Source organism: Corylus avellana, chromosome 10 (assembly GCF_965113065.1).
Source record: "Corylus avellana chromosome 10, dhCorAvel1.hap1.2, whole genome shotgun sequence".
NCBI classification, from domain to species: Eukaryota; Viridiplantae; Streptophyta; class Magnoliopsida; order Fagales; family Betulaceae; genus Corylus; species Corylus avellana.
Genome location: NC_142499.1, coordinates 13,661,333 through 13,733,421, shown reverse-complemented (window position 1 = coordinate 13,733,421; position 72,089 = coordinate 13,661,333). Strand labels below are relative to the sequence as shown.

The 72,089-nt window shown below is 35.7% G+C and overlaps 5 protein-coding genes across 10 annotated transcripts in view; 1 reads left to right on the top strand and 4 right to left on the bottom strand.

The window, feature by feature from the left end:
* The window catches only part of LOC132191456 (uncharacterized), a 6,639-nt gene extending 5,442 nt beyond the window's left edge, over window positions 1-1,197 (bottom strand). For 4 of the 5 annotated variants that reach the window (XM_088511097.1, XM_088511101.1, XM_088511099.1 and 1 more), the window contains exon 1: window positions 855-1,195. The gene's annotated coding sequence lies outside the window, so the exon portion shown is untranslated. Of the gene's footprint in view, window positions 1-854 lie in introns of all 5 variants that reach the window. The other variant, XM_088511104.1, reaches the window with a different exon arrangement.
* Window positions 1,198-25,402: 24,205 nt separating this feature from the next.
* Window positions 25,403-28,830, top strand: LBD20 (LOB domain-containing protein 20). Its single transcript, XM_059572821.2, has 2 exons — window positions 25,403-25,768; window positions 28,483-28,830. Exons 1-2 carry the CDS (start codon window positions 25,403-25,405, stop codon window positions 28,828-28,830), a joined length of 714 nt encoding a protein of 237 aa, XP_059428804.2.
* An 8,142-nt stretch (window positions 28,831-36,972) lies between these two features.
* SDG20 (SET domain protein 20) lies at window positions 36,973-39,308 on the bottom strand. Its single transcript, XM_059607556.2, has 2 exons — window positions 38,584-39,308; window positions 36,973-37,616 (listed from the first exon to the last, which is right to left on the bottom strand). Exons 1-2 carry the CDS (start codon window positions 39,248-39,250, stop codon window positions 37,228-37,230), a joined length of 1,056 nt encoding a protein of 351 aa, XP_059463539.2. The 5' UTR covers window positions 39,251-39,308; the 3' UTR covers window positions 36,973-37,227.
* An 8,967-nt stretch (window positions 39,309-48,275) lies between these two features.
* On the bottom strand, window positions 48,276-51,338 carry LOC132192175 (Ribosomal protein L25/Gln-tRNA synthetase, anti-codon-binding domain-containing protein). Of its 2 annotated transcripts, none has more exons than XM_059607430.2 (3): window positions 50,863-51,338; window positions 50,098-50,227; window positions 48,276-48,882 (listed from the first exon to the last, which is right to left on the bottom strand). In XM_059607430.2, the coding sequence occupies exons 1-3, from the start codon at window positions 51,241-51,243 to the stop codon at window positions 48,662-48,664; spliced, it is 732 nt and encodes a 243-aa protein (XP_059463413.1). In that variant the 5' UTR covers window positions 51,244-51,338; the 3' UTR covers window positions 48,276-48,661. The 2 variants fall into 2 exon arrangements, with proteins under 2 accessions (XP_059463413.1, XP_059463412.1); XM_059607429.2 differs by having other exon boundaries at window positions 50,842-51,327.
* A 1,371-nt stretch (window positions 51,339-52,709) lies between these two features.
* LOC132191996 (guanosine-3',5'-bis (diphosphate) 3'-pyrophosphohydrolase, putative (DUF2215)) lies at window positions 52,710-63,080 on the bottom strand. The gene is made up of 10 exons (XM_059607167.2): window positions 62,865-63,080; window positions 61,833-62,055; window positions 61,569-61,723; window positions 61,325-61,470; window positions 58,880-58,942; window positions 58,699-58,791; window positions 57,926-58,087; window positions 56,953-57,044; window positions 55,054-55,214; window positions 52,710-53,345 (listed from the first exon to the last, which is right to left on the bottom strand). The coding sequence occupies exons 1-10, from the start codon at window positions 62,980-62,982 to the stop codon at window positions 53,035-53,037; spliced, it is 1,524 nt and encodes a 507-aa protein (XP_059463150.2). The 5' UTR covers window positions 62,983-63,080; the 3' UTR covers window positions 52,710-53,034.
* Between the last annotated feature and the right edge of the window lie 9,009 nt (window positions 63,081-72,089).

The following is a 72,089-nucleotide window of genomic DNA, read 5'->3' as shown; positions in this document are numbered from 1 at the left end:
AGCATCATAAGAATTAAGAGATGTTGATGATGAGGTTATATCAAATTGAATTTCATACATCCGTATGGATTTCAATTTCAAGCTCAAAAGGCAGCTGATGCTGCCTTCCTCATGTTTGCTATGGACAGGACATTGTCTTGGTCTATAATCCCAACAACAATCATTAACATGGAAAGCCTCACTCACAGGTCATATTCATAGTCTTCTCATTCTTATACATCTTTTAAAAAAAAAAACACAACCTAACTAAAGCAGATTGTTGACGCTCAAATACAAGAAATATATGCATATTTTCATTAGCATAGACCCTGTATTTGTAATCTGATCAAATACAACATTCATTCGTGTCACATTAAGTCCCCTTTTATGTCCATCTATACATGCAGTTGAATTGTAAAGTATGCCTTCAGCATTCATTTTCCAAACCCAGGAATGTAAAAGAATTACAAACTAAATTAAGAAGTCATAGATTGGCAAAATAAAACTAAGGTTTGGAAAACAAGCAAACATCTCATCAAACAAAGCAATGAAAAATAAAAGGGGAAACAAAATCAAATCTCATTCATTTCCGGCAAGGGTATAGTTCCAATAATCTCTAGAAAGTCAAGTCCAATTAACTGTTGCGGAAGATCTAATAGAAAACTGATGTCAGTGAGCCAGACGAGGGGAGACCTTCACATCCAGTTCGAAGCGCATTTGGAAGTCAATTCTTATAAACCACAAAATTAGAAAACCTCCAAACCAGAAACCTAATTCCTGTGAACACACCCTTGTTCCAAAGTTCTAAATTACTGTTCTTAAAGCATCCATACAGCAGAGAAGAAAAACAGAGACAGAGACAGAGAGAGACTCACTAGTACAGGAACAGTAACGGCGGAATAATCGCCGGCCGGAGAGAGAGAGCACTATCTGGGCGCCGTAGAGAGAGGATACGTCGATCGGGGAGATGGAGAGGGGGATGGCCGGTCGGTTTCGACTGGAGAAGATGGCCGGTGGGTTGGCCAACCGTGCGGGTCACTGGGCGCCGGAGTGAGAGAGAGGTGAGCAGCAAGAGAGAGATCGAGTGAGAGGGGGTTGTTTTTGAGGGAGAGAGATCGAGCGTGAGAGTGATGAGGGAGGTGAGTGAGAGGGTGTGTCAGTAGCCGGCAATTTTGATACGACCCGCAAACCTGACACGAACACGATATGAAGTTATCAGGTATTGGGTTTGGGCTTACCGGGTTTAGGTTTTAATCGAGTCTACCTGATTAAGACACGGTTATTTTCGTGTCTGGTAGGTCGACTCGCCAGACCCGTTTAAAAAAAAAAAAAAACCAAAGATTAAAGTAGACTGTAAAGAGTAAAAAGCCCTAAAATTCTAAATCATTATCGTCTATTGCAAGCAACAGCACCCCCCCCAGCGCCTCTCTCTCCCTCTATCGTAGGCCAGCACCCCCCAGCGCCTCTCTCTCCCTCTATCGCAGGGTCGTAACTTCGTAGGCACCAGGCAGCAGCCCCCAGGGCCTCTCCCTCCCTTGCGGCTCTCTCTCTCCCTCTACCGCAGCTTCGCAGAATCGCAGGCAGCCAGGCACTAGGCAGCAGCCCCCCCAGCGCCTCTCTCTCCTTTTTGGCTCTCTCTCCCAGCGCCTCTCGCTTCCAGTCTCCCTCTCGGCTCTCTCTCTCCCTCTATCGCAGCTTCGTAGGCACCACCAAGCAGCGCCCCCCCCCCCCCCCAGCGCCACTCTCTCCCTATCGGCTCTCTCTCTCTCTCATTTCTGCCAATGGCATTAGTATATTATTAATTTATTAATAATATTACATTATTTTTTTCCATTTTTCATCGAGGGTTTTTTTAACGAGTCGGGTAACCTATTTAGAACACGGGTCATGTCGGGTCATATTGGATCGTGTCTGCCCGTTATGACCTGGTAATTTTAAACGGGTTAAGCGGATCGTGTCGGGTTATCCGGATATTTTCCGTGTTATAATCGTATCAGACCCGTTAACCTGTTTAGCTAAACGGGTCGTGTTCATGTCTATGGTAATCGAGTCGCGGGTCGTAATCGGGTCTACCCGATTACCCATTTTGCCAGCCCTAGGTGTTAGGGATTTTGGTGTTTTAAGGGTTGGGGGGAAAAAAGGCGCGGTGTATGGAATTTTTGTCCGAAAATTTAAGAAACTGCACCACTGGTTGGCGCTTTATTTTTCGCATTCACATCAATGGTGACTTTTGTCGCCGCTAATTACTTTAATTTTTTTAAAATAATTTCAATTTAAAATGTAGGGTAAATTTGAAATTCTATAACATTTATAAGGGTATAAAAGTCATTTTGAAGGAAAATATAATTCACAAGATATTTTTTTATAATTTATTAATAGCTTAAATTTTTAAAATAAAAATAAAAAAATACACCAATAATTAAAATAAAAATAACGATCAATCAAACTAATTCACTAGGATCGATCGGATGTTCATATACACAAAAATATAGGAAATTATATATATATATATATATATATATATATATATATATGCTGAAAAGATTGTAATCTATGGCGGGGTCTTCCGAATTTTCTTCTAAATTCACCTTGACTTGAAAAGTTTGGTTTAATTAGAGTCTTCTCTTGTATTTGTGAGAGATTAATTAGAGTCCCTTTTTCCTATAATGAAGAAAATTGATTTTTTTTTTTTTAATGAATATTGACAAATTAAAACAATCTATTTAATTGTTAATTAATTAACGGTACGTATAAATGAAATATATATACATTTGAAAACATCTTATTAACATATATATATATGTTAATAAATTAAGGTCACTTCATATATAAAGAAATTAAGAATCAAAATTTAATAAATTAGAAGCAATGTTTTGATGGTCATGATTGAAAAAGTAATTATGATATGATGTATCATAATTAAATACTGTCAAATTGGATTGATCATTTGATTGTATCACGATCAATCACACTAATATTGCACTTGGGTCGATCGGTTAATCTTGTCATAATCAATCAGACTAATATACTAAGAGTAATTAGATGTTCGATTGAACATTCAATTGTGTCAAATTGGATCGATCATTTGATTGTATCACGATCAATCACACTAATATTGCACTTGGGTCGATCGGTTAATCTTGTCATAATCAATCAGACTAATATACTAAGAGTAATCAGATGTTCGATTGAACATTCAATTGTGTCAAACTGGATCGATCATTTGATTGTATTACGATCAATCACACTAATGCACTTGGATCGGTTAATTGAGATTATCACGATCAATTGGGCTAATGATTGATCGATTGATTTTATTATGATCGATCAGACTAATACACGAAGGGCTATTTTTTTTTTTTTGTCAGAACCATTAGCGGCAACTTTAAAAGTTGCCGCTATTGACCCCTCAATAGTGGCAACTTTTTAAAGTTGCCGCTATTGAGTGCCTAATAGCGGCAACTTTATGTCGCCGCTAACAAAGCCTATTTTTTTATTTGTTTTTTCGTCAGGACCATTAGCGACAACTTTTAAAGTTGCCACTATCGATGCCTCAATAACGACAACTTTTTAAAGTTGCCGCTGTTCGGAACTTAATAGCGGCAACTTTATGTCGCCGCTAATAAGGCCTATTTTTTTATTTGTTTTTTGCCTGGACCATTAGCGGCAACTTTTAAAGTTGTAGCTATTGACCCCTCAATAGCGGCAAGTTTTTAAAGTTGCCGCTGTTAGGCACTTAATAGCGGCAACTTTATGTTGCTACTAATAGGGCCTATTTTTTTATTTATTTTTTTCGTCAAAACCACTAGCGGCAACTTTTAAAGTCACCACTGTTTGGAACTTGATAACGGCAACTTTATGTCGCCGCTAATAAGGCATATTTTTCTATTTGTTTTTTGTCAAGACCATTAGCGGCAACTTTTAAAGTTGCCACTATTGATCCCTCAATAGCGGCAACTTTTTAAAGTTGCCGCTGTTAGGCACTTAATAGCGGCAACATTATGTTGCCGCTAATAGGACCTATTTTTTTATTTATTTTTTTCGTCAGGACCATTAGCGGCAACTTTAAAACTTGCCGCTATTGACCCTAACAGCAGCAACATAAAGTTGCCGCTAATAAGGCCTATTTTTTATTTGTTTTTTTTCGTCAGGACCATTAGCGGCAACTTTTAAAGTTGCCGCTAATGGTCTTAACGAAAAAAAAAAATAAAAAAATAAAAAAATAAAAAAATAAAAAAATAAAAAATAAAAAATAGGCCTTATTAGCAGCAACTTTATGTTGCCACTATTAAGGCCTTTTTTTTTGTCAGGCACTTAATAGCGGCAACTTTATATTGCCGCTAATAAGGCCTATTTTTTATTTGTTTTTTCGTCAGAAGTTGCTGCTATTGACCCTTCATTAGCGGCAACTTCTTAAAGTCGCCGTTGTTAGGAACTTAATAGTGGAACTTTATGTCGCCGCTAATAAGGCCCATTTTTTTTATTTGTTTTTTCGACAGGACCATTAGCAACAACTTTACATCTTGCCGCTATTGACCCCTTAATAGCGGCAACTTTTTAAAGTCGCCGCTGTTACGCTCATAATAGCGGCAATAGGTTGTTGTCGTTGATTGTGTTTAAATAACGGCAACGTGTGTCGGCGCTATTGAGTGCCTAACAGCGGCGACCGTCTGATATCGCCGTTAATGGGTAGTAAATAGCGGCAATAATGGTTGCTGCTATGGGTGTTGCTGTTAAATATCAATTATTTTGGTATTTAGCGTCCGCTATTAGCAGCGCCGCTAATGAGAGGTCATTAGCGGCAACCTTTAAAAGTTGCCGCTAATGACCCCTCATTAGTGGCAACATTTTGGTCGCTGCTAATAATTTGGTTGCTAATGACCAAATTTCTTGTAGTGACTCAATAACAACTTAATCATGTTTAAAGACTGAAATACTACAAAGTTAGGGTAAAGATTACCTTATCCTGGATTCTCTTCCTCAATAAAAATGTCTATCAATTGATCCCTATTCATTCGGTCAAAGTTTCCACGGCGTTTTCAAGCCCCTCTACTGAGAGGGGCACCATGTTGAGAGGGCAACATTCATGGCAATCATCACTAGTTTCTCCCGAGGGCATGGTATGGCTTTGTTCTTGGTGTTGTTTAATAGATATCGAGCGCCGCTTTTCCCCGTCCGATTCGAATCATTGCTATTTGACTCAGACCTGTTCTAAAAAAGTCGAGGCATTTCGAATTGTTTGTTAACACGGACAAAGTCAAGGCAAACCTCTGAAATTATTTCAATATTGGACCTTGGACATATAATAGTTCCGAATCGAATCTCTTTAGAAAGAAGATCTTTTGTCTCATGGTAGCCTGCTCCTGTTCCCTTACGAAACTTTCGTTATTGGGTTAGCCATACACTTCACATGTTGCTAGCGATTCACATGGCATCATCAAATGATACAAGTCTTGGAAAGCAAGAGCTGTGCCGGCTTATCCGGAAAATTAAATTCTTGTCACCCCAAATGCTACTACCTCTTTGCTAAGCACATGAATGCTTGATCGAGAAAAGCAAGCAAAGAAGCAGCAGGATACGGAATATGAAGAGGCTGGAGGTAGAGCCAATAACCAATTGAAGAGTTACATACGTTGAAAGCTTAGAAAACACCTCAAAGATTCCTCCTTTCCTCCTCTCTCTCTTTAGGGTTTTGGGAGGCTGGAGAACAAGTTGTGGGCACCTAGGGTTTATCCTAAAGCCTCATATATGAGTCCTCCCGTGTCTATGCTAATTAACTTGGCTTCATCTTATTTGTATGCAGAATGTCACTGTTCGAACAATCTTTGAAAAATTAAAACGATTTTTAAATTGACCTTTGATCTGCATTGTTCGAACGATGATCAAATGTCATTCCTATTTTTCTATTATCTACCATTTGGAATTTTCTTAGGTGAAATTATCCTAATTGTTTGAAACCTCATTTTCTCTCCTATTGGGCTCTTGGTGACTAGTCCAACTCTATTATAAACACTTAGACACTAACTAGGGTGTCTTTAATCCTAATTTAGTGTGGGGTATTACGTATTTTATTATGGGATACATGACTACCTGCTGACCAATTGCCAAATATGATCGAACTTGGTGTACATGACCATATGATGGCTAATTGCCAAATATAATCTAATTTTGGGTACATGATTATATGTTGGCTAATTTCCCAATATAATTTGACATGAGGTATATGACCATATGCTGGCCAATTTGCCAATATAATCTTATCTGAGGTACATGATAATATATTGACAAATTGCCCAATATAATCTGTTATGGTGTACATGATCATATGATGACAAATTTTCTAGTATAATATGATATGGAGTGCATGACCATATGTTGGCTAATTACCTATTAGAATTTGATCTAAGTTATATGACCATATGTTGGCCTATTGCTTAATATAATATGGTATAAGGTACATGACCTTGCTTTGATCCATTGCCCAAGGAAATACAACTTAGGGTGCATGATCGTGCCATGGTCATCTGATCTGAGTTGCGTCAGTTGACCCATTCATTCATGTCTAAACAATTTGGAGAAACAAAAAGTTTCATCCCTTTACTCATCGCTTATGTCCAAACAAGATGCTATTATAAGTCATGAAACCCTAAAGTTGTCTGGACGCCTTATTAACTTGTCTGGATACCGCCACAAAACCTAAATCGACTTTAGGTTTCAAGGCTAATTTTCACCAATTTATAAAAAGACTTTGAAGGTACAATTTTTTAAGAGCTAAGCATTGATCTTCTACGTTGATATAGAGTGCTTTCATACACTGAGTGCTTAGCAATTCCTTCTGTGCTAAGAAATTCAATTAGTATTTGCTTAGAAGTTTAAATCTCTTTGAGTGATCAAATTAACCACGAGTTGGTTATACATCTACCGGTGGATTGGTAAGGAGATCAAGAAGAAAGATTGACTAGTGGGAAGTTGGGACTACTGCAACAAGAGGCAAGTGGGGGTACTTGTCTACAGGGACAAAACCACAACTTTTTATCAATAGGGGCCAAAACATGAATTAGCTAGAAATATATTTACATAGAGGACCAAATAATTGATGAAAAATATTTTAAGATTAAAGATTAAATTAATATATAAAAAAGTTAGTATTCATTCAATGTTAAGAAAATATAAACAAAATAAAAAATAAACAATAATTATTTTTAAATATAATTTAATTTTCAAGTTAAGCCCAGAATGTAAAGTGTATTAAAACTTATTGGAGACAAACATCATACACAGTCATGCAACACAAATGTAAAGCGTATCAAAACTTAAAATTTTTGGACTGTTTTTATGGTCCAAGACCAAACTTTGGACTGCCTTTTTAATGGGCCCTGGGCTGAACTAAAAACTTTTGGTCCAAATTCACATTTTAAAGCATATTTAATAAAAAGAAAATTCAAAACTAGAGGGTGGCCATGGCCCACCCTGTCTGCATATAGATCCGTCTCTGCTTGCCTATAAACAAATTGTATAAACCGTTAGAAATGGTTGTAATACTTGAATCTCTCTTAGACTTGATTTATTGAGTTTGGTTGTCCTGGAGTACTGGTTTACCTTTGATATGTTATTTAAGGGTTTTCCACTTTGTTAATAAAGTCTTTTGTGTTGATGTGTGAATACTTTCATGTGTTTGAGTGGTTTGATATTTATTATTTATTGTATAATTTACTGCAGAATTGTTGACTATGAGTGTTGGTGTCTAAATCCTTCGTCTCATAGGATCATTTGGGTTTGAGCTAAAAAAATTCAACTTATTTATTTCAAGAATTATGTTATATATGAGAGAGGACTTCTATATAATTTCTTTCAAAGAACTAATCATGATGCAGCGTGACGTGGTGGGTCGGAAGGATAAACAGCAAGAAAGAAACAATCATTCTTAAAAAAAACCTTGAGCCTATCAAAGATCTAAGGAATTCTTCTCAAAACACAAGAGTCTATCTAGGATTTGAGGATAAAAGATACAAGAAACGCAAACTCTGAGCGTTCTTATTGAAAAACTGAAAAATTATCACAATGGTATGTTCTTGGGGCTATAAACATGTATTTATAAGCCCTCAAACTCCTAACCCTAATTGTAATATGAAATAAGTTAGTTTTAACAAATCTGAGCTGGCCATTCAAACAGAACATTTTCCCTGTCGAATGCTTGTGATATAAAACTAAAGAAAAACTAATTGTTATTCCTTGTTTGTAGGCCCGTTCGAACGGGCTATCGAATGGCCCTCTTTGGATTCCTCCGTTTGCAACTTTGTTCGATTGGGCTAGCGAATAGAGGCTTCTATAACTCCTCTGGAATGCTTTGTTTGCAACTCTGTTCAAACGGGCTCGCAAACAGTGGCTTCCGGGACTTCTTTTAGTCAGCTAAATTAACCTAATAAATATTGAAATTAGAAAACCCTTGTGAAACATGACTTTGTAGATCTTTGAGTTAGATTTCCAAAGCCACCAAGCTTGCTTCAATTTCAAGTGTGAAACTCTAGATATGGCCTTCTTAGTAAAACTCATCAAGTGTGAATTCCACTCTATATCAATGTTGGGAATTGTGTCCAAATCTCCAATTGATTAATAAGAGTTTTTGAAATAGAACAAAAGACATATACATATATTCTTACATGGTATATATATGGATTATGCACATCCAATTATATGCACGTAATATCCCTAAAATGCATTGTATTTGAGTGATGGTATGTGTATCACAAAAGATCATACTCAAACGAACCTTACAACTTATAAAGCTTGTTGTTCGTAGTCGTAAATGGAATTGGAAATTCCATCTAGACTATAACATGTTAAACCATTAGTGACTTATCTTGGTCATGAGAAGCAAGAAGGCTTCAGGTTAATATGTTGGATATAGGCAAGGTTATGAACAGGACCGCGTGAGTCATTAATTGTAAAATACTATTATAGCAATTGATGTACGTGCTCAATGTCTTAAACATTTTATTCTAAATCCTGAGAAGTAAGTGAACTCATATGTGAAATGATGATTACTTTGATGTATCATAGAGTGAGACCTATCGGCGGTCAATAAAGCTCAATACATTGGGTAATCACATCTAACATTGTGGGAACATGAACTGTAAGATGGAATCCAAATCTTTTGTCAGTGAACAAAGAGATAAGGAATATTCCCCTTGTCTTAAATTTAATAAGAAAAATTATCTTAAAACCTTAGGCCCAAATGTTTTTAGTAGTTACATTGAAAACTTGTATATGTACAAGGTGAGATTTAATCTCACAGAGGTACATAGGGATACTCATGAATTTAAATGAGTGACTCAAGGAAAAGAGGTAGTGAACAAAGTGACAATAAGAAATGACTTTGGTTCAACTATGGAATGATTTCATGTAAGGGTAAAAATGTAATAAGCACATCGTAAGGATTGATTGATTAAATAAAAAATAATCATTAGAGAGTAGTCACAAATCTTTAGTGGAATTAATTGTGATCAAATACTATCGTGTGATATGAACTTGAGAGATATATTGACAGGCCTATTAAGCTAATGATATTTTACCTTAGGTCCTTCTTTGAACTGATATAAATTGACTAAGAAAATATATTGTTCCTCAAGTATTTAATAAAACATGGGCCAAAAAATTTAATTTTGTTGGTTAATTGGATAAAGGAATTAAATAGAAGCATTGGGCTTATGATTTAATTCCTACATACTAAGGAATTAAAATAAGCCTTGGGCTTGTTATTTTAATTCATTGGGCTTGTTAAATGACTATGGGCCACATGTAATTAATTTCAAAGGGCTAAAGTTATTTAAAGGAGTATTGGGCTTGAGGATAAAACACAAGTCCAAGTGTTTAAATAAAGTGAAAGTGGGCTAGGGCTAGAAGCCCTAGTCTAGCCTCATGGGGAGAATAAATCTTCCCATGGCCATGTGGCACACAAGGGCAAGGGAGTCAATTTCTCCCTTGGCCGTGTGGTATGATAAGGGCTAGGATTTTGAATCCCAATCCCACTTCGATTAGAACTCTGTCTTCTCCACAACACCTAGTACAATAAGTAGAGGAGCAGGTGAAAGTATAATTTACACACTTTTGGCTTGGAGCTTGTGATTTTTGTGGGAGACAAAAACACAACCTCACTCTCCTTCTAGAGTTATACATGGCCAAGGGGAAATTTTAATCCTAAATTTATGCTTCTAGTGTTTCTCTTGTTCTTGAAAAAAAAACATTGTGAGCCCACACTCACAGTCATCTTCAGTTATCAATGAGAAGATCATATGGAGAAATCTTTAAACCATTTGATGGAAAATTTTGAAATTCTTGATGTGAGATCAAGTGTTTGTGAAATCGGTGAAGAACATATAGATGTTCTTGAAGAACACGAAGAAAGCAAAGAACACAAAGAACGTGAGATAAGTTTGGATGAATACATGAAGTATGCAAGCGTGTTGGAACTTCAATGACTCGGTCCAACTATGATAGAAGAATCGAATGATAATTTTATATCCTCATGCCTAGGAGAGGCCGAATCTACATGTAAGTAATTATAAGTTATATGTTTGTTTAAGATCTAAATATGTTTATCTCTATAGCAAAAGGTCTTGGAGATCGTTTTAATCCGCTGTGTATACAAAGAAAACTTTTGAAGTTTACCTTCTCAAATATACGCATAGATCCTAACATAATAGTAGCAGAGCCAACTTCAAGAAAACATTGTTTAGATTGTTTTGACTTTTGTTAAGTATAAGGCTCTAGATTTTTGATTGATAGTTCCAAACCATAAAACATGTTTATGAACATTTAAAGTTATGATCTGCAACGTTTCAAGTCAAATGGAGCAATTTTGGTATTTATATATATTTTGTTAGTTAGAATAGTGTTGTTGTTTTTCCACAGCAACAGCTGTTGTAATTATGAATTTTTTCTAGAAGTCTTGAAAAGTCCTAAAATTAATTGGGAACTTGTTTCGACATGAAAAATTCGTGCTTGATTTGATGGTTTGAATGGATTCGCGTTTCGATTAATATCGAAAGAGATATCGTTCGTTCTTCATTAGTCGACAGATCTGGAATTTTCATAATTTATGCAGCAACTGTTTTATCACGAATTTTATGATTTGTGAATACTTAAAAATTAAAGTAGCAATTGATTTCACATGTAAATATGTTGGTTGATGCATTGGAATAATCAAAACGGTGTTTTAAATTTTTATTCAACACGTTTCAGTTAGTTTTCTAATACAAACCAAGTTTGGATGTTTGAAATAAAACACATTAAGATGAAATCAATTGTTTTTTTATTTTTGAGATACATTTGCATTCATTATAATGATTATCATTGATTATAATAGAGCTTGTTTTCAATGAGATATGTTCAATTCATTATAATGATTATCATTGATTATGATAGAGTTTGGTTTCAACGAGATATATTTCAATGAGAAAATGTGATCCCCAAATATCAGGCTAAGGATCTTTGGATCTTTTCTATTAGGGCTCATGGATTAGTTTTAGGGTGTTGCAAAACCCTATATAATCCAAGGCATAGCATGTTGGGATCATTTGCATAAATTTTCAAAACATTTTTTTTTCTTTTTGCGCAGCGGATTAAAAAATACAATCCCCAAGAACTTTTGCCAACAAGATAAACATGCTTAGATCTAATAACATATAAGTAATATTACTTACATATAGCTTCGACCTCTCCTAAGCATAGAGGCGTAAGAGCGTACAACCGTTCTTCCCATGATGTAGAGATGAGCAATTCTTGTTCCAACGAATTTGCAAACTTATAGTATGAGTCAACATATTTTTTGCATTCTTTGTGTTCTTCGCGTTCTTCGTGCTCATCGTGTTCTTGATGAACTTGTGGTTGATCCTCAAAAGGATCTTGATGAACAATTTCATCTTCTTGGATTTCTGCAAGAACTTTAAGATTCTCCAAGAATTGAGGATTCAATTCTTCCATTAGATCTTCTCTTCGACGACTAAATATGATTGTGAGTATGGGCTCACAGTATTTTCTCAAGAGGGTAAAGAAAACTAGAAGCAAAGACATAGAGAGTAATTATCTCCCTTAACCGTGTATTACTTTTAGAAGAGAGAAAACAATTTTTCAATTCTTCTGTAAGTCTGATGTGTTTCCACACTCAATTCATAGTCGTACTTTACTTCTTCTTGATACCTCTATTTATACTATTGGGATCTCAGGAGAAAACTGATTCTTAACCATGTGGGACTAGGGTTAGTCATAGTAGAATTCGGTCAAGGGATCAAAAGACCTTCCTTGCCCTTCTACACATACGTGGTCATAGGGAAGAGATTACTCTCTCCCCTTGCGCCTAGGGCTAGAGTTTGAAACCCTAGCCCACTCCACTTGGTTTAGGACTTGGGCTTGGGTTTTATCCTCAAGCCCAATGTTCCTTAGACTTAACGTTAGCCCTTTAGATTTAATTTTCTTGTGCCCAAAGCTTACTTACTAGCTACAAGAATTAAAACCAAAAAACCCAAAGCTTATTTTAATTCTTTAGCCTGTAGGAATTAAATCATGAGCCCAATTGCTCTATTTAATTCCCTAAGTCTAATTTCTCCAACTTGGCCCTTTAGATTAATAAATCTCTTCGGCCTATGTTTTATAAAATAAAACTGAGGCCCAATATTTATATTAGTCAATTTACATCAGCTCAAAGAGGGACCCAAAAGAAATAATATCATTAGCTTAATAGGTCTACGACTATGTCTATATTGATCAACGACTCTATTTAATCACAATTAATACCACTACATAACTGTGATTGCACTCTAATTAATATTTTTGATTTAATCAATTAATCCTCGTGATGTACTTATTATGTATGTTACCCCTCCATAGAATCATTCCATTGTTGAACCAAAGTTTATGTATTGTCACTTTGTTCACTACATCTTTTCTTGAGTCACTAATTTAACTTCATGATTATCCTTATATACCTTGTGAGAAATATTCTCACCTTGTACACGCATAAGCTTTAGTCATACCTACTGAAACACTCAGGCTTGAGCTTTAGGGAAATCTTTCTCATTAAATCTAAAACAAGGGGAATGTTCCTTGTCGCTTTGTCTTAGACAAAGGATTTGGATTCCTTTTTGAAATTAGTGTTCCCACAATGCTACATGCGATCACCCAATGTACCAAGATTAGATCGACCGCTAATAGGTCTCACTCTTTTAATACATCAAAGTAATCTACACTTCACATTTGAGTTCAAAGAACTTCTCAGGATTTAGAGTAAATACCATTGTTAAGACAGTATTAGTAAACAAATGATGACTCACGTGGTCTTGTTTGGTATATGGCCCAAACCTGCCAATACCCCAACATATCAACCCAAAGCCTACCTACTTCTCCTAACCAAGACAAGTTGTTGAGGTTCGATATGTTATAGTCTAGATGGGGTTCCAAATTCTATTTACAACTACGAACAATTAGTTTATAAGTTGCAAGGACCTTTTGAGTATGATCTTCTGTGATACACAAACCATCACTCAAATACAATGCATCTTAGGGATCTTACATACATATAATTGGACAATACACAATCACACATATATGTCATGCAAGAATATATCTGTATATGTCGATTGTTCTTTATCATAATATTTAAAACATTATCCAATCAATTGGAGTTTTGGACACTATTTCCAACAAACTCCCACTTGTCCTTAATTTCAATTGGACACTTATCTGCTATCTTTATTCATAGAGTGAAACACCCATGTTCTCATTTAGGCAAGTATCTTGTGAACTAGATATGACAGAACTTTAACCATTTCAGAATCATGCCATCTTTTATCTCCTTGAGCGATTCTCTTTTAGAGAAATCTTTTCCTTGAGATAATGTCTGCATCTCCTTAAGATGCCTTACACTTCCTTGGTCCATGGTGGAGTTAACAACATTTTGTTGGTCTATAACTCCCACCACATTGTTTATCCTCTTCAAAAGTAACATCCTTTACTTTCGAGATAAACTATATGACAACTTGTCAATAACCCAAAAGTTTTTGGATCTTTGACTACTGACAACACTCCTACATCATTTGAATAAGGTTTCATCAATACTGGGCAATAATATCTCTTGTACTAATGGCCTTATCACAGCTTTGATCATAGCTCGATCAAACTTGATGTTCCATATCATGAATGTTTGCTAATACACTTGTCTGATTGTATCTCCAGATACACTAGTCATGTTGATCTCCAAGATCAACCTTAGACTTTAATAGACTTCTAGCAAGGTCTATGCCGGTAAAGAACTTTCTCATCCACAATCCATCCTTTTGATCAGAACTTTCTTTAACCACCATTGCTTTGAAGGTTTTATCCTTCTCGTCTATTATTCCTTTTACTTGCTGAATTAATCACAATCAGTGAATGCCATTTAAAATATTCCTTGCAAGTATGTCAGACGTAGTTGAGGTACCACCTAGATTTACATAACTTGATCTTAATGATCTACATCCACACCATGTCATTGTCTTTTGGGATATGATTCATTTAATGAATCTTAACTCCCACTCACAATATGGTAAGTACTAGGTACTTTAATATATATATATATATATATATATATATATATATATATATATATATGAAACATTGAGAATGTCTTCAAATAATCTAGAAATTATCCCTTTGTTAAGTTTCCACATGTTTCTAGAATCTTCCACTCTTTCTTTTGATTACATGTAATCTTTCTTTTAGGAACTTGGTTATAAACAATGTCTTCCTACTTTCTATTAATAAAAACCTTCTATTTCTTTCAAAACATCCAACATCATTTGATTACATTTTGAAATGTATTGATGTTCTCTGGATATTTTCTCAAAGAAAATAAGGTAGAAGATCTTTATAGTTTAATCCTTAAAATCCCCACATTTTTTGGTTTAAACCAATAAGTGTTTTCGCTTGGGATTTTATCCATATTATGATTTGTATTCTCCAAAAGGATATTTTCAACATTTAACTCTTCTTTGAATTTCTTCAAAAAACTTTTATATTTGAACAATCTTGAGTTATCACTCAGTGACTACGCTCAATATCTCCTTTTATAGCATATCATAATATTCTAATCAAAATCATATTTACTTGCCATCCTTTTCCAAAGAAAATATTATCTTGTTCATAGTCTATCATCAACACAATTCTAAAACTATGATCTATCATGATTCAAAGGATCCTTGAATTCTATCATAGTCTTTTAAATACTTTGATGAAATGAACAATAATATCACTATGACAATTTATATAATTTTATTAGCTTTAAGGACAAACATAATGATAAGATTCTAAAGAAATTATAAATCATCATACTACAAGCAACAACTTTATTGAATAAAATTCAATCCTTTATTACAATTTGCATATTTATATAATATCCAATTTATTCTTTAGAAAATCTCTATTTTCTAATTTTTACATAGTCTATATCTTGATGATTTATTGACATCTCTCAGAATCTCCATTCCATCTTCATACTTCACGGTTTACGCTTTCTCTTCTTGGTTTTCTGGTTTCGGGGAACCCCTGTGCACCATTTTTGCAGACATGTATTAGCCTTAACTCCACACACTAGGAATACTGGAGGGTTTCTACTGAATACATCTACCTTTTTAAGAAAAAAATACTTTTACCTGAAGGTATGAATGCAAGATACTTGGGACAATTTCTCAACTAGTGACCATCCTCCTTACAGTAGTAGCAAATCCCCTTGGGTTTGCCCTTGGACTTCTTCTGAGCTTTACTAATACCTTCGGAAAATGTTTTGCCAACGGTGTTGGATCCACTCTTCTCTTTGCCTTTTGGCTCTGAGTCTGAAGAGCTACCAACATCCATACCGGACAATGGTTCTATCATGCTTTCCATTGCATTATCTTTTAATTTAGACGTAGTGCAAACACCTTTGCCTTTGATTTCACATCTAAATTCCTTCTAACGTCTTATAACAGAACTTAGGATCTTATCAATCCTAGATTGACTATCCAATCCAACATCTAACAGACCAAGTTCTTTCAGTTTGACTATCTCATAGTTAACTGAAACCGTCTTAGTCACTTTTGTATCACTTTTCTGTTTGGGAATATGATAGTCCTTCCTAAACTTTGCTTCTAAATATTCCAGCATATCTGAAGCATACTTGAATTTTTTCAACTTCTCATAAAGCCCAGGTTTCAATGATGTCAAGATGAAGTCTCTTGCCACATCATTAACATGCTCCCACTGATTGTATGTTTCCATGTCACATTTAGTAGTGTCCAGAGTAGGTGTCTACACAAGATTATGCCCCTCCAATGTCATAGACAAGATATATTCTTGTCTCCGATCTTCATATGTCAAATCAGTAATGACAGATATTTGACGAATAGGATTTATAGGCAATTCATAAAGACCATATGATTGATAAACTGAAATATTAAAGAACAAATATTTAGAACATATATTTAGCAAATCAACATATATATGAAAACCAATCATAAAACATATATAATGATATTGCAACGACAACCCAATCTAATTAATTAAAAACACCCTTCATAGGGAGCGGGGCCCATGGCCAAGGTGAGGCATTTTTTATCACTATAACCTAGGCGAGACTACCATCTCATAATTAACAACCTATGATGTTAACATCTTGCCATCTTACTGTAGTCTCTGACTTTAAGATAACATAGCTCCGTAGGGAGATTATTACCTTAAGTCAGTTAAGTGTGTACCATCAATTAGATTCGATGTGATTGTCAAGTAACACCACATTAGCGTGATCGTCATTAATACATAATTACATCTCTTCTATCCCTTAAAGAAATACCTTTGTAATCTATGAAGTACAAAACACTCTTTGTAGGGAGTAAGGCCCATGGCGAAGGCGAAGTGCTTCATACATCATTTTTTACACTTTGATTTATGATGGAGACTACGAGAATTAAAATAATTAATTCTCATCCACTTGATATTTAGAAAATATAGATTTTTTTTCTATTTGCCTTTATAGTTGGATTACCCAACTTAATCTTATAAGAGAACCTAATTAGGTTAGGTTTCTTATCTTATTAAGTGTAGGCCTTTTATTTGTTAAAATAAATTATCCAATTACTTTCCTAAAATAAGAGTCCTAAATAATATGACATGGTCAACTCAATCCCACATGGAGACCATTTTTTTTTTTTTTTTTAACATAAACTTTGCCATGTATTAGGATTTAGGAGGTACAACTCCCATTCCTTATTTTAAGGATTACACCAACCCCAAAGACTTTCCATTTAATGGAAACTTTTCATTCAAACAGACACTTTGACCCTAATTAAATTAGGTCATTTTATTCCCATTGGAATCATGTCTAGGTTTATGGAGTTCCTACTCCTAAACCAATCCTTATTCATAACTTCCCTTTCATGTTTGAGCAATCACAATTCCTTTGGAAATTATCATTAACTATCATATTCTTGGGAAAGAGATCCCATAATATTAGGCTAAGGATTTTTGGACCTTGATTATTAGGATTTATGGATTAGGATTAGGTTTTGGGAAAACCCTAGTCAATCCAAGGCTTTGCCGCCCCTAGGTATTGTTCTCCTTGAGTGGCGATTGGTCATCAATCCAAGTGATACCTTAGTCATGGATTAGATCCACGGCTACTACCCATTAAGGTGCAATCTAGGGTCCAACCCTTGGTTCACCTTTTTGCTTAGTTATGAGTTAAACTCATATCTTAGCATGCATTGTGATTAAATCACTATGCAACCAAACAACAAAACTATGAATGCAAACATGTTTCATTAATACAAAGCTCTATTGCTATCAATGATAGCATGCAACTATGCATTCAAAAATCAACTTTAATTGATTTCATCTTTATGTGTTTTTAATCCAAGAATTTGAATAAAATTCAAAATTCTTCTTAAACACATCCAATCAATTTGTAACTTATTTCCTTTTGGAAAACTTGTTGAAACGTGTTTGAGAAAAAATTTAAAACACTGTTTCAATTTTTCCAACACATCAACCAATCTCTTTACATGCGAAATCAATTATTACTTCAATTTTAAAGCACTCATAAATCATACTAAAAAATCGTGATAAAACAGTTCCTGCTGGATTTCAGAAAATTCCAGATCTGTCGACCAATCATGAACGATTCATATCTTTTTCGGTTTTCATCGAAATGCGAATCTATTCAAACCATTGTGTCAATCACGAATTTTTCATGTGAAAACAAATACCCAAACAACTTTAAGATTTGTATAAACAATCTATAAAAATTTGTACTTTACAGCATCCCTTGTTGTTAAAAACAGCAACTCTGTTCTAACTGGTAAATTAAAATTAAAGTACCAAAAACGCTCCAATTGACTTGATACGTTCCAGACCAGAACCTTATATGTTGTTAAACATGTTCTGCAATTTGGAACCATCAATCAGACTTAGAGCATTTTGGAAAAAAACTATCTAAAACATGTTTTCTTAAAGATGTCTCTGATACCATTTATTGGGATCGTTTGCAAAAATTTCAATTTTCTTTTTCTTTTTACGCAGCGGATTAAAAAATACAATCCCCAAGAACTTTTGCCAACAAGATAAACATGCTTAGATCTAATAACATATAAGTAATATTACTTACATGTAGGGCTGAGCAATTGTTGTTCCAACGAACTTGCAAACTTATGGTATGACTCAATACTCATTCCATGTTTTTTGCATTCTTTGTGTTCTTCACGTTCTTCATGTTCATCGCATTCTTGATGAACTTATGGTTGATCTTCGAAAGGATCTTGATGAAGAATTCCATCTTCTTGGATTTCTCGAAGAACTTCAAGATTCTCCAAGAGTTGAGGATTCAATTCTTCCATCAGATCTTTTTTTCGATGACTGAGAGTGTGGGCTCAAACTGTTTTCTTAAGAGGCTAGAGAAAACTAGAAGCAAAGACCTAGAGAGCAATTATCTCCCTTACCCATGTATTACTTTCAGAAGAAAGAAAACAATTTTTCAATTCTTCTGTAAGTCTAATGTGTTTCCACACTCAATGCATATTCGTACTTTGCTTCTTCTTGGCACCTCTATTTATACTACTGGGATCTCAGGAGAAAACTGATTCTTAACCATGTGGGACTAGGGTTTTGAACACCTTAGTCATAGTAGAATTTGGTCAAGGGGTCAAAAGACCTTCCTTGCCCTTCTACACATACACGGCCATGGGGAAGAGATTACTCTCTCCCCATGCACCTAGTGTTAGAGTTTGAAACCCTAGCCCACTCCTCTTGGTTTAGCACTTGGGCTTGGGTTTCATCCTCAAGCCCAATGTTCCTTAAACTTAACTTTGGCCCTTTGGATTTAATTCCCTTGGGCCCAAAGTTTACTTACTAGCTACAAGAATTAAAAGCAAAAAGCCCAAAGCTTATTTTAATTCTTTAGCATGTAGGAATTAAATCATGAGCCCAATTGCTCTATTTAATTCCCTAAGTCTAATTTCTCAAACTTGGCCATTTAGATTAATAAATCTCTTTGGCCTATGTTTCATAAAATAAAACATCACAAGTAAATACACATAAATATAACTTCAAAAGTTTCCTTTTTATACGCAGCGGATTAAAACGATCCCCAAGACCTTTTGTCATCAAGATAAACATAATTAGATCTTAAACAAACATATAAGTTATAATTACTTATATGTAGATTCAAACTCACCTAGGCACGAGGTCATAGAAGTATCCTTCAATTCTTCTGTCATAGTTGGATTGAGTTATTGAAGTTTCAACATGCTTGCATACTTCATGTATTCATCCAAACTTATCTTGCCTTCATCGCGTTCTTCGTGTTCTTCAAGAACATCTTTATGCTCTTCACTAATTTCATGAACACTTGATCTCACATCAAGAATTTCAAGATTTTCCATCAAAAGGTTTAAATATTTCCTCATAGGATCTTCTATTTGAGGACTAAAGATGAGTGTGAGTGTGGGCTCACAATGTTTTTCTCAAGAACAAGAGAAAAACCGAAGCATAAATTTAGAATCAAAATTGCCCTTATGGTCGTGTATCAACTCTAGAGGGAGAGTGAGGTTGTGTTTTTGTCTCTCACAAAAATCACAAGCTCCAAGCCAAAGGTATAAACTATGCTTTTACTTGCTCCTCTATTTATAGTATTAGGTGTTGTGGAGAAGACAGAGTTCTAATCGGAGTGGAACTGGGATTCAAAATCCCAGCCCTTACCATACCACACAGCCAAGGGAGAAATTGGCTCCCTTTCCCTTGTGTGCCACACTGCCATGGGGAGAATTATTCTCCCCATGAATCTAGACTAGGGCTTCTAGCCCTAGTCCAGTTCCACTTCATTTAAATCACTTGGGCTTGATTTTTATCCTCAAGCCCAATACTCCTTTAAATAACTTTAGCAACTTAGAATTAATTCAATGTAGCCCAAAGTCATTTAACAAGCCCAATGAATTAAAATGACAAGCCCAATGCTTATTTTAATTCATTAGCCTGCATGAATTAAATTATAAGCCCAGTACTTCTATTTAATTCATTTATCCAATTAACCAATAAGATTAAATCTTGGGTTAAATATTAAATACCCCCCCTGGTCTTTCATAACTTTATTTTCCCCCCTTAGGGTTTTATTTTTATTACAGGAGGTCCCTGTGGTTTTGATAATAGACCAAATTAGTCATTTTCTCAGTTGACCGTTAGTTGACTTAACGGAATTCCACGTGGACCAATCAAATGTTGACATGCGGCACCCACTTAATTTAATTTTTTTTTTTTAAATTAAAAAAAAAATGTATTTTTTTTTAAAAGATAAAAAATAAAAAGAAAAAAAAATTGGGAGGGGCCGAGCCACCCCCTTGGCCATTTGGGGGTGACTCAGCCACCCCCTTTGGCCATGGGGGTGGCCTGGCCACCCCCATCTAGCCGGATGGGGGTGGCCGAAACCACCCCCAGTGGGTACTGGGGGTGGCTCGGCCACCCCCAATGGTGGTTGGGGGTGGTTTCGGCCACCCTCTTGGCTCCAACGGGGTGGCCGAGCCACCCCCTTGGTGCCCAAGGGGGTGGCCGAAACCACCCCCAATACCCACTGGGGGTGGTTTCGAGCCACCCCCATGGAGCCTAGGGGGTGGCCGAAACCACCCCCAACCACCATTAGGGGTGGGTTTCGGCCACCCCCTAGGTCCGCCACCCACAGTACCCACTGGGAGTGGTTTCGGCCACCCCCTAGGCTCCATGGGGGTGGCCGAGCCACCCCCAGTACCCATTGGGGGTGGTTTCGGCCACCCCCAAATGGCCAAGGGAGCCACCCCCAATTTTTTTTCCTTTTTGTTTTTATATATATATATATATATATATATATATATATATATATATATATATATATATATATATATATGTATGTTTTAATTTAAAAAAAAAAATTAAATTAAGTGGGTGTCACGTGTCAACATTTGATTGGTCCACGTGGAATTCCGTTAAGTCAACTAACGGTCAACTGACAGAAGGACTAATTTGGTCTATTATCAAAAGCACAAGGACCTCGTGTGATAAAAAGGAAACCCTAAGGGGGAAAAAAGAAAGTAATGAAACCTTAGGGCGGTATTTAGTATTTAACCCTTAAATCTTTTGACCCATGTTTTGTTAAATAAAACATCCCTGTAAATAAATAAATACTTGAGGAACAATATATTTTTCCAGTCAACTTATATCAATTCAAAGAAGGTTGATGTACAAATTTAATTGTACTCGCAAGCGCACGAGTCGTGTGCACTATAGTGTGTGTGCAAGTGCGAGGTCGATCCATAGGGAATTGTGTTTGTGAAATTTAATTTCTATCTAAATCAATTATATCTTAGTTCCGAATGATTTTGATTTTGAAAATAAACTAACATAAACTAAATAAAATAAAAATAATCAAAAGATAAACGACTAAGGTTTTAGAATTCACCTCACCAAATCAAAGCATACATTCTTATGTTTTCATTCATGCATCCGACAAACAATTAAACCCTATATATGTTCTATTGTTTTTTTATAAACCAATTGAATCATTCGATGAATCCATCTCTATTACAAATCACAACGAATATCCAATTGAGATCAAATCATCCATTGTATCCGTAAATCACAATGGATATAAGTCTCAATCAAATCATTCGATGTATCCGTTGGATGAAACACAACGAATATCCAACATTTTCACGATTTATAAACAACAATCAATCACAATTTTGTCACACAATTGAACTGAAACGAACATACATTACATTAAACGACGGATTTGTACGAACGAAACATAAAAATATAAAACTAATCAATGGTGAGGCTTCATCTTCAACCTTAGTTGAAAAATTAGCCTCTCATGACAAAAGAAATCATAAAGAAACTAAATTACTTCATTAAAATTAAAAACTTACAAAAGAATTCGAGTTCCAAGCTACAAAAACCCAGAAAACACGGAAAGCGACCAAGAACGGCGCCCCCAGCGCGTCTTCGTCTGATCCCCTCAATTGTGAGGCTTAGAGGTCTATTTATAGGGTTTAGGAGAGTCCTAGAAGCCCTAGTAATCCTAGGAATTTCGGAGATTTAAGTCCAAGCCCAATTAGGTTAAAGAAAACCTAAGCCCAAATCGGAATAGGATTCGCCCAAAATTGCGGTCCTATCTTGCAGCGTGATTTTGGCCTTGCGACGCTCCGAATTGGGAAAGTGATATTTCACAATGAATTGTATAAGTTTGAGTTATCTTTCCAATGCCGCTTGAATCACCTCAATCGGATATCTGAGCTGAAAGTTATGGCCAAAATACCGAGACGTATTCAAAATCCAATTTTGCATCCAATCCGATTTGACTTCAAATTGAGAAATTCCGAATTAATCATTTCCTTTATTTGATTAAACTCTAACCATGATTGGTTAAGCTTAACCATATCTTCTAGATCTTCCCAATTTTCCCTTTAAGCTTGGAATTTTTCCAGAAACGCTTTATTTTCTTCCAAAAGCCTATAAAACAAAGAAAATACAAAAAGGAAGTAAAATGGCCTAATTAACCAAAACTAAAGGATTAAAACATGCAAGTTAAGGGCTGAAAATATGAATATTCTAGCACTTATCAAAGGTCCTAAGGTAAAATATCATTAGCTTAATAGGCATGTGAATATATCTCTCAAGATCATATTACACAACACTATTTAATCACAATTAATTTCACTAAAGAATTGCGACTACTCTCTAATGATTATTTTTTATTTAATCAATCAATCATTATGATGTGCTTATTACATTTTTACGTTTCCATGAAATCATTTTTTAGTTGAACCAAAGTCTTACTAATTGTCACTTTGTTCACCACCTCTTTTACTTTAGTCACTGATTTAAATTCATGATTATCCCTATGTACTTCTGTGAGATTAAATCTCACCTCGTACATATACAAGTTTTCAATGTAACTACTGAAAACACTTGGGCCTAAGCTTTTAAGATTATCTTTCCCATTAAATCTAAAACAAGGAGAATATTCCTTATCTCTTTGTTTACTGACAAAAGATTCGGATTCCTTTTTAAAGTTCATGTTCCCACAATATTAGATATGATTACCCAATGTATTGAGCTTTATTGACCGCAATAGGAGTTCACTTACTTCTCAGGATTTAGAATAAAATGTTTAAGACATCGTGCACGTAAATCAATTGTTATAACAGTATTTTACAATTGATGACTCACGTGGTCCAGTTCAGTGTATGATATAACCTTGCCTATATCCCAACATATTAACCTGAAGTCTCAATGCTTCTCATAACGAAGATAAGTCTCTTGAGGTTTAACATGTTATAGTTTAGATGGAATTCCCAATTCCATTTACAACTATTAACAATAAGCTTTATAAGTTGCAAGGTTCTTTTGAGTATGATCTTCTGTGATACACACACTATCACTCACATACAATACATCTTAGGTATATTACATGCATATATTCGGATAATACGTAATCCATATATATACCATATAAGAATATATGTATATGTCTTTTGTTCTATTCCAAAAACTTTTATCAACCAATTGGAGTTTTAAATACAATTCCCAACAATTTTTTAGAGTATCGTTTTTTGGGAAGAGCTAACTTAGGTTTGCTCTTAAAAAGTTCACGTAATTTTTTTGGAGGCTTGGTAATATATATGGAGGACGAGGGGCTTGAGGACCGGGCCATGGGCCCCTCATCCCTCTTGGCTACGTCATTAGTTATTATGTAACTACTTTTATTTTTAAGAAATCTTTCATTATCTTCATTGGCCAATTAAGGTTTGTATATGTGTTCCAATGGGCTTGTTACACGTGTAGTACAAAACATGAAATCTAATCCAGTAGTTTTTGTTGTGTTTTAAACTGAGATTTGTATTCCTATTTGATTAGTCATGTTTTATTTGGATAAGAGAAAAAGGAAGTTGGAAAGGACGTGCGTATGCTTCTTGTCATGCTATCAAACCCATGCACGTCTCTCCTTCACATACACTACATCCCACCCACACACACACACGCCAACCGTAGCACACATCTTGCGCCCTCCCAAGAAGACAACATCTTCTTCAACTTTCATACATTTTTTTATTTACAGTTTATATATATATATATATATATATATATCTGTGTGTGTGTGTGTGTGTGAGTGAGTAATGGCTAAACGCCGATATTATATGCATCTCTTTTGTCCTCTCAAAACTGACATGACTTTTAAATTTACTATTAATTTAAATGCTTATTTTAAAAGTCACGTCAATTAATTTAAAAAAACACAAGGGTGTAATGCTAAACATTCTTATTGTATTTTTTTGTGTCTCATTAAAATTGGTGTGACTTTTAAAATTACTATTGGATCAAAATTTAATAGTAATAATTTATTACAAATTTAATGGTAATTCTAAAAGCCAACTCAAATTTATAGGAACCCAGAAGGGGATGTTTAGGCCTTGTTTGGCAAAGGCCAAAAAAATTCCACTTTTTTTTTTCCAATTCCCTAACATTCTTACTTTTAATATCACTTCAATTACTTTTTACTACTCAATTAAAAAAAAAAAAAAAAAAAAAGGTTCCCCAAAACCATATAAAAGACTGAGAAACAAACACCAATATTATAATCATTAGCCTTAACTGTCACTCCCTTTGCTCGTGCACCTCACACCAGACTCTTCCCATTTCACTCATTCTCCCTCTTTACCAACCATAACGTCTCTCTCTTTCTCTCTCCCTCTCTCTCTCAAAAAGAAAAAGCTTACCACATTCACCTTGCAACCCTTTCACGAGACTAACGTGCACTTCTCCATTTCTCATATAACCACCAATCCCACCACCTTCCTTTTTTCCTCAATCTAACCCAACAACACCCTTTTCTTTTCCCATGGCCGAGCCACTAGCCGATGGAGCATCCGGAACCCGACGGAAGGCCGTTGGAAAGCGTGCTACCGCACCTGCAGAGGTAGATCCGGTGGTGGCGCCGCCGGCTCCGTGTGGGGCATGCAAGTTCTTGAGGAGGAAGTGCATCAGTGGGTGTATATTCGCACCCCACTTCGGCTCCGACCAAGGTGCAGCTCGGTTTGCAGCCGTGCACAAGGTGTTTGGTGCAAGTAACGTGTCGAAGCTCTTGTTGCATATACCGGTTAACCGGAGACACGATGCTGTCGTTACAATATCGTATGAAGCTCAGGCGAGGTTGTCGGATCCTGTCTATGGTTGCGTGTCCACCATACTCGCTTTACAACAACAGGTTCGATATTCTTTTTCTTCTTTTTTTAGCAGCGATGAAGAAATTTTTTGTATGTTTATTAACAATGATTGCTTTTTATCTTATATTAATATTTTCTTCACAAAATAATTTTTTAATGATTAACAAAAAAATTAGGGAATAAAAATTTCATTTTTAAGGAATTATTGGAATATTTTAAAGAAATAATGGAGAATGATTTTGAGGCTCAGTAGTTTGGGCACTGGTTATGCAAAAAGGTTGATACTGATTGCCTGGCAACCTTAAATGTTTTTTTTTTTTTAATCTTTTTCTTTTTCTTTTTCTTTTTCTTAATTTCATGGCTAAACCTTCTAACATCATTTTCATTAGACCAATTAGAGCCTTCATGACTATTTAATCATTAGAATAACTTCAATTAGGTCGTGGTGTAAATCTAGTGTTTTGCACCTTTCAATAAGAGACAAACACTTCAGCTTGAAACACCAAAAACTAATATAAACTTTCACATGAAATAATTTTCATTCTCTTGACAAAATACATCATAGACAAAGTATCAATTGACAAAACCATTGACAAAACTAGAGGAATCGCCATCTTAATTGGTTTTGGAGACTCTAGTGTCAGGGACTCAAAGGTGAATAGTGGGCGTTGGATTAGAATGAATGAAAAAGCTCATATGATTGATTTGAATTAAAGATATAGTATTTTCTCTATTATATTTGGTGTATTAAATTTCTATTGATGACTGTAAAATAGGGTTTTACATCGCATCCTAATAGAAGAAAGTCTCTTTACACCCATGCATCCATTGTATATTAACAAAAAGTGAAATATTGTTTAGTAGATTGGCAGACAACTATCATACGACTAGCATACGACTGAGATGATATCACTACAAAAAACCAATTTTTTGCTGACATAAGTTTTCTGACATGTCAGGTGGTCTGACACGTCAGAAAATCCTCATGACGGGGCATTTTTGACGTGTTTCAGCATTAAAATTATGGGTGTCAGAAACGAAAAATTTTTGACGTGTTAAATTTAACACATCCAAATTTTCTGACGTGTCAAAATTGACTCGTCAATAATTTAAAATTATTAAAAATAATAATTTTTATTTTTAAAAATTTTTTCTGGATTTTTTTTTTCAATTAAAAATTTTATTAATTTAAATTATTTTTCAATTAAAATAATATATATATTTGTAATTATTTTCACCACCGTGTTTCTCCCCCAGCTCTCTCCCTCTCGTCTTTTCTCCATTTTCTCTTCTTTTCTCTATTTTTGTTACTCCCTCATGGCCAGCTCTCCCCCAGCTCTCTCCCTCTCTTCTTTTCTTCATTTTCTCTTCTTTTCTCCATTTTCGTTACTCTCCCCATCTCTCTTCCTCTTTTCTTTTCTCTATTTTCTCACTCTCTCTCTCTCTCTCTTCTTTCCTCCATGTTCAAAAACCCAAACCCAAAAAATCAAAAACCCAAATCAAAAAATCAATTTGAAAAATCAAAAACCCAAACATCAAACCTAAAAAATCTTCAAAAACCCAAAAAATCTTCTTTTCTTCTATTCTTCTTCTTCTTCTCTTCTCCATTTTTTTTTTTTTCTTCTACTTCTCTTCTTCTTCTCTTCTCCTTTTCTTTTACTTCTTCTTCTTCTTCTTCTTCTTCTTCTTCTTCTGCTTTTCTTCTAGCTCTGCTGCCATGTAGAGAGATTGAGAGAGAAGAGCTTTTGCTACCTGTAGAAAGAAGAGGGAGATTGAGAGAGGGAAAGAAGATCCGGAATTAAATAAAAAAAAAGAAGATATGGTGGAAAGAATAAATAATAAAAGAGAGAAAGAAGAGGGAAAATTAAAGTTGAATATCCCACTATTTTTTTTTTCCTGACGTGCTTGTTTTAACATGTCAGAAATATATAATATATATTTAAATTATATATATATTATTTTTATATATAATATAAATAAACTACCTGATATAAAAAAATAATAATAAATATTGAATTGCTAGTTTTAGCACGTTTGAAATTTCTAACGTGCTAAAACTAGCACGTCAGATATATATATATATATATATATATATATATATATATATATATATATACCTGATATTAAAAAAAAAAAAGAAATAATGACGTGCTAAATTAGCACGTCAGAAATATATATAATATATATTATATTTATATATATATATAATATAAATAAACCTATTATTAAAAAACAAATTTAAGAAATATTGATGTATCAAAATGACACGTCAATAAATTTCGACGTGTCTAATTTTAGCACGTCAATAAATATTTAAATATTAAATTTTAAAAAAAATAAATTGAATTTAAATTTCATGATATGTCAAATATTGACACTTCAGGAAATCCTGACGTGTTGAATGTAACACGTCAATAAATATTGACGTGTCATATTCAACACGTCAAAAAAAAAAAAATTGTTGACGTGCCACTTTTGGCACGTCAATGATTACTGATGTGGCAAAATTTGGTTACTGTTTGCCACGTCAGTAACCATCTTGTTTTTTGTAGTGTATAGCAGGGATAATTACACTTTGAACCATTCTCTTTACAAGCTCTTGCTAATCTAAAGACTAATTTTTATAACCATGTCATCCCAGTTGTATGACAATTGTATAGCAATATATTAAATAGTATTACCCTAATCCAAATTGTGTCATGAAATCCACTCAAGATTTTCTTAGTACTGAGAAAAACTACTAGTAAATCTTCAGGTGGCATCTCTGCAAGGCGAGCTAGGAATGGTGCAAACTCAGCTTATAAATAGCAGGTTTGCATACACAAATATCATTCAGAACTCACAGCAGCAGCAACAACAACAACAGCATCAAAACATTGCAGTGCTACAGCCTGCTTTCTCCAACAACTCTTCTGCTTCCAATAACCTCATCAGCATGAGTGCTTTCACCCAAGATTTTGACCTTGCAGGGGACGCTGCACCATCCTCCCATAGCATAGAGCCTCTACAGCTTTCACGACCATCCCTACAGGATGAGGATGAAGATGAGGAAGAGAGTCGGATTCCACCTATATTTGCCAATAAGATTCTTCATCGGAGTTGACTTTCACATTCGTCTTTTTGCTTATCACCTTGCACACATGCACTTTTGCGCGCCAACAATTACATGTTATTCCGGCGCCATGATAGCTAATTAGTGTTGCTACTTAGAATCGTCACATATTTCACCCCAAAAAAAAAAAAAAAATGGTTCTTTCCCATCGCATAATAATGCATATGTGGTATGTAATAATAATAATAATAATAATAATAATAATAATAATAATATTAATATTAATAATGCATATGTGGTAAGAAATTCCATAATATATTAAAGTGTAGTTTATATGCCACATGTATTTATAAAAGTAAAATATAATAGAGAGAAGTGATTTACTCTCTCATGTTGATGATCTGTTCTATATATAGTATGCTAACTAACAATGATACGTAAGAGTTACATATAGTTACAATTTTTTACAAACACTAAATACATTCTAGAAGTTTAAGGGATCATGAGATCATCTATTATGATTAGAAGAGTTGTGGAATATTATCTAGAGTAGATGTGTTATTCATAGATGGATGATGTTGATCACTAGCAATAACAGGAATAGAGTATGCAGCAGAATAGGACTCTTGGGAAGATTAAATCACTTGGGAGTCTTGATCATTATCGGTTGTAGCAGATTTCATAACAGACCCCATCAAACTCATGGGAGGATGAAAAATCATGAGTTTGTCACGTAGTTCCAGAAACAGAGAGGGAAAAAAGCCTTTTGTGAAGATATTAGCACATTGATCAATGGTGGAAATTAACTGAGTCACAATATCCTTGTGCAAAACATTTTCTCTAATGAAGTGATAATCTACAGATATATGATTTGTTCGATCATCATAGATAGCATTTGATGCCAAGGCAATGGCTCAAAGACTGTCACACCATAGCTTCGGTGAAGAGAAAAGAGAGACTTGCAATTCTTTGACAAGCATGTGCAACCAATATACCTCGGCAATGGTAATGGCCATGGACTTGTACTCAGCCTTTGTGCTTGAACGAGATATAGTTAATTGTCTTTTGGATTGCTTGTATAATGCCCCGGGTAATTACTAAGCTGTGATTAGCTTAGTCAAAGGATTAGCAATGGTTCTTGGTTTATTAGGAGCCGTTTTGGAGAAGTTTTAAGGGTTTTTCAACACTCACCGAATGTTCGCCAGAAAGACCACTGAATAATCAAGACCAAAACCAAGAAACTGCTGGGTAAATAGTACACCAAACTTTTGTTGACCAAACTTTGACATGCTGGATAATGACCGAACGTACGCCTGCAACTTTGAAACACTGTACACACAGTACACCGAATGTTTGGCCATGGACCACCGAACGTTTGGCCATGGACCACCGAACGTTCGTTGCACTGTAAACTGTCACAATAGGACCCTTAGCTTTTATAAACCTATAAATACCCCCTCCCACGCCCTTCTAAACACCATTCTGCCTTTTAAGACCTTGAGAAATTCTGCTTGAGTGATTGGTGAGTTTGAGAGAAGGATGAGAGCTTTTCTTGGAGGTTTTGCTCAAGATAGGTAACCTTCTTGTCATAACTTGTGTTTTACTTAGTTAATATTATGTTTAGACAGTATTTCATAAGCTTGGTTGTATTTTTTGAGGTTATATTGTTATTCTAGGTTTTAATCTTGATTCTAGCATGATTTAGCATTTTGTTATCGTTTAGCATATTTATTTTCTATAGTGATGTTATTTTAAGCTAGAGTACGTTAGAAACCCTTTTGTAGCCTTAGAAACCTGTTTGGTCAAGAATGAGATTTTTGCCTTGAACATTCTGGCCAAACGTTTGACCTCGGGCCCAAATGTTTGCCTAATTTGGCTGAACGTTCGTTGACCACACAGAACCTCTATTTTTTAAGTTTTAGGCCTAGGGTTCATTTTAGCTCGAACATAGAACTGATAATAGGCATTTGCACAGATTTGAGGATTGTGGGCCAATTGGAGGAGTTTTTGGAGGAAGAATACGACCCAGGTCAATACAAACTCACATAATACTTGCCGTTATTTTTTTCGCATTGCACGATTATTTTGTGTACCAAACATGCATTTTTACAACTCTCATGAAACACATTTTGATATACTATGAACTCTGCTTTTGTGAAAATATGTTGCTTAAACAAGATAATGAACATTATGAGATTTGTAAGTGGATGGATGTATAAGACAGATAAGATTAATTGCATCGTATGACATAGTACACCGGTACGTGTGGGGTAACGATCATGGGCTTACTATACATATTAACTATATGATCAAAAGTGAAGGTGTGTTATATGGGCCTTGAATCCAATGGTTGTTTCATGACTGACGCAGTCATAATTGGTGGGTCACTATAGAACGTATATCATTAGTAACGTGGGCCACCCGAGGTTGGACTCGGTCGTACTACTAGCGTTATGAACGGTGGCGTATAATGGTTGAGGCACCAACATTGTATTATAGGTCCCTCGAGACAGTGTCATCCCTTCTGAAAAGATGTAATATCTCGGGTAGACCATACAATTTGAACTATAACTTGATTCTCATAATTACAGCATATATTATAGTTATATTACATCCACGAATAGCTGTCATGTCACAATGTCGCATAAATTTATCAACAATTGAGTTCATCATTCCAATGGCATAAGCATCACGTGCATTTTTACTCACTAAGTCTTTAGACTTACTCTTGTATTTTTTTTTTCCCTCCATTATGAAAACCTATGCTGTCATAGTTGGTCTAGTAGATGATGGATTCGAAGAACCAATTAGTGATGGTAAAGGACTTGATTCAAGTCATTTTTGAGAATCTAGACCCTATGTGGTTCAAATTCATGTGGGATGCTAGAGGAACTACTCGTCAGGAGTTAATCGAGATTGTGATTAGGTTATCTTTAGTTTAGCTTAGGCGTTGATGCTATTTTAGAACAATCACTAGTAGTCTGTATTTTATTTTGATGATTGGTCTCTGACCGATATATTTGGAGATCCAGTTATGTTATGATACTTTATGTTTACTCCGGTTATTGTTATTATGGTTTAAACTATTGCTATCTCTATCCCTTAGTTGAAAGTCTTCCGCTGTAATCTCTCTTAGGAAAGTATGAGATTCTTGGGTCTTGTTCTGAGAGGAATAAGGTTGGGGAGGCGAACCATAGAGTCAACTAACAATTAATTGATTTCCAAGTGGCGTTATTGTTGGTATGCGAGCCTTTTGCTCATCAACTGACTTTTCAACAAGAGCCAGTTCATCAACAAGGGACTTGGCTTCTTGTAGATACTCAAAGCAAGTCTTAGTTCCTTTATGAAGAGTTTGCAATTGGTGCCATTGACTGATGTGTGTCCGAGAAGGGCATGCAAAATTGGCAGGCAATTCAATCCACACCTAATGGAAAGTATTCAAGCCGTAGATTGTTAATAGCATTTTCTCATAGAGACAAGTGATATGCCAGCTAAGAATATACTGGTCTTTTCCTTCCCATAGAACAAACTCGGGATTGATGACAACATCCCCTTTATCGGTTTTTGGAAGGAACTTTGGTGGGCATGATTCTAAGCCATCAACAATACTCATAAGACCATGTGATTGAAGAATGCGACGAATTTGAAGGTCCTAGGCTAGGTAGTTGCATTCACCCAATTTGTTAGGCGTAAAGCTAGTTAGGTTGGGGATGGAAATAGAATTTGCGGAAGCATTGCTAGAAAAGGCCATTAAGTTGACGATGTGAACCTTTATGGCTCTAATACCGAGCAAATATAATAGAGAAAAGTGATTTGGCCAAAATAATCTCTCTTGTTGATGCTCTATTTTATATATATAGTAAACTAACTTACAATAATACGTAAGAGTTACATAGTTACAATTACTTAAAAACACTAAATACATTCTAGAAATTTATGGGATCATGAGATCATCTTTTATGATTAGAAGGGTTGTCATCTACTGTGATTAGAAGAGTTGTAAAATATATCTAAAGTAGATGGATGATGTTGATCACTAGCAATAACAAGAACAGAGTATGTAGTAGAATAGGACTCCTGTGAATATTGAATCACTTGGAAGTCTTGATCATTATCGGTTGTAGCAGATTCCTTAACAATAAATTATGGTTTAAATTAAACACAATTACTGGTGTTCGCTAATGTAACGCCCCAGTGAAATCAATTAACTGGTACTTGATTCCATAGTTCACCTCCCAGCCTTATTATTCATAGAACAAGATTTAGAGATTTTATCCTCTCCAAAGAGAGACTGCAGTGGAAGAATTTCACTAAGGGACATAGATAGCAATAATTTAAAACCACAATCATAATAACCAGAGTGAAACTAATAAAATCATAACATAGATCTCCAAATTTATCGGTCAGAGACCGGTCATCAAAATATAATACTATGTTTAACTAGATAAAGCATAAAGATGATCTCGAGCATCTCTAGACAAATAGATCCGTCAGCATCTCACATCAACTTGAGCCATACAGGGTTCAAGTCCTCAAAAATGATCCAAAGCAAATTCTTCATAATGACTAACTGCCTCCTCGGATCCATCCTCAGCTAAGCTAGCTAAACAACGCAGTTATACACAAGGGTAATTCTGACAACTTAGTGAGTAAAAATGAACATATACATGTCATTTGAATGATGAACACAGTTATGAAACCACATGCAAAAATTATGAGGTGACAATTTCTCATGAATGCAATATATATATATATGCTGTAATTATGAGGATCAAGTCATAGTTCCAACTGTATGATCTACCCAAGTTATTATCCATTCTCAGGAAAGTTGGCGCTGTCCTAAAGGACTTGTAATACAATGCTGGTACCCCGACCATTGTACTCTATCGTCCATAACAATAGCAGCCTAACCAAGTCTAACATCGGGTGGCCCACGCTACTCATGATGTATATCTTGTAGTGATCCGCCAATCAGACATAGCTGCCTTGGTCTCGAAACAATCATTGGATCCTAGGCTTATATAACAACAAACACATATTTGAACATAGAGTTTACATGTATAATAAGCCCATGACCGTTATCCCGCACGTACCAGTATACCATGTCATACAACGCAATTAGTTTTATCTGTATTTTACATACATGCTCTTACAATTCTCACCATGTTCATTATCTTGCTTAAGCAACACACGTTTTCACAACATAGAGTTTATAGTAGATCAAAATGTATTTCATGAGAGTTGCAAATATACATGTTTTAGTACACATAAAATAATTTTGCAATGCAGGAAAAATAGCAACAAGTGTTCATGAGAGTTTGAACTCACATGTGTCGTAAGGCTCCTCCAAATACTCCTTCGGGTGTCCCACAATCTCAAAATCTGTGAAAAAACCTATCATTAGTCCTAAATTTGGGCTAAAACAAGTCCTAGACCTAAAAATGTTCAAAATAGGGTTCTTGCCTGACCATCGAACGTTCGTCCTAACCTCAAACGTTCATCCTCGATCTCGAACGTTCGGCCAAAGAGGTGCGAACATTAGCTTCTGGGCAAAAAACTCATTTCGAACCAAACAGCCTCCTAATCATTTATGAGCAAGTTCTAAGGTTACAACAAGGTTCCTAATATGCTCCTAGCCCAAAGTAACATCTCCATGCTGAATAAATTATGTTCAACAAGAATGAAATGATAACCCATGCTTAAACCAAGATTAAAATCTAAAACAACATAAGCTCAAAACTAGCAACCAAACTATGGAAAATACTTAATCAGCATAATAACTAGGTAAATAACAAGTTAGAAAGGTTACCTCTGTAGAACAAGAATCTCCAAGAAACATTTTCTTACAACTCAAGAAGGGTTTTTCTAGGGCTCAGAGGGCAGAAAGAAGCTTAGAAGGGCGTGGAAGAGGGTATTTATATGGTTGGAAAAGTTGAGGACGCTACTATAATAGTCTGCAAGATAGTGAACGTTTAGTGGTCCTGGGTCGAACCGTTCCGTGTACTATTTGTACAGTGGTTCTAGAGTTGTAGGACAAACGCTTGGTCATTACCAAGTGGGTCAAATTTTAGTCAACAAACATTTGGTGGTCTCCCGCGAATGTTCAGTGTACTATTACCCAACGGGTCTAGGGTTGTAGAGCAAACGTTCGATGGTCCCCCCTACGAATGTTTGGTTGGTACCCAAAATCCAAAAATCTTTCTTCCAGCGAACCCAAATGAATCAAAAAATCTTGTTAACCCTCAAACTAAGCTAAACACAGCTTAGTAATTTCCCGAGGCACTATAGCTAATTTATTCCTGCTAGTACCTAAAATATCCCGACTCCGATCCTGCTTGACAGGCTCCTTTTTAAAAATGTATCTTGATTTTCCTTCATTTGCATGTATGGATTGAGTCTTCTACTAATCCTGTAAAAGAGGAAGAGAGGTGATTAGAAGGCCACCAATTCTTTGACCAGAGGCACTCTGATGCCCAAGTCAGCGTTTCTGAGCTATGTCTCAAATAAAGAGCCATTTTTTATGTACGGGGTGAGTAATCATTACCTGGAGAATGAGGGAGAGGGGATCTTATAGGTTCTCTTGGGCCTTTCCTGGGCCCTTGTTGTTGTTGGGTAGTTATAATGGGTTTTATGTTTGACTGGGTCTCAGTGATTCTTGACCCAACAATTCCAAATAAGTAATTGTTTGTAGAATCAAATTCGAAATTGATTTTTAATTGATTTTTCTTTTTTTAATGAGAGGAATAATTAAATAAAAGTTTTAATTGAGGTACCTATCCTATAAATAACACTAGCCTTGTCCCGAGACTTTGTCCTCCACTTAAGGATGGGTTTGAACTTGGGCCATGTCAATCGAAGAACCCAAGCTACCAATGGGCTCTAGCCTAAGACTCCCACTTCTTTTCTTTTTTTTTCTCGACCCAACCTCAAAGACTTAGGTTTAAGGGTGTCAGATATAACCTCCAAGCCTAGGCCCATGTTCGGCCTCAATTCTCTATTCTCCGCAAGATCAACTGTATGCCTAACCCGAGAAAAATAGATAATCAAAGACAAAACTTCTTAGTGACTTGAGAGAAGACTTGAAGGTCTTATAATCCGTGAGGCTACACATGATTTCATTAGAGGACCAAGTAGGTGATCTTACCTTTGTTGTTTAATTAAAATAACTTTGTTCTTCAAATGTTCTTCATACAATTCGATCTTTGATTAAGAATTTTTTTTTTTTTTTTACTGCTCATATATGGTGTAAGCAATAATCCCAACAGTTTCCATATCATACTGCTTCTCACATAAAGTGGCACGCTCATGCGCACACAAAAAATTGGGTAGGCATTCGGCCGATGGTGAAGCCTAGAAGTCATTTGATGCACGGTACCCAGATTTTACCTCTAAACCACACTATCAAGCTTGGCTTAGCGTCATATGGATTTATCATTTTAGTAACATGAGCAATACTTACAATTTGCCTCATTGGATGTACATGAAATGACTGTATTTTATGTTATCCTTGATTATTTCAGCCTAAGTTCACCAAGAATAAAGATAAATGTCTATATACAGCCCCTAATATTATAATTGAATTAATTATGGAATGTCAGAGTACCCACTTTTGATGTATCATTGAAAAAGAAGTTTAGGATGTAATTTTCCGGTATATGGTAATTTGTCTAGGTGGAGTATGAAAGGTAAAAATGCATGTCCTTATGGTATGAATTCAACATGATCTAACTAGTTTACTTATGTGAAAAAAATATTGTTATATGGGCATAGGAGATGGACCAGATGGTTGCCTATGGATCATAGGTTGAGAAAGATTAAGAAATCCTTTGATGGTATGCACAAAACGGATCCATGGCCTATTGTGTGAGATGGAGTTGAGATAATTACACATATACAGGGAGGTCAGCTTGTTGCTGGCCAATTTGCAGGCAAAAAGTCGAGTGTCTGTAGCTCGGGTGTCAGGAAGCAAGTGATTTAAAAGAAGCGAAATACTTTCTTTACGTTGTTCTACTGAAAAGATAACCTGCCAGCGTCACAACCATGATATGATGTACATAAAAAAAAATGTTGTCAATAATATTATTGACACGTTCTTAGACATGAAAGGAAAAACGAAAGACAACCTCTAAGCTCATTCTCAACTACGAAAATTGAAATTGAGACGTCAAATTTCATCTATCTATTGACCGCATATCAAAACAAGACATATTTGCCTGCAGTGGAATTTCCAACTGTGTAAATTCAAGCGAAGGACTCTGGCATATAGTCCCGTCATGAACAAAACAACCTTCAAAGTCGAGCAGTAAATCCATACATATGAAATTTTTGCCTTATATTTCTTTTGCAAAAAAAAAAATGGCCCACCAATAAAAATTTCCAAAATAAACAGTAAAGATATTGTCAAAATTAAGTGTTCCAAAGCAATGAATCATTGGGAGACCTCTAGGACTAAGTATGTTCGGAAGGCAATGTTCCAAAGCAACAAGAGCTACCACAAAAGCACTGCAAACCATTAGACCTTAGCCTGGTTTCACCATAGCTAAAACTAAGCTCCTCATTTTCTTTTATGTCTCTTGAAGAAAAGAAGCAAATGCGAGGCAGCAAAGCTCCTGTGCTTCTCACCAGTTTCGTCGATAAGTTACCACCATCGCATGAATGGTTGATAAACCGCGCAACATTTCCTATTCTTGTGGCATCGATATTCATTCTTAAGCATGCTTTCCCAGACGGGAGATGCTCTCTCAAAACCAAAAGAGCAGAAGAAAAATGGGCACCTGATAAACGTTCATCATACATTTGTTGCCGCCTTGTTGCCTCTTTGGTTGTCAAAAGTTCACCTTTTGCAAGCAAATTGAACAAAGTTTCAATACAAATGCTTACACAAGCAAACACACAATCTGAGAATTTAACAGAGATGCATGCCATCAAAACACTGATGAAATTCGAGAACCACTGCGGCTATAATTCCACAGAACTTTTTTTTTCAAAAAAAAAAGAAGAAAAAGCTAAAAATCAACATCTCAAAGTTTGCTAAATATTTTTCCTTTCGTTCAAAGTATCAAGGATGTTGCATAAAGCAAACATTATTTTGTCACCCGCCACGCTTTCTTTGTTGAACAAGTCTCATACATATACCATGTTTTTCATTTCTTAATCTCCCACTGTCAACGGTTTTGTAATCATAACCTCGAATTATCAAAATTTGCAATGTCGGTATCTCATATTTTCACCTCTACTGTTAGGATTTCGCATTAAATCAAACAACTAACATAATTTATAAAAATAAAATTTTCCATTTAGATTTTTGTTTAAAAAAGGAAATGGCTTGGTTGCTGATCATCAAATTTTTAAAAAAGAATTTTAAACGGATCTTCTAGGCATTTTGGCAACCTTCCTTATGACTATTAAATCCTAACGGAGGGATAAAATTAAAAGGGACTCAAACTTGAACACCCGACATTACAAATTTTGATCATATGAAATTATGATTGCAAAACCCTTAACAGTTCGAATTCAAGGGTAAGTGAAGTTTCTTATATAAAAATACCAGGATTATGCAAGCATACATACCCATTGGGATTCACTCATGTACCTTTCTCAATCAAAATTAACCACTAATCGCACACAATTTAATCACAGCATTCCTAAATATCCAGTTGATAAAGTTCCATATCCTCTAATGACAATAATAACAATGAATCCCATACAATCAAACAGACAATACAAAAAACCTCAAATTCTAAAACAAAATCATACTGTTTCGAAAAGAACCCATAATCAGCTGCAGGTTGGAAGAAAAAGTACCTGCATACTCGCACACAAATTGGCCTTTACCAATGAACTGGTCTGCAAACAAACCCCAGCCTTTCCTGCTATCCCTCACAATCTTCAGCCGCAACGAAACCCCTCTCTGAGTCAACCGCTTCCCACACTCCAACCCGCACCCACAACTCGGTCCGCACTCGCTCGCCACATCCGAACCATTCAACCCAATACACGGACACCGATCATCGTCCTCACACCTCTGGCAATCACACCCAGATAAACTCTCACCCAACTCGTCCACCAAACTCACCGGTTCTACGCAGAGCCGACTCACCGAGTTGGGTCTCGCGCTGGAGCCGCCCGAGCCCCAAGATTGGCGTCGGAATTGCGAGGCAAAAGAGGGGAGAATTTGTGAAGGGGTGTAGATGAAGTAGGCGTAGGGGCGATCGTCGGCGGTGTTGTGGAATGGGATGGGGAGGTTCTCGGAGGATCCGGAAGCGTCGGAGGATCGGCGGTGAGTTATGGATTTGGAGATCTGGTTGTGGGATTTGGAGGTTAGAGAAACAGTGGCCAGTTCTTGTGGTGTTAGCCACGGGAGGATTAGCTCCAGGCATTGGAGGAAAGCTGTGGAGGGGTTAAGCTCTTCTACTTCTTCTTGCTGTCCTTCATTGTTTTGGCAGCTTTTTTTAGTTGCTGGTTGCCTCATGAAGATTCCTCAGAGGAGGGCTCTCACTCTCAGTATAAGAGTTTGTTGGCGAAGCAAAAGTAGCCTGTACTAATGGTGATTCTTTTTTATACAAATATCCAAGAATATATAAATAAATAATTGAGAAATGAATCTCAAAATCAACTCAAATCAAGTTCGTTCTTTCGGGTAATGTTCAATACAAATATCCAAGAATATACCAGTAGTCCTCTTGTGCGGACATGTCAAAAAAAAAATATATATATATATATATATATACAAGTAGCGACTTTTTGTTAACGTTCTTTTTAATGAAAATCGTATATTTCGTTCCCTAGCCTAGTGTGGGTTTGGTGATGAATTTTCACTTGTTTTAATTATTTGGAGAAACTTCACTTACCCTCCTATACTTTCGCGCTTTTTACATACACTCCCTCATTGTTCAAAAACTCTCACTTTAATGTATCCAACTTTCGTTTCCTTCCACTTTATCCCTTCCGTTAAGATTTTCTATGAAATCCTAACGAAAGGGTGTGAAATTTCAATCTTGCCCTTATTTTTTATTAAAATAAGGGTCTTGTGACCACCGGTGGGTCACTTTTTCATATATTTTTTTAATTATTTTTTAATATAATAATTATAATAATAATTTTTTATTTATAAATAAGGGTAAATTTGAAATTTTAAAAAAATTTAGGGGTATAAAGGTCTTTTACTAAATCTACCGTTTGATTTAACTGCAAAAGCTAATGGTAGGGGGTATTTGGAACGAAACGAAAGTTTGATACACCAAAGTGAGAGTTTTTGAACAATGGGAGAGTGTCTGCAAAAAGCGTGAAAGTATAGGAGGGGTAAGTCAAGTTTCCCCTTATATTAATAATAATAATAATAATAAAAAGGGAATAATATTGATCAGTTTGAGTTTCCCACTAAGTAACCGGACCTCTTGCCTCATTAAGTAGTGAGTGTTTGCGTCAAAAAGTGAGAGGTTGGCTTGATTAATAGCATGGCTAGCTTGGCTTCGTAGCCTTTTTGACTCGAGTTAATAAGTCCTTAGATGTGTCTTTACACCCTAAAGCCATCTGGTTTGGGAGTCATTGGCTTAACGCTCGATATATGGATCAATTAGAAAGCTTAAGGGAGCTAAGCACTGCAAGCTTGCATTTAAAAAAAATAATAATAAAATTAAAAAAAAAATGCCTTTATTGTTTTATCCAATAGGGAGTCTAGTGAATTTTGAGTATTGAATCATGCATGATTGAGAAACATGTCATGACTATGTGTTAAGTTCACTTTACACTAGTTGAATCTTGTGATATCTCATAATGCCATGTTTAGTAGCTTGATTCTTAATTTCCTGAAATAGTGAAGATGAAGTTTGTTTTGTTAAGCTTGCTAATGAATGAAAACTATGATTTTTATGACGCTAAATTCTTAGGGATAACATGATAGTAACAATGATTATGGGTATCATTCCTGTTAAACATTCACGAGACTTCACTCATTCTCTATGGATATTTAGGGGTTTAAAAGGCTTGTTGCATACGCTAAATGTAATCATATATGTAACGCCCCCAAAATTAGTCTTGGCTAACCTGGCAGGGTTATTAGCAATTACCCCAGTTAAATCAACTTGTGGCTAACTGAGAAATCGCCCCTCTAAGAATTTTCAGAGTTAATGCATATGAATGTGAAATAAATCTGAGAAACTATTAAATCATCAAATGGATATGTATATTCCTTGAAATTAAAGACATAGAGCAACTAATAATAATGTAAAACAAACCTGATAGCAGCATGAAGATTCTGAAGCAAGGTCTGTAGTGGCAACCGTGCCACTCTTGGATTCTAGTGACAAACTTCCTAAAAAGGGGAATAACAGCGTAAGTCTAACGACTCAGTAAGTAAACATCACAATTAGGTATGACAAGAGCTCATTAAAGCAGAAATAAACGTGCAGTTTTAGTAAACATTAAAAAGGGATGTTGTCTCTGTTAATACATCATAAAAGTATTGTTTGGTTAATAAAAGAGTAGTGTATTCCCAGCGGCAATCGCCTAAGTATTTCAATGTAGGAAAAACTAATGCTTTATAGGTCATAACTCTCATGTATGGTCTACCCGAGATATTACCCCTCCTCAGTAGGGCTGGCACTATCCTAGGGACTTATAATACAATACCAGTGCCACGAATATTGTACGCTATCGTACAACCCATTAGTGGCACGACCGAGTCCGACCTCGGGTGGCCCACACCACTAATGATGTCCGTCATGTAGTGACCAACTATTAGGACGAAACAATCATTGCATCTAAAGCCCATATAACAACACACGCAATTGACCATAAGATGAAGTTTATATAGTAAGCCCATGGCCATTATACCGCACGTACCGGTGTACTATGTCATACAATGCATCTTATCAACCAATTAATTAAACAACTACCAAGTAATTACAAAATGTAGACATGCTCATATCATACTCATGGTCAGTGAACTGACATATCCCACATTTTTCAAAAAAAGAATTCGTAAGTGTTTACTTACCTCATGCGCTTGCTTGAGTCCTCCGACACCACAAAAATCCTGCTATAACAAAATACGACACATCGTTATGCGCAGTACTAGAGGACCTCTATTAGTAAGATGATAAGTCCTATCTATTAAAAGGGTTGTTTGACTCTAAAATACACAAGAGTGAGGTTTAAAAGTAGATGTCTGGCTTCCTGACCGTACGTTCGGGCTAGAGAGTGTATGTCCGGTCAATGAGTTAGGCAATTCGGCAAAAAGCTCCAAACTATGTTTTATGGTTTCAATAAAACCTATAGGCTATAATTTCTCCTCCTAGGCTATTAAATAAATGGGGTGGGCAAATTAACCGTTACCGTTTAACCAGCCGTCTACCGGTTCGACCGAACCGATATAAACCGTAGCAGATATGCCGATATCGTTATCGGTTAAAAAAAGTATACCGGAATTCGGTCCGGTCCGGTTAAGTTTTGCTTATCGGTTAACCGGTTTAACCGATAATAATTATTAGTCCCAAAAACGGCGCCGTTTAGAGAGCTGTATAGCCTATATCCATCACCCAATTTCACCCCACCACAGTCGAACCCTAAGCCCCTAAAATCAATAAACACGCCTCGGCCTCTCAGTCTCTGCTCTCTTGGTCTCTCGTGGAGTCCTCTCGCAGCTCTCTCGGTCTCTCGTGGAGTCTTGGTCTCGCAGTCGCAGCTCTCTCGGTCTCCGTGGAGTCGTGGTCTCGCAGGCTCGCAGCTCTCTCGGTCTCTTGTGGAGTCGTGGTCTCGCAGCTCTCTCGGTCTCTCGTGGAGTCTTGGTCTCGCAGCTCTCTTGGTCTCTCGTGGAGTCGTGGTCTCGCAGCTCTCGCGGTCTCTCGTGGTCCTCGTGGAGTCGTGGTCTCGCAGCTCTCGCTTTCTACACACTTAGTGACTCACCTTCTCAGCTTCTCTCACGGTAAGCACTTTCACTTTCCTATGTAGAAAAATAAAATTTTAAGTGCAAGAAAAAGAGTTGTAAGATAGGGATTTTACCTGTTTTGATTGTCATTTTTCAATTTTGTTAATTTTCATTGTGTTTTCTCTGGAATTAAGCGGAACCCATGTTGTGAAAATTGTTTCTTTTTTTAAAAAAAAATTTCTTTCTTTCTTTCTTTTATTGTCATGAGCTGAAATTCAATTGAATTTTGACGTCTCTACTCTCGCACAGTCGCACTCTCGGCTAAGCCTTCTTTTATTGTTGTTTACTTGTTTAGTTGTTTTGTTATCTGGCCTGGCTGATTATATTTTTTCTCTTGAATTCTTGTTAATTGAATAAAGTTTGAGGTTGGGGTTTTAAGTATGTATGAATTGTGGGATTTTCAGTCCAGTTGTAGGTTATTCAAATTGTTTGTTCTATTATAAAATTGAGGTCATAATACCTATGATTGAATGTTTGGTAGAGATAGAATGTTACAGGTTGTCCAGTTGTAGTTTGAGTTTGAGTTTTAGTTATAGCCCATAGGTCAAACATTGTCACATTAGCTAATTAAAATCAACCATTGCTTTTTTACTTTAGAAGTTCGTATGGCTGCACCTCGACCTCCAACATCAGCTACTTCTTCTTGTCCCATAGGCATAGATGATGAAGAAATCTTTGATGAAGACTTAGACTTTGATGAAGAGACCTTTGATGATATTGATGAATCCGATGAGTTGGATGCCCAAGGGATTAAATGTTCTGGTTCTAGGGGTTCTAGGGGTTCTAGGGGTTCTAGGGGGGCATCTCATGGTCGTACTCGTGGTTGACGACCCCCAATCCCTTGTAAAAAAAGATTAAGAACAAAAAGATCTTCAGTATGGGACCATTTTACTAAAGATGCAAATAGTTCTGAAGAGGCTCCTATTGCAAGTTGTAACTATTGTGGGGCTCAGTATAAATGTCATGGGACAAACAATGGCACCTCTAGCATGTTGTACCATTTCAAAAAATGCCAAAAGTATAAGAGCTTAAAAGCAAAAACAGATGGCTCTCAATCTAAATTCACCTTTATGGCCGGGCAGAGTCAGAGTGATGGTAGTATTGGTAATAACCTAATTGTTGGGAAGTATTCTGAAAAACTTATTAGGGAGACTCTTTGTGAAATGATCATTGTTGATGAATTTCCCTTTTCAATTGTGGAGAAGATGGGTGTTAGGAAAATGTTTAAGGTTCTTGAGCCTCGTTTTGAGCTTCCTTCTCGCTATACAGTGATGAAGGATTGTGTTAAGTTGTTTATGACCAAAAAAGAAAAAATCAAAAAGAAGTTGATGATGGTTGGTCAAAGGATTTGTTTGACAACTGACACTTGGACTTCGATTCAGAATATGAATTACATGGTTGTAACGAGACATTTCATTGACTCTACTTGGAAATATCAGAAAAGAATATTAGCATTTCGCCAAGTGTCGGATCACAAGGCAATAACGATTACTAAGGAAATAGAGCAATGTTTGGTGGAATGGGGGATTACCCGTGTGTTGGCGATAACACTTGACAATGCAAGTGCTAATGATAAAGTAATTAGTGAGTTTAGTAAAAGAAATATGTCCAATAATGATATTATTTGTCGCCATGAGTTTGTTCATGTGAGGTGTTGTGCCTATGTTCTAAATTTAATTGTGAAGGAGGGTATGAAGGGTGCACATGATTCAATTGAAAGGGTCCGAAATATGGTGAAATATGTGAAGGGATCCCCCCAAAGATTAGCCCTCTTTAAGTCTTGTGTAGAAAGGAAGAATCTTGGGTGTCGGTCTTCCTTGACTCTTGATGTTTCCACTAGATGGAATTCTACTTATACCATGTTGGAGGCGGCACAAAAGTATGAAAGTGCATTTAATCTTATGTTAGATGAAGATTCGAATTTTGTACATTATTTGAATGATGATTGTGGAGGGAGGGATGTGTTGGGGGCTCCAAATGAAGATGATTGGAATAAGGTTCAACACATTGTTAAATTCTTGCGTGTGTTTTATGACGAAACAATTCAGATGTCGGGTTCCTTGTACTCAACTTCTAACTTGTTTTTTGGTATTCTTCAAAATGTTTATCATTGTTTGGATGAGTATTGTGAAAGTAATGATTATTCATTGAGTACCATGGCAATGCAAATGAAAGAGAAATATGATAAGTATTGGGGAAATTTTTTGGCTATGAACCCCTTGTTGTTTGTTGCTTCGGTGCTTGATCCACGTTACAAGATAAATGTCTTGGAATTTTGGTTCCAAACGAATGTGGGTCTAGTAAAAGCAAAAGAAATTGTTATCAAATTAAAGGATGTCTTGAGCCGGTTATATGAGCAATATGCTAAGAATGAAAGTGGGGCTAGGTTTGAAAATGAAGAGCGTAGTTGCACAAGTTCCGAAGGTGTGGTTGTGGGTACTAATAAGAAAGATGCTTTAGCTACTTACCATTCATTTCGGGCGTCCAAAAATGTGATGATGTGTCGGACAGAGATAGAGCAATATTATACGGAAGAGGTGGAGACTCCAAGTGACAACTTTGATATTTTAATGTGGTGGAGGGTAAATAAGGTAAAGTTTCCGGTTCTCGCCGAGATAGCACGAGATGTCCTGGCAATTCCACTTACTTCTGTTGCTTCTGAGTCGGCCTTTAGCACTGGAGGTCGCATCATAGATCCTTTTTGGAGTTCTTTGGCTACGAAAACAGTGGAAGCTCTTATTTGTTGTCAAAATTGGTTGAGATCTTCTCCCAATTTTCAGTATGTTGAGTCACTCTTGCCTGATATTGAAGATGAAGAAAGCTACAAGCTTGAGTCGGGTAATATTTGTTAATTTCAAATTTATTCATTATTCTAATTATTTGATTAAATTATTTTTATTAATCTTTTAAAAATTTCATTGTGGTGGAAATTTTGTCTAATTCCCTCACATTTGACGCGAATTAAGGCTTAATGGATGAACTTTGCGGGGTAATGTTTTGTTTAAAGTATTTGGTAAGTTTTTTGCATCTTATTTTTTTCTTATTTGATATTTATTTCTTACTCTTTAATATTAATTACTAATATTGATTCACTTTATTTATGTTTTGATTTGTTGGATTATTGAAGGAAGCAAATTTAAAGAATTGAAGATAATCTATGTTTGAGGTGGCTCAAGGAAATTATTGTGTAACCTTGTTGATGTTGATGTTTATCCATATTGATCACTATCTTTATGTTTTCTCGCTTTTATATTTGTGTAATGGTGTTGCCCATGACTTATTTTCCTTTTGCTAAGTGACTTTAATTAGTTAATACTTTGCTTATTATTCATTAATGAATTTTATTTTAATTTGGATTTGGGTAGGTTTGATGTTTTTTTTGTAAGTGATGGCATTTGATGGGATTTCTTTGCCTTTGGTAAAAGCATTTTTCATTAACTAGTTTTGCTAGTCTAATTAGCATTCATTATGTTAATTAGTCCATTTGCTTTGAAAAAATGTATTTTATAATATATAAAAAAAAAAAAGTTGAAGTGGATCAATATAAAAAAGCTTCAATTTTTAGCCCTAAAAACAAATATTTGGGTCCCAACAAAAAGTATTTGGTCCCTAAAACAACTCATTTTTACTAAGTTATTTTAGCCCAACAAAAAGTATTTGGACTCTCAAAAGTAAAAAAAAAAACTCATTTTTGGTTTTTGGCCCAACAAAATAAATCAATATAAAGCTCTCGGTTAAATCGGTTAACCGGTTTAACCGGACCGTTTAACCGTGTACCGTTTTAACCGAAATTATCGGTTAAAATTCTTATTGGTTTGATATCGGTTAATAAACCGTTTAACCGAAAATTATTGGTTAATAACCGATAAGGTCCTTAACCGGACCGTTTTGACCAATACCCAGGCCTAAATAAACACATGCATCATAAACAAAACACATCAACATGTAATACGAGGAATTAAAAAGCTTTTAAAACTCTTTTGAAAATATTTCTTGATTTGTAAGGAAAGTAGTAAAAGCTTGACATAACGTCTTTTGAAAACTCAAAATATCAAGAAAAGCAATAAGAACAACATTGAGAGTATAAAAACAGGCAAAGGTTTACCTCGGGAGGTGATAAGAACACCAAGCTTTCTTCCTTCTCTCTCTCAAATCAAAACTCACAAATCACTCAAACAGAGGTTTCTCAAAGAGTCTGGGGCGTAAGAATGAGTTCAAAGAGCTGGTGGGGGTTGGTATTTATAGGCCAGAAAAGCTGATGGTGCTACTAACTATTCTGAAATGTAGCGGACGTCCGGTACTATTTATTCAACGGTCCAAAGGGTGCATCGTACGTACAGTCATTAACCAATGGTCAACCCAAAAGTAGCATACGTCCGGTGGTCCTCCTGCGTACGTCCGTTACTAGAGACAAGAGCGTAAGTCTGGTGGTCCCCTGGCGTATGTCTAGTACTAGAGACAAGAGCGTATGTCCGATGGTCCCCCTGCGTACGTCTGGTACTAGAGACAATAGCGTACATACTGTACTACTAGGCGTACGTACGGTCAGTAGGGTCTGGTTTTGCTTCAAGGCTTTATGGTTAAGTGTGAGGGCTTTGGGTTATGTTGAGATAGCTTAGGGTTTCCTATTTAGGGCTGATTTAGAAGGCTATTAACTTGTTAAGGGTTTAAAACTCTTTTTAAAATGATTTAAAAAGTCAGGGTATTACAGTACATCCCACGAAAAAATGATTTATCTTTTGTTTTTCAGTTTATTTTCTGTTTTGTATTGCTAAGGGACTAGCAATATGTAAGTTTGGAGATGTGATAAGGGTCGAATGTTACATATTCAAGCCTCTTAACTCGCATATGTTAATTCCCTAGCGTTGTTATTTGTTTGATTTGATTTTGTTTTAGTGTTTTCAGGTTCTTAGAGAGAATACAAGAAAAACCATTGATTTTGGGCTTAGAACGCACTTTGGCATACATATATATTTCATAAAATATTTTACTCCGAAGAAGCTGAGCCTAATATTGCTGCAACTCATCTTAATTTTAAGTATGTGATGGCAAACTATTACAGAGGTAGCAATTGGTTACTTTGGTTGAGCTTCTGAGTTGGTGACGGGTCCAATTTGCAGTGGCAAACTGTTTCTTATGTACTTCAGTTACAAAAAAAAAAAATTCGCTCCATGCTACTTTTGAGACAGTTTGGTCATGTGGACAACGCGTAATAACTTAAGAAGTCAATTGGAAAATGCATTGAATTCATTTAAACCTTTCAATGCTTCAACAACGTTATCTACGGTAGACTTTCATTTAAACTATTGTTGTATTCATGTATTGCATTCACACCCCCGTCTGCTAGAAAGGGCAAACGGGTATTTCCAGATAATTTCATCAATTAAGTATTAAAAATACTACATGCACTTCCAAGTGCACCTCTTTAACGTGTCAGTAGATGGATCAACATTAAATTTTAGATCCAACGGTGATTTTCACTACCACATTAAGAAGTGTGCAATTAGAGAGTGTGCATAGAGTGCACGTAGCTGTCGTAGCATTTCTCATTAGACATTGTAAGCACATAAAAGGAAGCACCTTTACCTTATTCATCTGTTCAATGTGCAAATACCAAGACCCTTAGGGAAAGCCATTACAGAATAAGAAAGGGAAAAAAAAAAGATACGGGATCAACATTGTATAAGTGATTATCCTCCATATCATCCCTTCACCATCAACACCCCTAAATTCCCCAATCTAAAAGAAAAATGGTAAAAACAGGGGACAAAAAAAAAAAAAAAAAAATCAGGGGGAGGGGGGAGCTCACATTCACCGTTTAATGCCCTCTCCCTATCACGATCAAGACATATTTAAGAAACCGTCAATAATACCTGTTATCTGAGCAACGTCTGACTGACGGTGGCTGTAAATTGTCAACAAAAAGAGAGGCTACAAACCTCTGAAGAGAAGTGGTTATTTAGATTTCTTTTGATCAGAAACCCTGGATCCCATAATCTTACAAACGGCCTCATCTTTTGACTGCATTAGCTTTAGGGCAGGATGAACCTTTAGGTCTCCCATTACCAACTTTTGGCCCACGTCCAACTCACTCAAATCAACATCAATATAAGGAGGGATGACATCTGCTGGACAAAGATACTTAACAGTTCTTTTGATGGTATTCAAATAAGCCCCTGCCAAATTTGTTAAATAACAATTAGACTCTGGCCAATTTAATCATTAACATTGTTCACATCAACTTAGATTCATAAAGGAACAGAATTCAGGTAGCAGGAGTATGACAACCTAGAGCACACGAGTACTTTTAAGTCAATGTACAAGATCAATCTATGATCAGATTTATGGAGCTAATTCTACCATATAATACCTCCGACCTTGTAAGTTCCAGGAAAGGGTTGTAACACATCTTTACATTCAAATCTACTGAGTTAATTTACCTGTAAAGGAGAGCTTTAATCTTTTATCATCAAAATTAAGCTTCTCAACTGTGAGAGATCTCAGTAGAGACAGTAGTAGCCTTACCTTTTTAGTACGTGTAGTGGATTTATTAACTTAATGGCAGCTCTAAACATTCCATTACTAAACTCTATTCAGATCTTATCATTACCTCCAAGTACGTCTCCAAGAATATAGCATAACCACATTCAGTGAAGTAGATTCTAAAAAATTAGGCTTTTAAATTCGGTGAAAAAATAAGGAAAATATCTCGAGTTGTAGAAGTGAAAGATTAGTTTCTTATTATTTAGTGAGCATCCTGTATTTCATAAAAAATTGAGGAAAACTGGCTTTTAAGCCGAAGTAGATGAGAGAAAAATAGACAAAGATATTAAATTAAAGAGGATTTTGGTAAAACAAGAAGACAAGAAAAGGAAAAAAAATAGTACAGTGGGCAAAAAAATAGAAGGAAGAAGTGTGTTGGCGTGTGCGTGTGAGAGAGATAGAAAGAGTACCTAGGAACAAGTCTTTAAACTAGTAGGAAATTGGTGAGTAGGTGAGCAAACACCCACATTCTTTAAACTGTTCAACTTAAAAATAATAAAGACCCAGCACAAGCCTTGCCATATTAACGCTAAGGCCACAGGTATTGTATGAGAATTATAACACAGGTGGCACATCTTATTAAACTGTTATCAAAAGTAGATAGAACCCATGAACAAAGATTAGTTTTGAATATAAATTCAGCACAAGTCTGGTGTTTTACTAATCATGACAATATACGCAGGATGTTCTCATTAAAGATATGATTCATGACAGTAGGTGATAAATCAAGACAAAAAAAAAAAAAAAAAAATCATATGTGTGCACAAAAAGAAAATTCAAATTCAGTCACACCATGGCATTCTATTTATATAAAACGTAAATGGAAGCAAAATTCCATGTTGCCTTACCTTTCCTTAGTCCAGGGGAAACATCTTCTCCTCTGAATACAATAGGAACATCAACTTTCAACAAAGCGTTTGAAGGGGCCCTTATGAAGGTAACATTGAGTGGTGCATCTGTGGCCGAATGCAGATGAAGCTGGCACAATTAAGCAGAGATTTAACTTAATCCAGACCAAATGTCATATCACCAACAAAAAAAAAACTAAGTACAATAAGAAACCGCTTTGAATTTGGTCAGCCTATCAAATTTAAAAGGATCCATCCAAAATTCCATGGAATTTAAAGGAATAAATTCTATAATCCTATCGTGTGGAATAATGTGGTTGAAGAAAATTGGAGTCGCCGCCGCTGCCACAACAGTTAATAGCTGAAAGCATTTCAAGATAGCTGCTAGAAGCCATGTCAAATTAATTGTCATTTTCCTAAATGGCCAAATTCAAGATAACATATTGATTTAGACATAAGAATCTTATATGAAACAGAATGGAGCAATTCGCTTATCACGGAATGTCCATACCCACTCTCAATTTTGTTTCTAACTAACCAATCACTACTCTGTCAATAATTAGGCTTGGCCAAGGAATTGTTTGCAATTCGTTTTCCTCCACCGCTTTCTCAAAAAGGAGATATTCCAGAATACAATCAAGTGAACTTCCGAAACTTCTCCCATTTTCCTAGACTTTCTCGGAAACCAAACATAGCCCTAAGCAAACAAAGAAAGGAGAGAAAGAAAGAGAAGAAAGAGAGTACCAGGCGGGGCAGAACGCGAACCTTCTCGACGATATCTTCGGGGTCCAATACATCGGCCCTGACCTCGAGATCGAAGAGCCTGGAAAGAAAGAAGGAGCGGCCGAGGTGGTTGACAAGCTTGCGGATCTGGTTGGCCTGGACGGAGATGAGGCGCTTGTTTCCGCCGTGCTGGCCGTCCTCCTGCTCGAAGATGATGCTGGGGACACGCCCGGCCTTGCGCTCCTTGGCGGCGATGCTCTTGCCTGAGCTAAGACGCGGGATCGCCACGATGGTCTCGGCGTACTTGGGGTCGGGCCGAGGGAAGGCCTCCACCTCCGCGTCGTGGAAGATGGCGGCGGCGGCCGCCGATTGGCTGTAGCGCCGGAGGTGGATGGACTTCGACAAAACGGTGCGTTGGAGCATCGCTAAGTCTCCAAGAGTGAAGGGGGGGCTTAAGAAGGGTTTTTCTCGAGGGAAATGAGAGAGTGGATGAGTTGGGAGTGAGACTAGGAAGAGAAAATGAGAGAGTTGTCACGTGCGACACGCGTGCACTAGATTGTTACATTTTTACTCTGCAGTTATGAGATTACCTCGAGCCAGCTACTGAAGACTGAAAAGCTCCTGCAGTCCTGCTCCATAGCCTCGGAAAACTATTAACCGGAGAGAATTCGGAGGTACCTATATTAAACAACTCAAATTCATATAAACTCAGCTTCGCTAAACTTAGGCTTGGACATAACTCGTATAACCATGGCTCGACATGTTAAGTTCGCTTAAATATGTATGTATATTAAGTCATAAGTATAGTATATATATCTTATACATATATATTATATTACATAGTATATATTATATATTTATATACTATATGTTATGTATCTTATATTATTTAAACTATATTTCATTATTCTGCTTCTTTAAAAGTTATTTGTTTCTTATGCTGACGAATCTCTTTTTCTCAATATCATTTGGTATGTCAAAAATAATGATTCGTATCTTCAAATTATAATGATTTTTCTGATGCTCCGACTGAAAGTTGCTTGTGCTTCTACCGACAATTGATTTTCATAATTCAATATCATCATAAGGACCTTGGGAATATCCTGGGAGTACCAAGTGTGCTGGCTCATCTTCTTGTTCATCATTTGGAAGTTGAGACAATGTTTCCTGTAAATGCTTTCTGAATTCTTGTTTTGAGCTTGAAGAAGCAATCTTTCCTTGATTAAAACTTTTCTTTAAAAGAAAATGATTTGAAGCAATGAGTTGATCTGTGAATGATTCTATGACTTTTGTCATGATGGGATGATATGTAAATACATCCCACCATTTGACTTCAATTGTGCAACCCTTCATTCCTCAATCCCATAATTATTTTGATTATCAAAAAGCCTGGTTTAATACATGTTTTTTCTTCAGAATGACAGATATCAACATTCATGGTTCTTTATCTTTGATAGATACCATGAAATTTCATCATTACCTTTATGGTTTGATACGTGGAGGAAGCTTTTTGGGATAGAAACCAATATTATACATCACTAAATAATCATTCTCCTATCCTTTTTCATGTACTATTGACTGCATTATTTTCTTATAATCTATAGTCTATATAAAGTAATGCTATAAGTTACTTTTGTGTCTTGTGTTACTCCAAGAATGATATTGCTTCTAAAATTACCATTGACCTTGTAATTAATCATTATTGAATTTTGATCAAGTAGTAATTTTAAAAGCCACCTCATTCTTAAAGTTACACAAGAGGAACATAAGAATGACTTCTAAAATTACTCATTTATGTAAGGCATGAAGTTAGAAGGTATCGGCACATGAGTTCAAGGAGAATAAAAAATAAAAAATAAAAATAAAAAAGGGCGACGGAGAGAGAGAGAGAGTTGAAGGGGCTGAAGAAAGGCCATCCCCACTACAAAATTACTACAAGAATGCAGTTAAGTAGTTACAGCTGTTTTAATGTTATCAGTAGAGCGTATATTGGATACAGGAAAGAAAAAAAAAAAAACACAAGTGGTAACAGCAGCTGGTAAATGGTTACATATACCTAAATCTGAACCTAATTTCTTCTAATCCTACATGTTACTTGAAGGGAGTATCACCGATTGGTAAAAAAAAAACATCTTCTACTCCAGTCACCTACCACTTACATATCTCCTACGCCAACTGCAAAAAGTGCATACTTGCTTGGTTTCATCCTCAATACTACCAGTTTAAAAACCTGAACGGCCCTCGGCTCCCTACAACATTCTCATTTGTAGAATCTTCACTTCCCATGGATTCGTCTGAACACTCACTTGGAAGGAGTTGTACTCGGTCAGCATTATCGATCATCCAATCAGCGAATTCAGGGGATGTTGCCCATTCAGTAATGGCTTGTCGGGTTGATTCCCGTGTGAAATCATCCCACTCTTTCTTTGTAAACTTCTTTCGGTTCCGCACATTGTGGAAGGTTGAATAGTATTCTTGCTCATTCTTTCCTCCAAAAGATGGCGATGGCGATGGCAATGTTACACCTGCAACAGATAAAAATATCATAATGGAGGATTGACAAGAAATGGCAGCTTCAAAGAAGATTGATATACATGCTAAGCATATTTAAAATGCCAACAGAAGATTGAGCTACCACATAAAATCACTGAACTGAAGCACATGCGAGAACAAAAGGGGAAATCCCAGACACAGAAAAACTTCAACATTTGCTCCTCTTAGAAACAAAAAAGAATGTAACCCAAAATGTTCACTTCTTTCTCCTTTCATTTAATCTGCAACACCTTGATGATCATATGCAAGATGGCAGGCTTTTCAGAAGTTTCTCAGAAAAAAAAAAAAAAGAGTTCCTGCAGTAAGATTTAACAAGCGACCAAAAGTTTGGAAAACCTCTTAAGATAAAAATGAAAGAAATCAAATAAGCTTTTACTCACTAAAGTTTCTAAGAGATCACTAGAGTTTATAAAATCTTTCAAGGTCATCCTTAATGCAGATGGGCATCGCTCGAAGACTTGACAGAAATCACCAACTTTCTGATGCCTTGCTTTCCTCTTTCTTTTCTTATCTCTGTTGACATGTTAATGTTTAAACATCAGATTTAACTAATTGAGGGAGGCTAATGATGCACGAGCCCCATCTGCTCTCAGTCCACATCCTTCTCGTCCTAAATAGTCCCCAAATCTTATTCAAAATTCCATTCGAGAAATCCCAAAAAAAAAAAAAAAAAAATTGCAAAACCCTGACCTAAAAGAGCAAGTCATTCTATTCATCATCTTTCTGAAGAAATTAAAAAACAGAAAACAAAAACAAAAAAACAAAAAATCACAGGTATGCTGGCCTTGGAGCAATTAGAATCAGAAAAAAGGTGGGGGTTGAAGGAAACAGCGATCATCTCTGGCCCTAAAGGAACCAAAAGAAGCAACCATGGCCCTGGAAATCAATCTGTAAGGAATCCTATCACCAATCTGCAAAGAAGCCTTATTCCATGGTTCAACAACAACCACACCATGGATAAAAATTAAATAAATAAATAAAAATAAAAGAAAAGAGTTGTCCATCTTCATCCATTTCCTGATCCAATCCCCATTCAATGAATCCAAGCCGCTTGAAGTGGCATCTCCACCAGAAAAGGCCATCCCCACCACCAACCCTTCCTCCACTGAAGGCATTGCCACCAAGGACATCTACATCAACCTATCCACTGTTTTCTCTCTATATTTAAGTCTCCATGCTACATTTTTTAAATATAGCATGGTTTTTGGTTTTTTGGATGTAAATTCAAACCTAGTATTAAAAAAAGAACAAGAAAGAAAAAAAAAAAATGAAATCATTGCAATGCATTTTTGCTATATCGGCAATTAATTTATCACATTTCATGCCATCACAGAAAATTCTGTTAAAACAACCAAGGACCATTTGATATTCAAACACAATAAAATACTACCAAGACTTCAATGACATAACACTAGCAAGGGCCGAGTAGAAATCTATTGGAAAAGATAACGACCAAATACATGTGTTAACCTCATAGTTGAATACTGGACATATCAGAAAATGCACATAGTTAAGCAATGGTTTCTAAATAGAAATAGCTTCTGTTAAATAGAACATATATCCCCAGTATTTCTATCTATATGTATTGAGAACTCTCATATCCCACAACCTAAGCAATTGAAGCTTATTAAGTATCAAGAAACATGAAAAACAAGAAAGGCCAGCAACAAAGAGTAATACCTCTAACGGGAGAGTTGGACCAAGCAGACTGCTTCGATGGACTACTCCACATCTTCCCTTGAGGGCTTGACCTGCTAAGGAATTCAGGTCGACTATGCTTTCCTGTTGTCTGTCTCTCCTGCTTCAGCCAAGGAGTCACGCTCCCAGAATATGATTGACGCCTACATGGATCATGTACTCCATTATCATGGGGAACTTCTAAAGTAAATAACAAAAAGTAAATGGAAAAGACGGGGCCCTATGTGGTTGTTCAAGAGAGAGCTAAACACTCCTTCACTAATTGCTACACTACACAGAGACCTATATCTTAAATCTCTTTGCACCATAAAGAAGCCCACTTTGCTACCATTCCCACGGATCTCTTAATATATGCTTTTGAACCTTCAAATGCTATAGAAAAATATATAATGATTATACAAACATTTAGAGAAAATCCATAACCATTAGTCATGGCCACCACTCATCCATCTTATTGACATTTGTTGGAGCATCCAAAGACGACCTCCCCAGAAGTTTGTAAAATTACATCGTATTTCCCTCTTGTTTCGAAGTGAATGTTAATCTTCCATAAATTAGGAAATATAATACATTTTGTTACCTTCAAACATTAACTTCTGTTTAGTAGATCAAATGGAATTCACTGATCTTAGAAAAAAATTATTATTTTTTTGATAAATAATGTTTATTTCAAAAGCGCAGAGGGGCACAACCTAAGTACACAGTAAGTATGCAAGAAAAAACACCTAATTAGGAGAAGAGAAAAGAACAAGAAAATCAAGATAGCTAATCACTAAAGGGACAAGCCAAGCTGTTGTCCAAGTGAAAAGCGTGTAGAAGAAAGAAGCCGTGAGTTCAAAAAAATTATTATAAATTGCTATTGGTTTAAAATTTTGAATAAAATTGTTAAAATGTGTAAATCCTTATTATTTCTGCCCTTATAAGTGCAACTGTTGCTACTTTTCTACTTAGTAGCCATAGTATAATTACCCAACAGTAATTGCATAAGGAAGCTTGCTCCCAAAAAAAAATAATAAACTAATCTAGCTTACTTATTCACAAAAATCCATTAGTTCTCATTAAATTTTGAGTTTTGGCTATATTCTTTAATTTGTCAAAGTTAAACTTAGATTCCTAAAGTAAGCATGTTGCTTCATACGATAGCACATCATGAACAAGCGTAAATGGTAATGAGATCAAGCTCCAAGATAAGAGATGCAAATGTGGGTGAAAGGAAGTCACAAACATTTTTTAATCATCCAATCACCCAGAAAGTTATATATCTTCATGCAAGAAGAAAAAAAAAAAAAAAAAAAAAGATTTTTTCAGTTGGTAGAAGCGAAGTGCAGGGCCTGACATGCTAAATGTTACCCCATCCAACCATTTAACATATTGACACAATTGCCATACACTTTTTTTTTTTTTTGTAGTACACAATTGCCATTTACTATTACTACTTCTGACATCAGCTTAGATTCTATTCAATCCATTTACCAGAGGTTAACATTTAAGGGTAATTTGTGTGTAATATTTTTGAATTTAATAGTTGTAATTTTCCCTATAAACTTAAAAGTAATTTTGACTAGATAATTTTAGGCAGTTAGAATATCATGAATTGTAATGGTATTTAAATAGTTATAGCACTCTTAAGTGTATCTAGAATAGGTTTGGGTTGGGACGAGTTTGGGGTATATTCTTTACAGGCTCAGGACTGGGTAGGCTTCTCCATCCAAACACTATCAGGTTTGTTAAAATTACGCATTTTTGGTTTAGATCTCACAAGCTCAATCACTGAATCAAAGATCCAAGAGGAATTATGCTCAGAACACAACATAATTCTAGTAAGATGCATCACCACATAAATGTGAAACAAACTAGAAGTGGAACCTGTATGCAACTTACGCTGTACCAGCCCACTTCAGAGAAAAGATAAGATTGCAGATAGCCCAGCAAGAAACCAAGGTCGCCAGTGCTAGAGGGGTGTCAAGAGTGCTCTGACAGAATATAAAAGCAAAAAATTTAAGGGAAAACAGCAGTTTCAGAATAACAAACAATGAGAAAACATAAGACCAATTACATCAGAACTTAGGCATTTAAGCAGACAAAGGTTTGACCTCGATAACAAAATGGCTAAAAGCATCAATAACAATCCAATCATCAGTGGGCCCAAAATTTAATTAAGTCATGCAAATCAAGTATTTAAAAAAAGCTTAGAAGATGATGGCATCATCTCAGTGCTACACAAAAATGATATTTATTTTAATTAGAATCAGGTAGCAGGCCTTATGCGTTTGCATGTTCAGAGTGGAAAGGTAGCAGCCATGCTTATGCCTGATGATGTTAAGCAACTTCCCTAGGGAATCAGTCCACGTCAGATGGCCTCAGGTATAAGTGTTGGTGTAACTGGTATCATTAACTGTCAAATTCATCTAAAGCCCAGAAGAAGATGCGAACGCAACATGGCCTAATTATCAGATGTATCCAATTGTTCTTCAAACCCCAAGGCAAAATTGAATATGTAACACAACATATCTGAAACAAAAATTTCATTCATATCAAATAGATATCAATCATTTTTTTGATAAGTATCAAATAGATATCAATCATATAAGTACATGAATGACAGAATTCACAGTAAACTAGTAAAAACTCATTTTCCAAACATGCTTGTTAATTATCTGACCATAGAAGCATTGTATGTATAGATAGAATGACATGCATGTCTGCCATTAGAACTTCTCATATTTGGAAGAGTAGATGTAAACAGGAAACAATGCAATGGTATTCACATTCATTGATTAGTCAAGCAAAATAAAGCAAATGAAATCTTTCTAAATTCAATTTCAACTATGTTGCCAACATGAAGATAAAGCACCTGTAAAATAAAGGTGGTTCCAATGATGCGCATTGCCCATTTAACAAAATGAGCTATACCAACATCCACACTTCCGTCTTTTGAGATTACAAATTTCCTCACAATCCAGTATCCTAAAGCAGCACCAGCAATGACTATTCCCACTAGCACAAATATAGAGACCTGCAAGAAGAAAACAAGGAAAGGCAAAATGTTTGTGGGTGTGTTTCTTCAAAGTTGGAAAATCCCTAAAATGATAACAAAACATAATAGTTGTATAACAGGCCATTACAGAAAAAGAATCACACGTAGACGAGCTTCTTCCCTTTTATTCAACACAGAAGTAATTAAGAGAAAGGGCTTTATGCCAAAATACTAAAGAACTGGTATGGTTCTATCCTCGTATATACAACACCATAGACATAATACTTGCAAGTGCAAATGGAAACAGACACACACAGACACAGAGAGAGACAGACAAAGATCTATGATCTTGCTGGATCTGATCGGATCTACGATAGATCTGACTTTTTCCTACTGTGCCACATCAATTAGATTCACTTTTTTCAAATAGATTTCTTTTGGTAAATTTAATTATAGTCCGCATAATCTAGACAAAAGAGGGGGAGGGGGGTGGATATCTACTTTTCTTATATAAGTAGGGGGAAAAAGATTGAATAAAGAATAACAACATATCAGAGTAACAATAAATATAACATGTACATTTGCCCTAATTGGCATAGTATTTAACAAGCCAACTTCCAATGAGGTGAACACTAAGGAAAAGAGCTTACTGGATTGTGCATCTCTTCACCGAGTCCAAAATTCACAAGAATCGAATTAACCATCATTGAAAAGTAATTTAGAAGGAAAGATCCGGTTCCAATCTGTAAAAGTAAATGGACAGTAAGACTACGCAATACATATCAAATGAAACATAGTCAATTACTTTCGAGCAAAGTGAAGTAAACTCACCACTGATCCGTATACAGTAAGATAGAAGACATTTTTCCTACCAGTTGGCAATAACTTCATTCCCTACATCATGATTAAAGAAAATTATGACACAATTGCAAGCTATACAGTTAACATAGACAAATATATATATACATGCGCGCGCACACACACACATCACAAACAATAGAAAATTGTTTTTCTTTTTCGTTTTTTCTTTCTTTCAACAGATATAGAAAATTGTATTGAAAGAGAAAGAACAGCAGAGATCCTAGTTCATAGAATGTCTTATTTATCAGGAAAGTCAGCTATATAATTGAATTTTGTAATTTTTTTGAAAAGCAGTGATAATTGTTCTAGGAATAAGCAGATTGAATGCTGCACTAATTGGCTAATAAGATTTAGTGGGGTGCAGGGGTGCATACAAAACAGAACAAGATGCCTAAAGCCCAGCCAGCAACAGTGGGTCATGGACAATCCACATTTACCCGTAAAGCAAACTTGAAAACCTGGCTAATGTCTTTTTTTAGTAAGCACCAGTTTTGTTCATTTGGGATTTTAATTTTGAGTTTCCAACGAGGGGTTTATAACCAAGTTGTAACACCTCGATCCCATATTGGGAAGATGATGAGTAGCCCGCATGGAGTGAGTGGTTTATAAAGACAGTCATGAGTACTAAGTCCCACATTGTTTAGTTACTAGGTAAAACTAGGCTTTATAAGTAATTATAAAGAAGTTCCAAATTGACTAGTCATTTTGGATGATATCGCATATGTGGCTAGCGCTTTACCTTGGGTCGGTATAAATGGTATCAAAACCACCTAGTAACACCAAATCATGTGATACTAGAGCACTACATGAAGTTGATGCGAACCAACTAGTAACAACACATAGACGGGATAGATCGACTCGTTCGAGAGAGCCATAACCTTTAATGGCTACTTCGAGGGAGCCTTGGCCTCCAAGACATGATAAATTGTATTCTCAAATAATAATCAACTCCTATTTCCTTCATCAGCAAATGCCAGTCATAAGGTGATATATTTATTTTTTGATAAGTAGTCATAAGGTGATATATATCTACAACGAATAGAATATTATTACTGAATTCCTTCTATAATTATTTAAATAATATATGCACCGCATGACATGGCTCATCAGGGGTTTAAAGGGGAGGGAGAGGGGAGACGCGGGGGGGGGGGGGGGTGGGGGAAGTTTGGTAACACTTTGGTCCTATATTGGGAAGATGGTTTATAAGAAATGCTCATGGGTGCTAAGTCCCATATTAAGTGAAACTGAGTTTTATAAGAAATTTTATGAAAGCTCCAAATTCACTAGCCCTTTTGGAGTGATAGCACAAATGTAGCTAGTGCTTTTCCTTAGGTTGTTGCACCATCTAAATTGAAAATGCCCATTGATACTTTTCGTTCTAGTCACAACCTCATATAGGCTCATGCACATTCTAGTTCCCCCATTTACGATATAGATTGCTGAAAATAAGTCATTATTGTATAATATCCTATATAACATTTAAGGAACTGATAAAGACACAAAATAAGGCAATTGATAATTCATTGTTAATTATTACCCAAAAGCAAGCTACTTAAAGTACATATGGAAAATTTTCAAGTCACATAAAACAAGTTTTTAGACATCTACATTGTCAAACAATAAATAATAATTTTTTTTCCTTATATGGTGATCAAGCATTTTCGAAAGAGGGGGGGGGTTAACACTTCGGTCCCATATTGGAGAGATGGTTTATAAGAAATGCTCATGGGTGCTAAGTCCCATATTAGTTATTTACTAAGTGAAACTGAGTTTTATAATAAATTTTATGAAAGCTCCAAATTCACTAGCCCTTTTGGAGTGATAGCACAAATGTAACTAGTGCTTTTCCCTAGGTTGTTGCACCATCTAAATTGAAAATGCCCATTGATACTTTTCGTTCTGGTCACAACCTCATATAGGCTCATGCACATTCTAGTTCCCCCATTTACGATATAGATTGCTGAAAATAAGTCATTATTGTATAATATCCTATATAACATTTAAGGAAGTGATAAAGACACAAAATAAGGCAATTGATAATTCATTGTTAATTATTACCCTCAAGCAAGCTACTTAAAGTACATATGGAAAATTTTCAAGTCACATAAAACAAGTTTTTAGACATCTACATTGTCAAACAATAAATAATAATTTTTTTTCCTTATATGGTGATCAAGCATTGAAAATTTGAATTACCCATTTTGTAGCTCTGTAAATTTCCTTCCTGTCTAAGCATACAAAGCTCTAGTTTCAGTAACATCATAGTGATTGTTTTTAAAGTTAGAGAATGATTTTAAGAACACCATAGTATGTTGTCTGATGCCTTTTTAAAAAATAAAAGGAAAGAGCTCATATACTGACAAAGCATTTTCATTACTCTAGTAAGGAAAGATGTCAAAGTCAATAATTAAATACCTGAAAAAGTAGGATTATAATGACCAGAAAAACCCCGATCACCATTGAACTGCTATAATAAAAAGGAACCCAACTGCTAACAATTGGAGCCAAAAGTAGTAAAACAAATCCCAATGCTAGACACACAAGGCGCCATCGCTGGAAATCTGCAAAGGAACCATAAAAATCAAGATTACTATCAAAGTAAAGATGTTTGAAAGGGATAGGGAATTAGGCTGAAAACGCACAACGGGCAAAGGCAAACCTTCTTCAACAGCTACTGTGACAGAACCAGATACTTCACCAATGAACTTCACATCAATATATCTAACCTCATAAGGTGACATAACCGAACTCCACAGCCCCTTAAAAGATTTCCAGTCGTCATTTTCACACTGACATAAGCCAAGTGAATCATTTCTGCAAGTATTTCAGGAGTTAGACACAACAGTCCAAACCAAAGGTTGAAAGTAAATTTTTGCATATTGTGTGTGCGTGGGCAAGAGAGAGAGAGAGACATTTAACTTACCTGTGAAAACAAACTTGAAATTTGCTATGTAATCTCTCTGGGATTTCTACAGATGGAGACATGGTAATCCGAAAAGAACTGGCATAACTCCCAAGTTTCAATCTTGAAAGACCAGAAACTTGAACACGCTCACACAGAAGAGCATCTTTAGAGCCACTAGAAGTTGAAAGGCCAGAAACGGGGGAAGGAGTGACAACTATAGCTGGGCTTTCAAGATCAACACCTGCAATTTTAAAATGGTGAAATTATTTTCAAATACACCAACAAACCCACCAAACTAAAATAGAACTATAAATCACGTTCTTCATAATTCCCCGACACAATATACAAACAGCATATGAATCAAGATGCCGTAAACAATTTGTGTCTCTGTATGTGGAATTTTGTTTTAAGAGCCAGTTACTTCAGTTGAGAATTTTATTGGGAAACTTTATCATGTCTCTTGAGTAAACATCTGAGAAATATATCTTTTAGACTACCAAACAATGATTTGCCCCAAAAACATCAATTTTCGAAGCAAGCATGCCCTAAGACAAGCACTAAGCACTTATTGCATAATCCAATTGCTAGAACTGTGCAACTTCCAACTAAAAGGATCTGTCATAGAGAACCAACAAACCAAACTCACACACTTTGCAATATGAAGAATACAAATGGCCATCTAATTCAAAATCTTTCATTTATTTCACAATAATTACATCAAATACCCATATCAATATGTACATGCTGACACGCCTAGAAAGCACCAAAAGCAAAAAAAAATCTAATATTCAAGAAACCCTAAAGCATACGAAGACATAAACCTAACTGAAACAACCAAACCCTAACAGTCCGATCGGCGACCAAGAAAACAGAGTGCATACCAAAGCCATACGCTTACTACTATGCCCAGCCGGGAAGCAACTTTCATTTCTCGGATCGCAAACCATTCAAAAACCCATCAAACGTGATTTTCTCGGCAACCAAACAGGATTTTACCTAACACAGAACTCTGAAGGAAAGCGAGGGAAAAAAATGGGAAACACAATATACCTTTGAGAGTGGTGGTCTTGTCGCTGGCACGTGAGGTAACGAGGCAGAGGCAGAGGCAGAGACAGAGAGAGATGAGAAGAAGCGCAGCGGAAGACGAGCCCATCGCTGGCTCACGCATTGACCCTCTCTCTTCCTCCCTCTCTTTCCTGTCTCTTTTTCTTTTCTTAGGAACGAAGAGTGTGACGGGGGTTGTTTCTTGAGAACGAAGAAGGGGAAAAGAAGCGTCTCATTGACCCTGACACCTTTTTACGGGAAATATCGACATACTCGGGTCGGGCGAATCGGATCCACGTCAATTGGGAGAGCTCCGACACGGCTCATTTATGTTTACCTAAGTAGGCAATTATAATTGGTTGTCTTTTTAATTCGACACGTGTTTGTATGAGATTCTTTCCAATGAGACGCGCTTGTCCAAACATAAGTCTCTCACAATTGTTTCCTAATATGTAAACCTCTTTTTCTCCTTAATAAAAAATAATAAAGAGTAAACGCAACTCATATGAAATTTATGTACAACAGGAGTAATGTGGAGTACTCATGAATCATTGGATTTATAAGCTTTATTTAATAAAAGTTGATCCTATCATTTATGAGCATTCCACATCAATTCAGTTGTGAAAGATTTGTATAAGAATTGAATTTATAGCATTGCTCTTTAAAATATACATCCTCTTTAAAAAATACATCTGGCTTTTTAAATCGAAGTGTATTAATTAATTTGTATTCGCTTATATGTTCTTATTCTTTTTTATAAAAAAAAAAAAAAAAAAATTAAATTAAAAAAAAAAAAAAAAAAAAAAAAAAGAGGAAAAAGTATAAAAAAGCCCCTCAAACTACTAGTTGTTTTCGATTTGGCCCCCTAATGTTCCAAAAGTGATAAAGTAGCCTCACAAACTACTAAACTATTGCATTTTGGCCACTCCGTTAGTCAAGACCGTCAGTTTGGACGGAAACTGCAAAATGACGTCGTTTTGTTATGGGTAAGTTACTACAATGTCCTTTTATGAAAAAAAAAAAAAAAAAAAAAAAAAAAAAAAAGCCCCCCAAACTACCAGCCATTTCATTTTAGCCTCCTAATATTCAGAAAGTGATAAAGTAGTCCCCCAACAAAACGATGTCGTTTTTCAATTTTCTTCCAAACTGATGGTTTTGACTAATAGAGTGGCCAAAATGTATTAGTTTGGTAGTTTTGGGTAAGGCTGTTAAGTGAGCGAAGCGTCTCGCGAGCAAGCTCGGACTTGACTCGCATAAGCTCGGCTCGTGCTCGACTCGAATATTAAATGAAGCGTTTCGTGAACACGAATCCTAGCTCGAATATTAAATGAAGCTAGCTCGATTCGACTCAACTAAGCTCGTGAGCAGCCTGTATAAGGCTCGAATTGGTAGTTATTCACATAATTCCTCATATTAATATTAAAAATTGATGATTTTTTTTTTCTAATAGCATCATTTTATTATAAAATGATGCATATCCTTTCTCTTCGAAACCAAGTGCCTTGTTGTATTGACTCGAGCTCCATACTTCGCTAGCCAGACTAAGCAAATGCTCATATACAAGCTGGTTTCTTGAGCCGTTTAAGAGTACTTGAAATTTAAATTTATAATAAAAAAATAAATTAATAAATTAAATTAAATGTAAGAGCCAGCTCATGAACTGGCTTGGCTCGGCTCGATTTATTATCAGCTCGAACTCGATTTTTTTGGCTCGTCCTTAAGCTTGGCTCGAGCTCAAGTTCGAGTAAAATTTAAACAAGTCGAGCCCAAACAAGGAAAGCTCGTTCAAGCTCGGCTCGTTTACACCCTTAATTTGGGGGCTACTTTATCACTTTTGAAACATTAAGGGGCTAAATCGAAAATGGTTGGTAGTTTGGGGGGCTTTTTTATATTTTTCTAAAAAAAAAATTAAAAAAAAAAAAGGTAAAAATATAAAAAGCCCCCCAAACTACGAGTCGTTTGCAATATAGCCTCTAATGTTCAAAATGTAATAAAGTAGCCCCCAAACTACCAAAATCTATCAAAAAGACCACTTATTTTTTTTATATTCCTATAATACCCTTATTCTTTTAACAAATAAAATAATAAAATAATTGTAAAAAAAAAAAAAAACAATTTTAAAAAAAAAACCAAACAATTAAAAAAAAAACAAAAAAACCAATGGGCGAATAAAAACAAAAAGAAATTTTTTTTGGAATAAATAATTAGTTACTGTAGTTGGCTTAAATTACAAATTGTTTCTTGTCGTATTAAACTAATATCAAAGGTACGGTTCTTGAGATATTCAAAAAAAAAAAAAAAAAAAATGTACTAAAGTAGGCCATCAAACTACCAAATTGATTTTACTTTAATACGACATGAAGCAATTTGTAATTTAGGCCAACTACAGTGATTAATTATTTATTTATTCCAAAAAGTTTTTTTTTTGGTTTTTTTTGTATTTATTCGGCCATTGGTTTTTTTAAAAAAAAAAAAAAATTGTTTGGGTTTTTTTTCAATTATTTTATTATTTTATTTGTTAAAAGAATGGGGGTATTATAGGAATATAAAAAATACGTGGTCTTTTTGATCCATTTTGATAGTTTGGAGGGCTACTTTAGTACCTTTTGAACATTGGGAGCTATATTGCAAACGGCTTGTAGTTTATGAGGCTTTTTTATATTTTCTCAAAAAAAAAAAAAACATTGGTGATCAATCATTACTCACGATGGTGATCGATCACCATGATACTGCTATTTGGTAAACAATTTTTATGCGTCCAAAATGCTATAAACTCGACTCACACTCTCTATAAAAGCCTAAAGCCCCTAGGAGAGGCCATTCTTCAACTTCTCAGCCTACATAGAGAGAAAACATGAGTGGGAGAGAGAAAGAGAATAACCCAATTATAGGGTTTCTTGCATTCTAAAGAAAGAAACCTACATCATTCCATCATTTTCTTGAGGTATAACCCAAAACCTTATTCCTTCGCTATCTTTATTTCATTAACTTTCGTTTGAATACCTTGTTCGATTGTTTAAAGTGTGGTTGTAGATTAATTTGAGTCATATTCAAAATAAATTATTCATGATTTCATGTGTTGTTTTCAAAAGATGGGATGCATGATTTTATGTATTGTTTTCAAAATAAATGATTTATGATTTTATGTGTAGTTATGTTTTGTAGATTGATTATGTGAGCATGAGTTTGAATCAATGTTTTACACATTCACATACACCTAGTATTTTTGTATAATTTATATTTTTTTAGACTTTAATGATAATGAAGTAACGTATTTAATGGTTTTGTATTAAGGTGGAACTTGTGATATATAGATGTGTTCTTTGCATGTTGTTTTAGGCTTTAGGACTCTCTAGTACATGTAGTTTTGGTTAGGTTGAGTGCTATGGGCTTAGGAAGACCTAAAATGGGTTTTGGAGTGGGCCTTGATCAATCATCAGAGGGTTGTGATAAATCACAGTAGAGATATGATCGATCACTACAATCTAGAACGCCCAAATAAGAGTGTCTTAAGTGTGTTTCAAGTTTTTATGTGTGTTTTAGGGTTTGTGCTCAGTTTGTTGGCTAATATTAAATTTTGAATTTGTAGAACAGGAAGTTAGACCTTCTAGTATATCTGAGGTTGAATCGAAGCATTCAAGGTAAGTAATCACTCATGAAATAACTAAAATGCTTTTTCTAAACATGATTATTTTGTTATAAACTCATTATTACATTCATGCCTTTTATAAATTTATGTTGTGAGCCTAACATTTATAAATGATGTTTACAATGGAATGCAAATTAGGAGGCAGTACTTGATGACCCACAAAGGAATGTTATTGAAGCATATTTTGTAAAGAATATTATGGTCAATTGCCAAGGAAGTATCACGAGCATCTCACATCAAGAAAAATCAGCCACAATCCAATGACCATCCTTAGTGAATGTCGTTGACAGAGATGAAGATATGCACAACTCATCAAATTATATTGACAAACCAAATTAGACCTCCAGCTAGCACGTTTTCTTGTAGTAAATATTTGCATTCCTTATGTATAGTAAACCGATAATATTGCTTCCCTTATTTTCCTCTGAACAAATTAGAGCCTGCCATTTTAGCTATACACAATTTCAACTTGCCATGTATATTATGCGATGTATTGCTTATAAAAACATATACAACTTTGTTCTTAGCATCAAGCGCCAAAACAGTTTTTCTATAGTCTGTTTTTCTCTTTTCATTGTATGAGAGACCTTCAAAAGCTAACACTCATCCATGGTTGATTCAACTGCCACTTCTTCTTAAGACTCCAACCAATCAACCAAAATCAATCATATCACCTCCATACTGCCTAGTGTCACTCAACTACCTAGTGTCAAGCTTAATGATTCAAACTACATAGGATGCGTTGCCCAATTTCAGCCCATCCTTCATGGTAATGATCTCCAAGGTCTGATTGTCCTCCCAACTTATCACTAACACCATTGGTGATGCTCAAGTTATGAACTATGCCTATGTTGCATGGCAAAGGAGAGATATGTTAGAATATAATACCGGATTTGATATTATGAGATTTGATTTTAGCATTGATTTTAATCAAATCATATTTGAATATATTTAAATCTGATTTAATTTGATCTCTCATACCATTTTAAATTCTCTCCACTTCCGTATAAATAGAAACCCTTTGTATTCTAAATTTATCAATTGAATAAGAGCACAATGTAGCCTTTAAGGCTTTATCCTGTGGACGTAGGTCATAAACCAAACCACATAAAAAATTTGTGTCTATTTTATTATTCCATACTTTGTCTTTAATTTATGAAGTTCTCTATTTTCTTTTATGTTATCAAAGCCACCAGCTAACGCCAGTGTTCAATCCCAAATATACATGTGAAAATTTATATTTTTCTTTCCGCTGCAAGCTTCGCCCTTTGGTCTTTTGATTCACTGGTTTTGTGTCTCACCGATGAAGTACTCATCGTCACAACCAAGCCTTCCTTGTTTGAAGGAAGAAGTAGGCAGTTGTTTGTTTCTGACTGAAAAATCAAAACATACCTTGGGGGTTATATCGCAAAGAATCAAAGGTTGTACTCTCCTCTATGGTGCTCCATTCATGGACGTGTGCCTTGATTAGCATTGGGTTGCTACATATACAGTTCCACAATGGATAATTCTTCCTTGGCATCACATAATGCTTTCCTCAAGCTTAAGAGTTGGGCAATAATTGACATAACCATCTCCAAGGTAGATGAATCTATTCTTGCTACTTTTAGAAACAGAAAATTTGATTAGGTCAATCTACAAACCCTTGTATTTGGTGGCTTGCCTTTAATTCAAGGGTATCACCATATTCTTATTTCGACTATTGATTTTATGTAAAAAGGAAAAAGAAAAAAATGTTTGGTTTTATGTGGTGAAAATGCAATGCGTTCGTTAAAGAAAAAAAGGAAGATGAAGAAGAAAAAGGAAACCGGGAAAAAAAAAAAAAAAAAAAGAAAAAAAAGAAAAAAGGAAAACAAGGAAAAAGAGAGAGGCAAAGTTGCTAATTTTTTGTCCCTTTGTTGGCCCATTTTTGTTTGGCATTTGTGGTACTGTTTAAAATCCTAGGCACATTTCAAGCCACAACTGACCCTCATTTCAGCCTAAAGTTAGCTAATTTTGTCTTTGTGATATTATTTAAAACCCAAGACCATTTTAGCCCATAGTTGCCTCTCCTTTCTACCATTTGTTGACTCAATTTGTGGTATTTATGGTATAGATTGAAAACCTAGACTCATTTAAGGCTCAAAGTTGGCCTTAGGGGTGAGTTGTTTATCTTATTTTTAATTCGGCCCCTACAATAATGATTATCTAACTCCGCCATTAGTTTAAACTCTCACCCTCCTAATTGTTACTTACCATCATTATAGTTTGATTGGCAAGACCAAGGCATCCAAGTCCTAGATCCACATATCCATCATCAAGACAATGGCAAGCCTACTCTATCTCTTTAGGATTCGGCTTAAAAAAGCAACCTTCAAGATTTAGTCAAAATGATTTTAAATGAAACTCTGTCATTTTATTGACCAAAGATGTCTGAATCATTTTATTGACCATAGTTTCATTTAAAATGATTTTGATTAAATCTTGATTGTTGCATTTTTAACAGCATATGTGTTGTAGCCGAATTCATTTTTTCACATTATATTATCATTTTCAATATATATATATATATATAAAACTATTTTTGGGCATTAGTTGCTGTTGAGTGTCAAGCAGCAGCTAATAAACTTGAAGATATCAATGCAGAGCTTAGGAAGCCTTCTGTCCAACACATCATTGATGGTTGTCTGAACGATGGCCCTGTAGACCTGAACCTTGAAAACATGTGTTATTGGGTTGATGATGCTCTTGACTACATAAGAGTAAATGAAATTTTGCCGGAAGATGATTATCGACCCTTGGATGGAGTAAAACAGCCAGTTATGGAAATGACAAAAGAGCAGGTATTTATTTTTATTTTACTGTTAAGTCTATCTTTTTTCGTCTACCAATTGCAACCGAACCAAAATTAACCGTCAACCAGTAGTAATCGGTTGGTAATCAGTTAGAAAATTTTGGTAATCGATTTTCGATATAATCGATAAGGACCAATAAAACAACGTCGTTTCATCATTTTACAAAAGAAATGATTTTTATTTTTATTTTTATTTTTAAGGAGATGCTATAAATACATCTCTAAAAAAAAACCCCTAAACCTAAATTTCTTTGCTTTGCCGACTGCTGCCCTTCTCACTTTCTCAGACACTCTCGACTTCGAATCGCCTCTATGCTCTCGCGCCTCGCTGCCTCGTCTCTGTGGCTCTGCCGCTCTATGCTCTCGTGGCCTCGCCTCTCATGGTTTTCTTTTGTTAATAGATCTCTTTTGTTTTTTGGTTTACTTTGTATGGTTTCCAAGAAAATGTAGGACTGGAGAAAACGTTTCGGTTTGCTCTGTTTTGTTTATAGATTTAAGTGTCGTAACCCTAACCCTAAGTTTCTGTTTTGTTGATATATTGTTTGTTTTTCTATTTTGACATTTGAGGGCTAAGTCTGATTGTCATTGACTCATTGGTACAAGACTTTTGTAATCAAGTGCAAAAATAAGCATTCAAATTTCAAAATAAAATACATTATTTCCGTACCTAAAAAAATTTATTACCTTTTGTAACTTCAAATTTCACAATAAGTTGGAGTAGTAGTAATGGGAAGAGATAGTTTTTGCTAGGGCAGGCAATTTTGACACAACTCGACAACCCGACACGAACACGACACAAAATTAGAGAGTTTAGGTTTACATTAAACAGGTTTGGATCATAAACGGGTCGACTTGTTAATGAGTGCCCGGTGGGTCGTGTCATGGGTCGACCTGTGGGTGACCCGCCAGACGCGTTTATTTATTTATTTATTATTATTATTTTTTAACTTTTAGCCTAAAGGAAAAAGTGAAAAATGCATACTGTCGTCTCCTCCAGATCCAGAATCCTCCAGACCCTCTTGGCCTCACTCCTCAGTCCTCACGCAACCACGGCCCACGTCCATGCCACGCCACCATCGCTCCTCCACTGTCCCTCTCTCTCTCTTGCCGCTCCTCCACTCCTCAGTCCTCACGCAGCCACGACCCATGCCCCAGGCCACGCCACCGCCGCTCCTTCACTGCCGCTCTCTCTCTTCCCTCGATGTCGCATCCGGTATGTATCTCTCTCTTTAGTCTCTTACTCTCTCAAGTCTCATGCTTTGATTTTGTGGGATTTGCTTAGTAGATGATTGTTGTTTGGACAAAGTGTTGTTTGCACATGATTTTTTGAGATTTGCTTGGTAGATGGTTCTTGTTTGCACAGTGTGTTGTTTGCACATGATTTTGTGGGATTTGCTTGGTAGATGGTTGTTGCTTGCGGTTTGCACAGTGTGTTGTTTGCACATGATTTTGTTTTTTTTTTTTTTCAAACCTTCTTTTAAGCCAGTCTATTAAATTGATGTGTCTAAACTGTACGTAATTTTTAAATCACATATTTTATTAAATCAGATAAAAAAAATAAAATAAAAAAGGTCATTAGGGTTAAATCTATGAGATCTACAAAATGAAAAGCTTGTTACATTGGAAACTTTAGAAATTTTAGCCATTTCTTGTGTTTCTGAGAGACAATTGCCACTTCTAAGATTTAGATATTGTAGTTAAAATTATCTGCGCAATATAACCCTACAAATCCGATTCCTTTGAGACATCATGCCAACATGTGGTTGCTGGACACCAAGAACTCATCATGTTCTGCACAATGGCCTGAAGAGCGATTGAAATGCAACACAGGCATAGAGGGGGTTTGGGCTTCAAATTCTGTTAAGTAACATAGTCATCATGAGTAATTAGGTTTATGCTACGACCCAATCAACTTATGTAGATTCTCATTTGTAGTTGTAGTTTCATCAATATATTGAAACAGAGTTGAAGTTCAATAGATAATGATGTTAGCTCGATCAGGCCAAAGTAGCTTTCAATATATTCTTCCATTTTCTGTCTCTTACTTTTACACAATCACAAATATACTTACTTACCAGCAAAAGCATACATAACTACATCTACTATAAATGAAGTTATATACTAGAATATATATGTAATAGTTACTCTTATTTTATATTCAACCCCAAAAACTCATCATATTTTAATAATATAGATGTATGAGAAAAGCAAAAGAGGTTGGTAGTGCAAGATGTGCTTACTTAATTAATGACAACAAACAATGTGTTTGATGAATGACAAAGAATTAATGCTTACTTAATTCTAGTTTTGTGGTAACATTACTAAATCTGGTTTGATTCTTACTTGAAGCCTCGAACTTATCTTTAACTAACTTACTAACGATTATGTATGTAGGTGATTAACGAAGATTCGGTTGTATTCAATGATGATGTGGTTGAAATAAATACAATAGAAGATCCTTCTGTTAATACGAATCTGATGATGAACAAAAGGGTCCAGAAGAAGCGTAAGAAGACCTCAACAGTTTGGACCCATTTTGACGAAGTTCCTTTTAAAGATCTAAATGACCCAAGGATATGGGCAAATTGCAAGTTTTGTGATCATAAATATATAGCTAATAGTTCACATGGAATTGGAAATCTACAGAAGCATATGAAGGTTTGTGGGGGGGAAAAATGATCATGATATTCAGCAATTGCTCCTATTTAGAGGTCAATGAACTCTGTCAATAAGTGCCTTAAAATTTTGT

Bases quoted from the DNA above. Each gene is read 5' to 3' on its own strand.
- SDG20 (XM_059607556.2), bottom strand. From the start codon at position 39,250: ATGAGGCAACCAGCAACTAAAAAAAGCTGCCAAAACAATGAAGGACAG. The intron at 37,617-38,583 runs GTACTTTTTCTT...TGCTTGCAAAAG, and splicing joins ATTTGTGTGCGAGTATGCAG to GTGAACTTTTGACAACCAAA.
- LOC132192175 (XM_059607429.2), bottom strand. From the start codon at position 51,243: ATGCTCCAACGCACCGTTTTGTCGAAGTCCATCCACCTCCGGCGCTAC. The intron at 50,228-50,841 runs GTACTCTCTTTC...TAATTGTGCCAG, and splicing joins TTCGCGTTCTGCCCCGCCTG to CTTCATCTGCATTCGGCCAC. The intron at 48,883-50,097 runs GTAAGGCAACAT...CAAATTTGGCAG, and splicing joins TTCCCCTGGACTAAGGAAAG to GGGCTTATTTGAATACCATC.
- LBD20 (XM_059572821.2), top strand. From the start codon at position 25,403: ATGGCCGAGCCACTAGCCGATGGAGCATCCGGAACCCGACGGAAGGCC. The intron at 25,769-28,482 runs GTTCGATATTCT...GTAAATCTTCAG, and splicing joins TACTCGCTTTACAACAACAG to GTGGCATCTCTGCAAGGCGA.
- LOC132191996 (XM_059607167.2), bottom strand. From the start codon at position 62,982: ATGCGTGAGCCAGCGATGGGCTCGTCTTCCGCTGCGCTTCTTCTCATC. The intron at 57,045-57,925 runs GTGCTTTATCTT...ATATTCTGTCAG, and splicing joins GAACCACCTTTATTTTACAG to AGCACTCTTGACACCCCTCT. The intron at 53,346-55,053 runs GTATTACTCTTT...TATCTGTTGCAG, and splicing joins GTCCAACTCTCCCGTTAGAG to GTGTAACATTGCCATCGCCA.